Genomic DNA, 72089 nt, shown 5'->3' on the forward strand with positions numbered 1-72089 from the left:
AGCTGACACCACACACACCCCCCCACCCTGTGCAGCCTCAGCTAACACCACACACACACCCCCACCCTGTGCAGCCTCAGCTAACACCACCACCCCCACCCTGTGCAGCCTCAGCTAACACCACCACCCCCACCCTGTGCAGCCTCAGCTAACACCACCACCCCCACCCTGTGCAGCCTCAGCTAACACCACCACCCCCACCCTGTGCAGCCTCAGCTAACACACACACACACACACACCACACACACCCTGTGCAGCCTCAGCTCACACACACACACACACACACACACCCTGTGCAGCCTCAGCTAACACCACACACACCCCCCCACCCTGTGCAGCCTCAGCTGACACCACACACACCCCCCCACCCTGTGCAGCCTCAGCTAACACCACACACACACCCCCACCCTGTGCAGCCTCAGCTAACACCACACACACACCCCCACCCTGTGCAGCCTCAGCTAACACCACCACCCCCACCCTGTGCAGCCTCAGCTAACACCACCACCCCCACCCTGTGCAGCCTCAGCTAACACCACCACCCCCACCCTGTGCAGCCTCAGCTAACACCACCACCCCCACCCTGTGCAGCCTCAGCTAACACCACCACCCCCACCCTGTGCAGCCTCAGCTAACACACACACACACACACACCACACACACCCTGTGCAGCCTCAGCTCACACACACACACACACACACACACACACACACCCTGTGCAGCCTCAGCCAGCAACAGAACCACACACACACACGGCATGCCACACACACACTGCAGCCTCAGCCAGCAACACAGAACCCCACACACACAAAAACATTCTTCTCACCTGCTGTCAGCAGCACGCAAGCATGTGGACCCGGTAATGATCACAGCTGCTGTCATCGCTGAACTTTCGGCCGGCGCGTGCAAAGCAGTTCTCACTGCACAACAGCCACTGGCCAATCACAGGCAATCATCTGAGGTCATATGCAGCAGGTGCTTGCCTCTGATTGGCAGGCGGCTGTTATTGCGTTCTGCAGTGAGAACTTCACTGTGCGCGGCAAAGACAAAACTGTAGGCTGAAATAAATAACTGGCAGCTGCGGCCCCTGCACCGGTCGCCATCTTTACCAGGTCCACGGGCCTGCGGGCCGCAAGAAGCCACCTGAAGGGCCGCATGTGGCCCGCGGGCCGCGTGTTTGAGACCCCTGGTCTACACCAATGCATCTGTCTATCATTGATTCCTATAAAAAGTATAACTATACAGTTGCCTTTATGACTGTACTTTTAAATGCACTTGAGGCAGGGTTATGGTCAACCTATACAGCTAAAATTTATGCAAATAGAACGCTCATTCGGCATATGTTTTGATAAAAAGTTAATGATCCATGAGATGTGTCTATAGGAAAATTTTCCCAGCATGTGCAGCAATTGCAGAACATTAAATCACAATATGCTTAAACAATTTGCTTTTGTTTCCCCTCAAAGTGGTAAAGCTTGAACATACTAAAATACACATCATGGTCTGAGTATGGTATTCAGACCAATGAAGCTTAAGAAATCAGAGTAGTTTTTAAAAATTATTAATCTTTATTCAAAATTCATTGTATTAAATTTTTTTTATAAAATATATGCGGTATATATATATATATATATATATATATATATATATATATAGTCATATGAAAAAGTTTGGGCACCCCTATTAATGGTAACCTTTTTTCTTTATAACAATTTGTGTTTTGCAACAGCTTTTTCAGTTTCATATATCTAATAACTGATGGACTGAGTAATATTTCTGGATTGAAATGAGGTTTATTGTACTAACCGAAAATGTGCAATCCGCATTTAAACAAAATTTGACCGGTGCAAAAGTATGGGCACCCTTATCAATTTCTTGATTTGAACACTCCTAACTACTTTTTACTGACTTACTAAAGCACTAAATTGGTTTTGTAACCTCATTGAGCTTTGAACTTCATAGGCAGGTGTATCCAATCATGAGAAAAGGTATTTAAGGTGGCCACTTGCAAGTTGTTCTCCTATTTGAATCTCCTATGAAGAGTGGTATCATGGGCTCCTCAAAACAACTCTCAAATGATCTGAAAACAAAGATTATTCAACATAGTTGTTCAGGGGAAGGATACAAAAAGTTGTCTCAGAGATTTAAACTGTCAGTTTCCACTGTGAGGAACATAGTAAGGAAATGGAAGAACACAGGTACAGTTCTTGTTAAGTCCAGAAGTGGCAGGCCAAGAAAAATATCAGAAAGGCAGAGAAGAAGAATGGTGAGAACAGTCAAGGACAATCCACAGACCACCTCCAAAGACCTGCAGCTTCATCTTGCTGCAGATGGTGTCAATGTGCACCGGTCAACAATACAGCGCACGTTGCACAAGGAGAAGCTGTATGGGAAAGTGATGCGAAAGAAGCCATTTCTGCAAGCACGCCACAAACAGAGTCGCCTGAGGTATGCAAAAGCACATTTGGACAAGCTAGTTACGTTTTGGAAGAAGGTCCTGTGGACTGATGAAACAAAGATTGAGTTGTTTGGTCATACAAAAAGGCGTTATGCATGGAGGCAAAAAACCACGTCATTCCAAGAAAAGCACTTGCTACCCACCACAGTAAAATTTGGTGGAGGTTCCATCATGCTTTGGGGCTGTGTGGCCAATGCTGGCACCGTGAATCTTGTTAAAGTTGAGGGTTGCATGGATTCAACTCAGTATCAGCAGATTCTTGACAATAATGTGCAAGAATCAGTGACGAAGTTGAAGTTACGCAGGGGATGGATATTTCAGCAAGACAATGATCCAAAACACCGCTCCAAATCTACTCAGGCATTCATGCAGAGGAACAATTACAATGTTCTGGAATGGCCATCCCAGTCCCCAGACCTGAATATCATTGAAAAGCTGTGGGATGATTTGAAGCGTGCTGTCCATGCTCGGCGACCATCAAAATTAACTGAACTGGAATTGTTTTGTAAACAGGAATGGTCAAATACCTTCATCCAGGATCCAGGAACTCATTAAAAGCTACAGAAAGCGACTAGAGGCTGTTATTTTTGCAAAAGGAGGATCTACAAAATATTAATGTCACCTTTATGTTGAGGTGCCCATACTTTTGCACCGGTCAAATTTTGTTTAAATGCAGATTTCACATTTTCTGTTAGTACAATAAACCTACAATAAATATATATACACACAAGTAAAGAGTTCCGCAATATACACGCCCCGAAGAAGAAGTGGCGAAACGTACATTGGGGTAGCGGGACGTGGATCTAGTAGCCAGCAGTAAGTATTGTGCTTTTCTATGTGTCTCCCACCATTATATGGTCGCTTGTGACTGGGCTATTCAGCCTCAGATAAGGAGCAGCAATAGACATGCACGTCTTCCTAATTGAATGGTTTACATGTGTCAGCGATATTGCACAGCACTTTAACTCTGTCTAATCATGCCTAGATTGTACATAGTGTGTATAATTGTGGAACATTGTATGAAGCAAACTAAAGCAATCTATTTTTTAAATGATTCCTTCTAAGTAGATTTGAGTAGATCATTTGAGATCCAAATTTGCCAATTTTGCTGAATTTCCTCCAAAAATTTGATTCACAGCAAATAAATTTGCAGCAATTCTATATTTAAAAAGCCTTTCAGTGCCAGGAAAATATGTGTATAACACTGTGAATTCCCCTTGGAGTCAATTGAACATGTTTTGAGCTGTGTAAGGACCGTTTCACACGTCAGTGAAAAACACAGACATGTCCCTGCGTTTGCCGTGAATCTCGGCACACGTGGGTTGTCTAAGTGCAATCCAGGCTCCGTTCTCCGTGGCCCGTGATTGCACTTAGAAATCAACTCACCTGCGCCCGCTCCCGCTGTCCATGGTGCTGAATCCTCCCGCGGTGCAGCATCCGGCCGGCGGTGACCTCCGCAGCAGCTGCTTCCGGGTCGCCTGTGTCGCGCATAATGAATATGTGCGACAGTAATCAGCCGGCTTAGAAGCAGCAGGGAGAACGGGCTGCAGAGGACATCGCTGAACGCCGGGTGAGTTAAAATGTTTATTATTTTAAATGCACGTTTTTTTCTGGCACATGTTTCCCGGACCACACCACTGTGTGGTCCGTGGAACATCAGTGATGCCAGAAAAAAATGGACATGTCTCCGTGCAGCAATCACGCACACGCGGGTACGCTGCACGGAAACACGTGCAGTGACAAATCACTGACGTGTGATCAGACCCATTCATTATAATGGGTCTGCGTATGTCAGTGATTCTGGTACGTTTAAAAAAAAGCACAAACGTCCCAGAATCACTGACGTGTGAAAGGGGCCTATTGCAAACGCAGCCAGTTCAAATAATTTCTACTTGTCTGGCTATGGGAAAAACAGCTGATAACCAGAAGTAACCAACAGCCTATTTAACAACACACCACAGTTTCAGACTTTTTGGGCTACCCAAACTGTATAAGTGGTCTAAAAATTATCCATTTTTTTGGAGGGGGAGGTAGGTGTATACATTGCTCTTGTTTATAGACAGTATGTACAAATGGAAGAAGCTGTGGCATTTAAACATGGTTGGGTAAAACAATTAACCCTGTTGGAGGGGTATAAAAAGCTTTTCCCTTTGCTAAATGAAGTAGTAATAGCTAATAGCTTTTTTAAAATCCGTCAAAAAATGATCCTTTTTAATGGGGAAAGAGAACAGGTGCACCCTACTGTTTTAAATGTAAAGAAGTAATAGCCTCTCATCCAGAAGTAAAAAAAAATCCCTTTTTTGTGGTCTGCAACTGGTTTGCTAATTACAAAATTATTAGGCAATTACTAAGACTTTTTATCAAACATACAAAAATGATTTGAGATCCGAGAAAGACAGAATCAGGCGGCACTCAGCAGCATCCAGATTCTGGATTTAATCAAAATAATTCATACCAAGGGGTACAGGTGGTGGGGGAGGGTGAGGACAGGGTCACAACGCCGGACGACGGCGAGCCGTTTCGCACCTTTGTGCTTCCACGTGTCCAGTGACCTATCGAAGCACAAAGGTGCGAAACGGCTCGCCGCCCAGGCAGCAGCAGTACTACAGTATAGATGACATGATGGACAGTGAGTAGATGCCTGGCAGAGTATTGTCCATCAGAAATGACGGCAGCTGAATGGTGTAGATGACATTCAACAGAAAAGCAGGCAGACAGATGGTATGGATAATTTAATCATTGGCATCAGCCATTGGTGCATGAAAGTCTGCACTGATGCAGGCCTAATTCATTTTGACCAATGTTTGGTTTTCAACACTTGTGGCAGAAAACCTGGTTCACTTTGGTATGACAAATCCACTTAATTTTCTCTCTGACACTGGAGGCTGGACAGAACAGTATTCCAATAGTAAACTGGTCCAATGCTTGCCACTCATGCAATTTATTAATTAAATCCATGAGGTACCTTCCTGAGAAAGAACACAGACTAGGTAGGACTGTATTTGCCTGTTCAGACTCTGCATGTGTTTGCGGAAGGCCACACAATGTCAAAAAAATATCTAGTCCATCAAGTGAAATATACTGCAGGTGTTGCTGCTCCTACCTCGGCTACTCGTTGTAGCCCTAATTCTGGCAAGGCATGGGAATGTTGTTTCTGCATGGATTGCAGGGGACTGCTATTCAGCCATATGGGCAGCAGATGTTTGCTGGGTGAAAGCTTCACAGAGTAGGTAACAAAGCTTATCCTAGTAGTAAGTCAATTTGGATTCCCCACAGAGCCTGCAACACAGATTGGCATTAGAATTGTGTTGTCCATCTCCTCTGGCACTATGTCTTCTGAGAAGAAAGGCTGATTGTTCATGTAATCCACAATATCAACTGGAATAACTTTTCTTGTGTATTATGTGTCAGGCTCACCTGATGAGGTGGATCCTACAACCCCAAGGTCTGGGTGGCCACGTAGGCCACAGGTGTCAGTGCAGAGGTGTCATGGCGACTGCAGACTCTGTTCACATTGCAGAGTCTGACAGGCAACCTGATGCTTCTTAGTTGCTCAGCCAGAGTCGGGTGTTGAGTGTTTAGTGTTCTCTACTCTTCGGTTTAGCAGGCGCTAATTCCTGCTGACTGATGAATTGCTGCTGGGGTCACAGGTTCCTGATGTCCAATCACAGCCACCTCCGCCATAAAAAATGGTGGAACCTAGCCTCACATGCCGAAGATAGCTCTAGCTTTGCTCCAGTGTTATCTGTCCTTGTGCATTGTGATCCTTTTGTTTGGTGAACTGTTGCATGCAATTTGGTGTACTATGGAATATCCTTGTTGTTTGTTTATTTCCTCCCTGTACTTTATTTCTCCCTGAGCACATATTATCTTTTTCCCTGTGTGTTCTTAAAGTGAGTTTGAGCCTTGGGTTTTCCCCTGTCTGTCAGTATTTTTGGGATTCTTTACTCCTCCCCGGGGATGGGGGAGAGGGGGTGTTAGACCAGGGCTGCTCAGGAGCTAGGGCTATGTTGGAGGTCTGGCTACCATCAAGTCTACCTCTGGAATCACTGTGGTGGTATTCGTCCTTATATGTGGTATTATTCAGTCATTATGTGCTGGTAATGTCAAGGTGTGGTGGTATATCACACATATTTGTGCTGTGGCTGCTGAGGCCAGCGATTATGTGCAGCAGACGGTTGAGGTGACAGATGGACGGACAGGAGTTCATCCTTTCCAATTTGAGCAGGGTTCCTTTAGTATTCATTTTTACAACTTGTAATACACCCTTTGATACTATTAACCATACTAAGAAGTGACTGACAGTGACTGGAAGAATGTGGACCTGACAGGAGGCAGAGAGACTGTACTTGAGGTATATGGTTCAGGAAAGTCTGTGAAAATGATCAAAATGATTCAGTCATTCTAATGGGCTTGTAGTTTTGCTTTTGTTTTTATAAAAATGGGCGTAATTTCCTAACACAAACAGAGAATTTGTTGTTAAAAATTTGAATCTCATCCCTGGGTGAAAAGGTTAATTACCAACTGCAAATTTTTATTGCAGATTGTTTGAATTCATGTGAAAGAAACCACGAATTTCAGGAAATTCACACTCTATCAACAAGGATTGATTTGCTCATCTCTACTTCTAAGAGGCTGAAGCAGATGTCAGCGATTAAGCAGCTTTAGCCAATTTATACCTGCGAGAAGATCTCTCCATAATGAAGAAGCTTGCTGACATTTACCTGTAAATGAATGACCCTGGTCACTTTTGTATCTCAAACATAATTTATTATATAGGAGTTGGGAGGATGAATACACTTTATTACCCATCTGTCTAGTTGATTATGCTTATTTGCACAGATCAATACAATGTGACCAAAACTGAACAAGTTTTACGCTTTAAAGGCTTTGAAGTGAGGTATGGGAAAGCTTATCCCACAAAATTATACCCTTATAAATGTAGCAAAACAGGTGTACAGACAGCTGGGTCAAAGACAACTCTTAACAAAGTAGTTGTCAAAATCACAATCCACTCCCTCCTCCTGACACCAGAAAGGCTAATTTATCTAAAAATATTAAGTGAGAAAACGGAAGTCACATAATAAGGTCACCTCAGTCACATACAACGAGTCTCGCAAGAACATATGTCTCCTAGACAAACAGGAAGTATCTGAGACAAGTTCGTCACAGCTGGATCCTCAAGTTCTCGATCTGTGGAAGCTTCAAGTTCAAACTCTTTCTGACATCCTCTGCATAGAATATATTGTCTGCTGTGGTAAAAAGACATATTGTAAACTATCTAATTCCATAGTCTGCTCTATATATTATCATACACTCCTTTACAGCAGGTTTGTGCCAAGGCTCATAGAACAGATTGACCTTAAAGTTGGGTGAGAGGAGAATTCTGTATGTTGGCTGCTGACCAGAGATATCACAGAGCGGTTTCCTGCTTCTGTTCCCATTCTATCCCAAGCACCATCCGGCTTTCTTTCAGGGAGTTTTAGATTTCTTTTCATCTAACTTCACCACATGTCTAAGAAATCCTGTACATTAGATGTAGGTTTTCTCCTAAACAAAGTGCCTGAAGCAGTATTAAATTGGTTGTCACATGAATACATATTACATTTCTTTGTTAGATCACCTAATACAGAATAGTTAGAAGTTTATGATCAACTTGAGGCTAAATAGATATGAATGTGGAGGCATGAGGTAGACATTGCCATTGGGACCATCACACTTAAGGCCCCGTTATATGCAACAACATCGCTAACGAGATGTTGCTGGGGTCACGGAATTCGTGACGCACATCCGGCCTTGTTAGCGATGTCGTTGCATGTGACACGTATGAGCGACCGCTAACGATGCAAAATACTCACCAAATCGTTGATTGTTGACACGTCGTCCATTTCCCAAATATCGTTGCTGATTTTGGACGCAGGTTGTTCGTCATTCCTGAGGCAGCATACATCGCTACATGTGACACTCCAGGAACGACGAACAACACCGTGCCTGCGTCCTCCGGCAACTTTCATGTGGCTGCTCTCTGCCCCTCCGCTTCTATTGGACGCCTGCCGTGTGACATCACTGTGACGCTGCACGAACCGCCCCCTTAGAAAAGAGGCTCTTCGCCACCCACAGCGACGTCGCTAGGAAGCTAAGTATGTGTGACGGGTACTTGCGATTTTGTCCGCCACGGGCAGCGCTTTGCCCGTGACGCACAAACGACGGGGGTGGGTGCGAACGCTAGCGACATCGCTAGTGATGTCGCAGCGTGTAAAGCCCCCTTTAGTTCTAGTATCCCTTACTTATAGACATTGGCACACCTTAACATTGTAAAAAAATATGCTCCTAAACACTGAAATCACAACACCAAGAAGAAAAAAATTGAAGAGTTCTGAAAATCACAGGATGGATACACATGTTAGTGATATACAAATGATGAAAAAATGGAAACAAAATTTTCAATACGTTTCAGTTTATTCAGTGTCAAGTATGAGCACCACATGCAGAAATATCCATCCTTACATGCCATGACATGGTATCAATGAGGTTATTAATGGTTGTCTGAGGAATGTTCTGCCACACTGAATGCTCTAGGACAAATCATGAAGATCCGCTGCTGGCATCTCCCACGGCAATTAGCATCCAATCATAATTCAGATATGAGTGATAAGAGACAAGTCTGGAGACGCTGCAGTCCATGTTAGTGTGCTTAGGCTGCACAGGCTGATTACAGTAGCAAAAACAACATGGAGCCTGGTGGTGTCATATTGAAAAACAGTCCCTGGGATACTTTGGAGAGATGGCTGTATCCTTACATCTAGCACCAAATCAATGTAACACCAAGCTGAAGATGTGCTACTGTAAATTATACCCCCAATTCCACCATTACAAGAGTAGGCCCAGTGTAACATTTCCTCGTGAAGAGCTCTTCATGAAGTTGCCCATGTGGTCTCTAGATTATTGTGTCCAACACAAAAGTAAAGGTACCGTCACACTAAGCAACATCGCTAGCAACATCACTGCTGAGGCACAACTTGCTAGCGATGTTGCTTAGTGTGACATCCAGCAACAACCTGGCCCCTGCTGTGAGGTCGCTGGTTGTTGCTGAATGTCCTGGGCCATTTTTTAGTTGTTGCTCTCCCGCTGTGAAGCACACATCGCTGTGTGTGACAGCGACAGAGCAACAACTAAATGTGCAGGCAGCAGGAGCCGGCTTCTGCAGACGCTGGTAACCACGGTAAACATCGGGTAACCAAGAAGCCCTTATCTTGGTTACCTGATATTTACCTTCATTACCAGCGTCCGCCGCTCACAGCTGTCAGTGCCGGCTCCTGCTCCTTGCACACATAGCCAGACTACACATCGGGTAATTAACCCGATGTGTACTGTGGCTAGGAGTGCAGGGAGCCAGCGCTAAGCGGTGTGCGCTGGTAACCAAGGTAAATATCGGGTTGGTTACCCGATATTTACCTTAGTTACCAAGCGCAGCATGCTTCCACGTGTAGCGACGCTCCAGCGATCCCTGCCAGGTCAGGTTGCTGGTAGGATCGCTGGAGCGTCACTTAGTGTGACATCTCACCAGCGACCTCTTAGCAACTTACCAGCTATCCCTATCAGGTTGTATCGTTGTTGGGATCGCTGGTAAGTTGTTTAGTGTGACTGGGCCTTAAGACTCGTTGCTAAAACGTGATAAACAACCTTTTCAGTCTCCATTGTCCTCATTACTATCCTATAATAGCCTTTGAGAGTGGTGGAGTGAGGTCAAAGGAACATCTGTGGCTTTACGTCTGGTTCATAACTCAATGTAATACAAACATCTTCTGATAGTTTGTGTAGACACTGTTTAACATCTTAAGCGGGCTTTACACACAGCAACATCGCTAGCGATATCGCTGGTGAAAGCACGCGCCCCCGTCGGTTGTGCATCACGGGCAAATCACTGCCCGTGGCGCACAACATCGCTTACACCCGTCACACATACTTACCTGCCTAGCGATGTTGCTGTGGCCGGCGAATTGCCTCCTTTCTAAGGGGGAGGTTTGTTCGGCGTCACAGCGGTGTCACTAAGCGGCCGCCTAATAGAAGCGGAGGGGCGGAGATGAGCGGACCGAACATCCCGCCCACCTCCTTCCTTCCTCATTGCGGGCGGCCGCAGGTACGAGTTTGTTCCTCGTTCCTGCGGTGTCACACGTAGTGATGTGTGCTGCCGCAGGAAGGACAAACAAACTGCGTCCTGAAACAGCAACGATATTTGGGATAGGGTCGGCTGGTCAACGATTTACGATTTGCTAAGTTTTTTTGGTCGTTAACAGTCGTTCCTGCGTTTCACGAATTCCGTGACCCCAACGACATCTCGTTAGCGATGTCGTTGCGTGTAAAGCTCGCTTTAGTCTTTGCATGTGACTTCCAGTTTCTCTTGCAGTACGGAATGGATCAATTGAGGGTCAGGCCGTGGTACGGCCATTTCTCCAAACTGTCCCAGAGACTGTTTTTCAACATGACAACTGCTGAAAGCATGTTGATCATACTACTGCAAGTAAACTACGTGGCGTAAGCATGCTACCAGAGCCTGCAACATCTCCAGACTTGTCTCCCATCGGGCATATCTGGGATGTTATTGGTCAGCAAAGGAAGCTGCCAGCAGTGGATCTTAACCCTTTAACGACCGCGGGCAGTAATAATACGTCCTAGCGGCCATAGTGTTAATCCCCACGGGCTGCAGCAAGCAGCCTGCAGCGATCAGCGCACGTCTCAGCTAATTTATACATCTGACATGTGTGGCTGCTAGGCACGAGCAGAATTGCTATCCGCTCATGCCTTTTAACCCCTTAAATGACACTGTCAAGATATGACAGCACCATATTAATGGTGATAGGAGTAGATCCGTACTCACAGACCGATACCGGAAGTCACGTGATGTGATGGCGTGGATCCAGTGGTTTTCTTGGTAGCACAGGGTCATGTGATGATTCCTGTGCACACATGACTCAGGTCTTGTAAGAAACAGCTGAGATCTGCTTGTTACAAGAGATGATCATTTCTCCTGGTCTAAGCGGTGCTGCTCTGATCGGGAGAAATGAATGAGCAATCATATTGCTGATGGTAATAGTCCTCTAGGGCAGAGGTTCCCAACTCCAGTCCTCAAGGCACGCCAACAGTGCATGTTTTCAGGATTTCCATAGTATTGCACAGGTGATAATTTAATCACCTGCAAAGGTGCTGAATCCAACACCCATGCAATGCTAAAGAAATCCTGAAAACATGCACTGTTGGTGTGCCTTGAGGACTGGAGTTGGGAACCTCTGCTCTAGGGGACCTATTAAAATAAAATAAAAAAAGAGTTTACATTTTTTTTAAACAAATAAAAGAAAAGAAAAAACCTAAAAGTTCAAATTGTCTCCCTTTCGCCCCCCATTGAAAATTAAAGGGTTAAAAAATTAAAAAATATACACACAATTGGTATTGCCGCCTTCAGAAATGCCCGATCTATGAAAATATAAAATCAATTAACCTGATCGGTAAATGGCGTAGTGGCAAATTCCAAACGCCAAAATTACGTTTTTGGTCACTGCAAATTTTGCGCTAAATGCAATAACAGGAGATCAAAACGTAACATCTGTGCAAAAAAGGTACCGTTAAAAACATCAGCTTGAGAAGCAAAAAGTAAGCTGTCACTGAGCCATGGATCTCAAAAAATGAGAACGCTACAGGTCATGGAAAATGGCGCAAAACATACGCCACTTTTTTCGGACAAACGTTCGATTTTTTTTTTTAAACCCCTTAGATAAAAGTAAACCTATACATGTTTTGAGTCTACGAACTCGCACTGACCTCAGGCATCACACTGACTCATCAGTTTTACCATATAGGGAACACAGTGAATAAAATATCTCAAAAACAATCATGCAATCGCACTTTTTTTGCAATTTTTCCGCATTTGGAATTTTTTGCCCTTTTCCACTAAAATATATGGTAAAACTTATCCTTTCATTTAAAAGTACAGCTTGTTCCACAAAAAATGAGCCCTAACATGACCATATTGACTGAAAAATAAAAAAGTTACGTCTCTCGGAAGAAGAATGGTGAAAAAAACGGAAAGCGCAAAATCGGTAGGTCGTGAAGAGGTTAATAAATGGCCAAGGGGTATTCAGCGCTGCAGAATATTCTTCGGACAACCATTAATAACTTCATTGATAGCAGTCAATTTGGGTAAGTGCGGGGATTTGGGTACATGGTGCTCATACATGGTACTGGATAAAGTGAGACATTTCAAAAATGTTGTTTCCATTATTTCATGATTTGCATATTTAATATATAAAGCTCAGTGTGTGTGTGTGTGTGTGTGTGTGTATGTCTGCTATAGGAATCCGCACCGTTGCTTACAATCACGAAATTTTGCACAGATACTCCATGTGACTCAGGGAACGTCATAGGCTATGTTTGGGCGGGAAAATTTAACCCCGTGCTTTCCAGTTACTCTACAAAAATCCTGCAGCCATTAAACTGAATGGAGCTGGGAGCTATAGGCTATAAATAGCAACTGTCAGTGGTTGCTATAGGAACAAAACAAACTGTTAGTATAAGATAGGATAGACGGATAGAGAGAGACAGAAAAAGACAGACAGACATAGAGTGACAGACTGGGAAAGAGACAGCTGGGGTAAGAGACAGCCCTGGAAAGAGACAGCCCTGGAAAGAGACAGCCGGGCAAAGAGACAGACCTGGAAAAAGACAGAGCGGGAAAGAGACAGAGCGAGAAAGAGACAGACCGGAAAAGAGACCAACCTGGAGAGAGACAGCCCTGGAAAGAGACAGACCTGGAAAGAGACAGCCCGGCAAAGAGACAGCCCGGCAAAGAGACAGCCCAGCAAAGAGACAGACGGGGAAAAAGACAGATGGGGAAAGAGACAGCCCTGGAAAGAGACAGCCCTGGAAAGAGACAGACAGGCAAAGAGACAGACGGGCAAAGAGACAGACGAGCAAAGAGACAGACGAGCAAAGAGACAGACGGGCAAAGAGACAGACCTAGAAAGAGACAGACCTGGAAAGAGACAGACCTGGAAAGAGACAGATGGGCAAAGAGACAGACCTTGAAAGAGGCAGACCTGGATAGAGACAGACGGGAAAAGAGACAGACGGGGAAAGAGACAGACAGGGAAAGAGACAGCCCTGGAAAGAGACAGACCTAGAAAGAGACAGACCTGGAAAGAGACAGATGGGCAAAGAGACAGACCTGGAAAGAGACAGACCTGGAAAGAGACAGACGGGCAAAGAGACAGACGGGTAAAGAGACAGATGGGCAAAGAGACAGACCGGCAAATAGACCGATGGGCAAAGAGACAGACCTAGAAAGAGACAGACCTAGAAAGAGACAGACCTGGAAAGAGACAGATGGGCAAAGAGACAGACCTGGAAAGAGACAGACCTGGAAAGAGACAGACGGGCAAATAGACAGACGGGTAAAGAGACAGATGGGCAAAGAGACCGATGGGCAAAGAGACAGACCTAGAAAGAGACAGACCTAGAAAGAGACAGACCTGGAAAGAGACAGATGGGCAAAGAGACAGACGGGGAAAGAGACAGCCCTGGAAAGAGACAGACAGGCAAAGAGACAGACGGGAAAAGAGACAGATGGGCAAAGAGACAGACGGGCAAAGAGACAGACCTAGAAAGAGACAGACCTGGAAAGAGACAGACCTGGAAAGAGACAGACCGGGAAAGAGACAGACCGGGAAAGAGACAGACCGGGAAAGAGACCAACCGGGAAAGAGAACGACTGGGAAAGAGACAGACCGGGAAAGAGACGGACCGGGAAAGAGACAGACCTAGAAACAGACAGCCGGGCAAAGAGACAGCCGGGCCAAGAAACAGCAGGGCAAAAAGACAGCCGGGCAAAAAGACAGACGGACAAAGAGACAGACGGGCAAAGAGACAGACGGGCAAAGAGACAGAGAGAGGGAGACAGACAGGTGCAGAGATTGAGACAGATAGACTGATGCAAATACAGAGAGATAGAAACAGACAGACAAGGAAAGAGACAGACAGTGAGACAGACAGACAGCGACACACAGACAGAGACTGGGAGAGAGACAGTTAAGGCTACTTTACACACAGAGATATCTGTGGCAGATCTGTGGTTGCAGTCAAATTGTGGACAATCAGTGCCAGGTTTGTGGCTGTGTACAAATATAACAATATGTCCATGATTTCACTGCAACCACAGATCTGCCAAAGATTTATCTCTGCGTGTAAAGTGGCCTTTACTATCCTGGGCAACACCCGGGTACTACAGCTAGTCTAATATATAAAGCTCAGTGTATGTATGTATGTATGTATGTACAGTATGTGTGTGTGTATGTCCGCTAAAGGAATCAGCTTCGTTGCATTTACAATCATGAAATTTTGCACAGACACTCCATGTGACTCAGGGAACGTCATAGACTATGTTTGGGTGGGAAAATTTAACCCCGCGCTTTACAGTTAGTCTCCAAAAATTCTGCCTCCATTAAACTGAATAAAGGTGAGAGCCATAGGTTATTAATAGCAACTGTCAGTGGTTGTTATAGGAACAAAATAAACTGTTAGTATAAGAAGCTTATGTGTGAGGTAATATGATGTCAGTGGTGAGACGGACAGAGAGACAGAAAAAGACAGAGACAGACGGGGAAAGAGACAGATGGGCAAAGAGACAGACGGGCAAAGAGACAGACCTAGAAAGAGACAGCCCCGGAAAGAGACAGCCTGGCAAAGAGAGATCCGGACAAACAGACAGCCGGGCAAACAGAGAGCCGGGAAAGAGACAGCCCTGGAAAGAGACAGACCTGGAAAGAGACAGACCTGGAAAGAGACAGACCTGGAAAGCGACAGACCGGAAAAGAGACAGACCTAGAAACAGACAGTCGGGCAAAGAGACAGCCGGGCAAAGAGACGGACCTGGAAAGAGATGGACCTGGAAAGAGACAGACCTGGAAAGAGACAGACCTGGAAAGAGACAGACGGGCAAAGCGACAGACGGCCAAAGAGACAGACGGCCAAAGAGACAGACCTGGAAAGAGACAGCCAGGCAAAGAGACAGCCAGGAAAAGAGACAGCCCTGGAAAGAGATAGCCCTGGAAAGAGACAGCCCTGGAAAGAGACAGCCGGGCAAAGAGACAGCCGGGCAAAGACACAGACCTGGAAAGAGACAGACCTGGAAAGAGACAGACCTGGAAAGAGACAGACGGGCAAAGCAACAGACGGCCAAAGAGACAGACGGCCAAAGAGACAGACCTGGAAAGAGACAAACCTGGAAAGAGACAAACCTGGAAAGAGACAGACGGGTAAAGAGACAGATGGGCAATGAGACAAACCTGGAAAGAGACTGACAGGCAAAGAGACAAACGGGCAAAGAGACAGATGGGGAAAGAGACAGCCCTGGAAAGAGAAAGACCTGGAAAGAGACAGACCTGGAAAGAGACAGATAGGCAAAGAGACAAACCTGGAAAAAGACAGACTGGGAAAGAGACAGACCTAGAAAGAGACAGACCTGGAAAGAGACAGACCTGGAAAGAGACAGACGAGCAAAGCGACAGATGGCCAAAGAGACAGACCTGGAAAGAGACAGCCAAGCAAAGAGACAGCCAGGAAAAGAGACAGCCCTAGAAAGAGACAGCCCTGGAAAGAGACAGACCTGGAAAGAGACAGACCTGGAAAGAGACAGACGGGCAAAGCGACAGACGGTCAAGAGACAGACGTCCAAAGAGACAGACCTGGAAAGAGACAGCCAGGCAAAGAGAAAGCCAGGAAAAGAGACAGCCCTGGAAAGAAACAGCCCTGGAAAGAGACAGCCCTAGAAAGAGACAGACCTGGAAAGAGACAGACGGGGAAAGAGACAAATGGAGAAAGAGACAGATGGGGAAAGAGACAGCCCTGGAAAGAGACAGCCGGGCAAAGAGAAAGCCGGGCAAAGAGACAGCCGGGCAAAGACACAGACCTGGAAAGAGACAGACCTGGAAAGAGACAGACGGGCAAAGCGACAGACGGACAAAGAGATAGACGGCCAAAGAGACAGACCTGGAAAGAGACAAACTTGGAAAGAGACAAACCTGGAAAGAGACATACGGGCAAAGAGACAGCCCTAGAAAAAGACAGACGGGCAAAGAGACAGACGGGCAAAGAGACAAACCTGGAAAGAGACAAACCTGGAAAGAGACAGACGGGTAAAGAGACATACGGGCAAAGAGACAGCCCTAGAAAAAGACAGACGGGCAAAGAGACAGACGGGCAAAGAGACAAACCTGGAAAGAGACAAACCTGGAAAGAGACAGACGGGTAAAGAGACAGATGGGCAAAGAGACAAACCTGGAAAGAGACATACGGGCAAAGAGACAGCCCTAGAAAAAGACAGACGGGCAAAGAGACAGACGGGCAAAGAGACAAACCTGGAAAGAGACAAACCTGGAAAGAGACAGACGGGTAAAGAGACAGATGGGCAAAGAGACAAACCTGGAAAGAGACTGACGGGCAAAGAGACAGACGGGCAAAGAGACAGATGGGGAAAGAGACAGCCCTGGAAAGAGACAGACCTGGAAAGAGACAGACCTGGAAAGAGACAGATAGGCAAAGAGATAAACCTGGAAAAAGACAGACTGGGAAAGAGACAGACCTAGAAAGAGACAGACCTGGAAAGACACAGACCTGGAAAGAGACAGACCTGGAAAGAGACAGACGGGCAAAGCAACAGACGGCCAAAGAGACAGACGGCCAAAGAGACAGACCTGGAAAGAGACAAACCTAAAAAGAGCCAAACCTGGAAAGAGACAGACGGGTAAAGAGACAGATGGGCAATGAGACAAACCTGGAAATAGACTGACAGGCAAAGAGACAAACGGGCAAAGAGACAGATGGGGAAAGAGACAGCCCTGGAAAGAGACAGACCTGGAAAGAGACAGACCTGGAAAGAAACAGATAGGCAAAGAGACAAACCTGGAAAAAGACAGACTGGGAAAGAGACAGACCTAGAAAGAGACAGACCTGGAAAGAGACAGACCTGGAAAGAGACAGACGAGCAAAGCGACAGATGGCCAAAGAGACAGACCTGGAAAGAGACAGCCAAGCAAAGAGACAGCCAGGAAAAGAGACAGCCTTAGAAAGAGACAGCCCTGGAAAGAGACAGACCTGGAAAGAGACAGACCTGGAAGACAGACTGGCAAAGCGACAGACGGTCAAGAGACAGACGTCCAAAGAGACAGACCTGGAAAGAGACAGCCAGGCAAAGAGACAGCCAGGAAAAGAGACAGCCCTGGAAAGAAACAGCCCTGGAAAGAGACAGCCCTAGAAAGAGACAGACCTGGAAAGAGACAGACGGGGAAAGAGACAAATGGAGAAAGAGACAGATGGGGAAAGAGAAAGCCCTGGAAAGAGACAGCCGGGCAAAGAGAAAGCCGGGCAAAGAGACAGCCGGGCAAAGACACAGACCTGGAAAGAGACAGACCTGGAAAGAGACAGACGGGCAAAGCGACAGACGGACAAAGAGATAGACGGCCAAAGAGACAGACCTGGAAAGAGACAAACTTGGAAAGAGACAAACCTGGAAAGAGACATACGGGCAAAGAGACAGCCCTAGAAAAAGACAGACGGGCAAAGAGACAGACGGGCAAAGAGACAAACCTGGAAAGAGACAAACCTGGAAAGAGACAGACGGGTAAAGAGACATACGGGCAAAGAGACAGCCCTAGAAAAAGACAGACGGGCAAAGAGACAGACGGGCAAAGAGACAAACCTGGAAAGAGACAAACCTGGAAAGAGACAGACGGGTAAAGAGACAGATGGGCAAAGAGACAAACCTGGAAAGAGACTGACGGGCAAAGAGACAGGCGGGCAAAGAGACAGATGGGGAAAGAGACAGCCCTGGAAAGAGACAGACCTGGAAAGAGACAGACCTGGAAAGAGACAGATAGGCAAAGAGATAAACCTGGAAAAAGACAGACTGGGAAAGAGACAGACCTAGAAAGAGACAGACCTGGAAAGAGACAGCACTGGAAAGAGACAGACCTGGAAAGAGACAGCCCTGGAAAGAGACAGACCTGGAAAGAGACAGATGGGGAAAGAGACAAACGGAGAAAAAGACAGATGGGGAAAGAGACAGCCCTGGAAAGAGACAGCCGGGCAAAGAGAAAGCCGGGCAAAGAGACAGCCGGGCAAAGACACAGACCTGGAAAGAGACAAACCTGGAAAGAGACAAACCTGGAAAGAGACAGACGGGTAAAGAGACAGATGGGCAAAAGAGACAAACCTGGAAAGAGACATACGGGCAAAGAGACAGCCCTGGAAAGAGACAGACAGGCAAAGAGACAGACAGGCAAAGAGACAGACGTGAAAAGAGACAGCCCTGGAAAGAGACAGACCTGGAAAGAGACAGACGGGTAAAGAGACAGATGGGCAAAGAGACAAACCTGGAAAGAGACTGACGGGCAAAGAGACAAACGGGCAAAGAGACAGATGGGGAAAGAGACAGCCCTGGAAAGAGACAGACCTGGAAAGAGACAGACCTGGAAAGAGACAGACCTGGAAAGAGACAGATAGGCAAAGAGACAAACCTGGAAAAAGACAGACTGGGAAAGAGACAGACCTAGAAAGAGACAGACCTGGAAAGAGACAGACCTGGAAAGAGACAGACGGGCATAGCGACAGATGGCCAAAGAGACAGACCTGGAAAGAGACAGCCAAGCAAAGAGACAGCCAGGAAAAGAGACAGCCCTAGAAAGAGACAGCCCTGGAAAGAGACAGCCCTGGAAAGAGACAGACCTGGAAAGAGACAGACGGGCAAAGCGACAGACGGTCAAGAGACAGACGTCCAAGGAGACAGACCTGGAAAGAGACAGCCAGGCAAAGAGACAGCCAGGAAAAGAGACAGCCCTGGAAAGAGACAGCCCTGGAAAGAGACAGACCTGGAAAGAGACAGATGGGGAAAGAGACAAATGGAGAAAGAGACAGATGGGGAAAGAGACAGCCCTGGAAAGAGACAGGTGGGCAAAGAGAAAGCCGGGCAAAGAGACAGCCGGGCAAAGACACAGACCTGGAAAGAGACAGACCTGGAAAGAGACAGACGGGCAAAGCGACAAACGGACAAAGAGATAGACGGCCAAAGAGACAGACCTGGAAAGAGACAAACTTGGAAAGAGACAAACCTGGAAAGAGACAAACCTGGAAAGAGACAGACGGGTAAAGAGACAGATGGGCAAAGAGACAAACCTGGAAAGAGACTGACGGGCAAAGAGACAGAGGGGCAAAGAGACAGATGGGGAAAGAGACAGCCCTGGAAAGAGACAGACCTGGAAAGAGACAGACCTGGAAAGAGACAGATAGGCAAAGAGACAAACCTGGAAAAAGACAGACTGGGAAAGAGACAGACCTAGAAAGAGACAGACCTGGAAAGAGACAGACCTGGAAAGAGACAGACGGGCAAAGCGACAGACGGCTGAAGAGACAGACCTGGAAAGAGACAGCCAAGCAAAGAGACAGCCAGGAAAAGAGACAGCCCTAGAAAGAGACAGCCCTGGAAAGAGACAGCCTCGGAAAGAGACAGACCTGGAAAGAGACAGCCCTGGAAAGAGACAGACCTGGAAAGAGACAGATGGGGAAAGAGACAAACGGAGAAAGAGACAGATGGGGAAAGAGACAGCTCTGGAAAGAGACAGCCGGGCAAAGAGAAAGCCGGGCAAAGAGACAGCCGGGCAAAGACACAGACCTGGAAAGAGACAAACCTGGAAAGAGACAAACCTGGAAAGAGACAGACGGGTAAAGAGACAGATGGGCAAAAGAGACAAACCTGGAAAGAGACATACGGGCAAAGAGACAGCCCTGGAAAGAGACAGACGGGCAAAGAGACAGAGAGGCAAAGAGACAGACGTGAAAAGAGACAGCCCTGGAAAGAGACAGACCTGGAAAGAGACAGACGGGTAAAGAGACAGATGGGCAAAGAGACAAACCTGGAAAGAGACAGACGGGCAAAGAGAATGCCCTGGAAAGAGACAGATGGGCAAAGAGACAGATTGGCAAAGAGACAGACCGGGCAAAGAGATAGACCTGGAAAGAGACAGACCTGGAAAGAGACAGACCTGGAAAGAAACAGACGGGTAAAGAGACAGATGGGCAAAGAGACAAACCTGGAAAGAGACAGACGGGCAAAGAGACAGCCCTGGAAAGAGACAGACGGGCAAAGAGACAGACGGACAAAGAGACAGATGGGCAAAGAGACAGATGGGCAAACAGACAAACCTGGAAAGAGACAGACAGGCAAAGAGACAGACGTGCAAAGAGACAGACCTGGAAAGAGACAGACAGGCAAAGAGACAGACCTGGAAAGAGACAGCCTTGGAAAGAGACAGACAGGGAAAGAGACAGACAGGGAAAGAGACAGACAGGGAAAGAGACAGTCCTAGAAAGAGACAGCCCTGGAAAGAGACAGCCCTGGAAAGAGATAGCCCTGGAAAGAGACAGACAGGCAAAGAGACAGCCCTGGAAAGAGACAGAAGGGCAAAGAGACAGACGGGCAAAGAGACAGTTGGGCAAAGAGACAGACGGGCAAAATGACAGATGGGCAAAGAGACAGCCCTGGAAAGAGACAGCCCTGGAAAGAGACAGACGGGCAAAGAGACAGACGGGCAAAGAGACAGACGGGCAAAGAGACAAACCTGGAGAGACAGATGGGCAAAGAGACAGACGTGGAAAGAGACAGCACTGGAAAGAGACAGACCTTGAAAGAGACAGACGGGCAAAGAGACAGACGGTCAAGAGACAGACGTCCAAAGAGACAGACCTGGAAAGAGACAGCCAGGCAAAGAGACAGCCAGGAAAAGAGACAGCCCTGGAAAGAGACAGCCCTGGAAAGAGACAGCCCTGGAAAGAGACAGACCTGGAAAGAGACAGACGGGGAAAGAGACAAACGGAGAAAGAGACAGATGGGGAAAGAGACAGCCCTGGAAAGAGACAGCCGGGCAAAGAGAAAGCCGGGCAAAGAGACAGCCGGGCAAATACACAGACCTGGAAAGAGACAGACGGGCAAAGCGACAGACGGACAAAGAGATAGACAGCCAAAGAGACAGACCTGGAAGGAGACAAACTTGGAAAGAGACAAACCTGGAAAGAGACAGATGGGTAAAGAGACAGATGGGCAAAAGAGACAAACCTGGAAAGAGACATACGGGCAAAGAGACAGCCCTGGAAAGAGACAGACGGGCAAAGAGATAGACGGGCAAAGAGACAAACCTGGAAAGAGACAAACCTGGAAAGAGACAGACGGGTAAAGAGACAGATGGGCAAAGAGACAAACCTGGAAAGAGACTGACGGGCAAAGAGACAGATGGGCAAAGAGACTGATGGGGAAAGAGACAGCCCTGGAAAGAGACAGACCTGGAAAGAGACAGACGGGGAAAGAGACAAACGGAGAAAGAGACAGCCCTGGAAAGAGACAGCCGGGCAAAGAGAAAGCCGGGCAAAGAGACAGCCGGGCAAAGACACAGACCTGGAAAGAGACAGACCTGGAAAGAGACAGACGGGCAAAGCGACAGACGGACAAAGAGATAGACGGCCAAAGAGACAGACCTGGAAAGAGACAGACCTGGAAAGAGACAGACGGAGAAAGAGACAAACGGAGAAAGAGACAGATGGGGAAAGAGACAGCCCTGGAAAGAGACAGCCGGGCAAAGAGAAAGCCGGGCAAAGAGACAGCCGGGCAAAGACACAGACCTGGAAAGAGACAGACCTGGAAAGAGACAGACGGGCAAAGCGACAGACGGACAAAGAGATAGACGGCCAAAGAGACAGACCTGGAAAGAGACAAACTTGGAAAGAGACAAACCTGGAATGAGACAGACGGGTAAAGAGACAGATGGGCAAAAGAGACAAACCTGGAAAGAGACATACGGGCAAAGAAACAGCCCTGGAAAGAGACAGACGGGCAAAGAGACAGACGGGCAAAGAGACAAGCCTGGAAAGAGACAAACCTGGAAAGAGACAGACGGGTAAAGAGACAGATGGGCAAAGAGACGAACCTGGAAAGAGACTGACGGACAAAGAGACAGACGGGCAAAGAGACAGATGGGGAAAGAGACAGCCCTGGAAAGAGACAGACCTGGAAAGAGACAGACCTGGAAAGAGACAGATAGGCAAAGAGACAAACCTGGAAAAAGACAGACTGGGAAAGAGACAGACCTAGAAAGAGACAGACCTGGAAAGAGACAGACCTGGAAAGAGACAGACGGGCAAAGCGACAGACGGCCAAAGAGACAGACCTGGAAAGAGACAGCCAGAAAAAGAGACAGCCCTAGAAAGAGACAGCCCTGAAAAGAGACAGCCCTGGAAAGAGACAGACCTGGAATGAGACAGCCCTGGAAAGAGACAGACCTGGAAAGAGACAGATGGGGAAAGAGACAAACGAAGAAAGAGACAGATGGGGAAAGAGACAGCCCTGGAAAGAGACAGCCGGGCAAAGAGAAAGCCGGGCAAAGAGACAGCCGGGCAAAGACACAGACCTGGAAAGAGACAAACCTGGAAAGAGACAAACCTGGAATGAGACAGACGGGTTAAGAGACAGATGGGCAAAAGAGACAAACCTGGAAAGAGACATACGGGCAAAGAGACAGCCCTGGAAAGAGACAGACGGGCAAAGAGACAGACAGGCAAAGAGACAGACGTGAAAAGAGACAGCCTTGGAAAGAGACAGACCTGGAAAGAGACAGACGGGTAAAGAGACAGATGGGCAAAGAGACAAACCTGGAAAGAGACAGACGGGCAAAGAGAATGCCCTGGAAAGAGACAGATGGGCAAAGAGACAGATTGGCAAAGAGACAGACCGGGCAAAGAGATAGACCTGGAAAGAGACAGACCTGGAAAGAAACAGACGGGTAAAGAGACAGATGGGCAAAGAGACAAACCTGGAAAGAGACAGACGGGCAAAGAGACAGCCCTGGAAAGAGACAGACGGGCAAAGAGACAGACGGACAAAGAGACAGATGGGCAAAGAGACAGATGGGCAAACAGACAAACCTGGAAAGAGACAGACAGGCAAAGAGACAGACGTGCAAAGAGACAGACCTGGAAAGAGACAGACGGGCAAAGAGACAGACCTGGAAAGAGACAGCCTTGGAAAGAGACAGATAGGGAAAGAGACAGACAGGGAAAGAGACAGTCCTAGAAAGAGACAGCGCTGGAAAGAGACAGCCCTGGAAAGAGATAGCCCTGGAAAGAGACAGACAGGCAAAGAGACAGCCCTGGAAAGAGACAGAAGGGCAAAGAGACAGACGGGCAAAGAGACAGTTGGGCAAAGAGACAGACGGGCAAAATGACAGATGGGCAAAGAGCCAGCCCTGGAAAGAGACAGCCCTGGAAACAGACAGACGGGCAAAGAGACAGACGGGCAAAGAGACAGACGGGCAAAGAGACAAACCTGGAGAGACAGATGGGCAAAGAGACAGACGTGGAAAGAGACAGCACTGGAAAGAGACAGACCTTGAAAGAGACAGACGGGCAAAGAGACAGACGGTCAAGAGACAGACGTCCAAAGAGACAGACCTGGAAAGAGACAGCCAGGCAAAGAGACAGCCAGGAAAAGAGACAGCCCTGGAAAGAGACAGCCCTGGAAAGAGACAGCCCTGGAAAGAGACAGACCTGGAAAGAGACAGACGGGGAAAGAGACAAACGGAGAAAGAGACAGATGGGGAAAAAGACAGCCCTGGAAAGAGACAGCCGGGCAAAGAGAAAGCCGGGCAAAGAGACAGCCGGGCAAATACACAGACCTGGAAAGAGACAGACCTGGAAAGAGACAGACGGGCAAAGCGACAGACGGACATAGAGATAGACAGCCAAAGAGACAGACCTGGAAAGAGACAAACTTGGAAAGAGACAAACCTGGAAAGAGACAGATTGGTAAAGAGACAGATGGGCAAAAGAGAAAAACCTGGAAAGAGACATACGGGCAAAGAGACAGCCCTGGAAAGAGACAGACGGGCAAAGAGACAGACGGGCAAAGAGACAAACCTGGAAAGAGACAAACCTGGAAATAGACATACGGGTAAAGAGACAGATGGGCAAAGAGACAAACCTGGAAAGAGACTGACGGGCAAAGAGACAGATGGGCAAAGAGACTGATGGGGAAAGAGACAGCCCTGGAAAGAGACAGACCTGGAAAGAGACAGACGGGGAAAGAGACAAATGGAGAAAGAGACAGCCCTGGAAAGAGACAGCCGGGCAAAGACACAGACCTGGAAAGAGACAGACCTGGAAAGAGACAGACGGGCAAAGCGACAGACGGACAAAGAGATAGACGGCCAAAGAGACAGACCTGGAAAGAGACAGACCTGGAAAGAGACAGACGGAGAAAGAGACAAACGGAGAAAGAGACAGATGGGGAAAGAGACAGCCCTGGAAAGAGACAGCCGGGCAAAGAGACAGCCGGGCAAAGAGACAGCCGGGCAAAGACACAGACCTGGAAAGAGACAGACCTGGAAAGAGACAGACGGGCAAAGCGACAGACGGACAAAGAGATAGACGGCCAAAGAGACAGACCTGGAAAGAGACAAACTTGGAAAGAGACAAACCTGGAAAGAGACAGACGGGTAAAGAGACAGATGGGCAAAAGAGACAAACCTGGAAAGAGACATACGGGCAAAGAAACAGCCCTGGAAAGAGACAGACGGGCAAAGAGACAGACGGGCAAAGAGACAAACCTGGAAAGAGACAAACCTGGAAAGAGACTGACGGACAAAGAGACAGATGGGGAAAGAGACAGCCCTGGAAAGAGACAGACCTGGAAAGAGACAGCCAGAAAAAGAGACAGCCCTAGAAAGAGACAGCCCTGAAAAGAGACAGCCCTGGAAAGAGACAGACCTGGAAAGAGACAGCCCTGGAAAGAGACAGACCTGGAAAGAGACAGATGGGGAAAGAGACAAACGAAGAAAGAGACAGATGGGGAAAGAGACAGCCCTGGAAAGAGACAGCCGGGCAAAGAGAAAGCCGGGCAAAGAGACAGCCGGGCAAAGACACAGATCTGGAAAGAGACAAACCTGGAAAGAGACAAACCTGGAATGAGACAGACGGGTAAAGAGACAGATGGGCAAAAGAGACAAACCTGGAAAGAAACATACGGGCAAAGAGACAGCCCTGGAAAGAGACAGACGGGCAAAGAGACAGACGTGAAAAGAGACAGCCCTGGAAAGAGACAGACCTGGAAAAAGACAGACGGGTAAAGAGACAGATGGGCAAAGAGACAAACCTGGAAAGAGACAGACGGGCAAAGAGCATGCCCTGGAAAGAGACAGATGGGCAAAGAGACAGATGGGCAAAGAGACAGACCAGGCAAAGAGATAGACCTGGAAAGAGACAGACCTGGAAAGAGACAGACCTGGAAAGAGACAGACGGGTAAAGAGACAGATGGGCAAAGAGACAAACCTGGAAAGAGACAGACGGGCAAAGAGACAGCCCTGAAAAGAGACAGACGGGCAAAGAGACAGACGGACAAAGAGACAGATGGGCAAAGAGACAGATGGGCAAACAGACAAACCTGGAAAGAGACAGACGTGCAAAGAGACAGACGTGCAAAGAGACAGACCTGGAAAGAGACAGACGGGCAAAGAGACAGACCTGGAAAGAGACAGAAGGGCAAAGAGACAGACGGGCAAAGAGACAGTTGGGCAAAGAGACAGACGGGCAAAATGACAGATGGGCAAAGAGACAGCCCTGGAAAGAGACAGCCCTGGAAAGAGACAGACGGGCAAAGAGACAGACGGGCAAAGAGACAGACGGGCAAAGAGACAAACCTAGAGAGACAGATGGGCAAAGAGACAGACGTGGAAAGAGACAGCACTGGAAAGAGACAGACCTTGAAAGAGACAGACGGGCAAAGAGACAGACGGTCAAGAGACAGACGTCCAAAGAGACAGACCTGGAAAGAGACAGCCAGGCAAAGAGACAGCCAGGAAAAGAGACAGCCCTGGAAAGAGACAGCCCTGGAAAGAGACAGCCCTGGAAAGAGACAGACCTGGAAAGAGACAGACGGGGAAAGAGACAAACGGAGAAAGAGACAGATGGGGAAAAAGACAGCCCTGGAAAGAGACAGCCGGGCAAAGAGAAAGCCGGGCAAAGAGACAGCCGGGCAAATACACAGACCTGGAAAGAGACAGACCTGGAAAGAGACAGACGGGCAAAGCGACAGACGGACAAAGAGATAGACAGCCAAAGAGACAGACCTGGAAAGAGACAAACTTGGAAAGAGACAAACCTGGAAAGAGACAGATGGGTAAAGAGACAGATGGGCAAAAGAGAAAAACCTGGAAAGAGACATACGGGCAAAGAGACAGCCCTGGAAAGAGACAGACGGGCAAAGAGACAGACGGGCAAAGAGACAAACCTGGAAAGAGACAAACCTGGAAATAGACAGACGGGTAAAGAGACAGATGGGCAAAGAGACAAACCTGGAAAGAGACTGACGGGCAAAGAGACAGATGGGCAAAGAGACTGATGGGGAAAGAGACAGCCCTGGAAAGAGACAGACCTGGAAAGAGACAGACGGGGAAAGAGACAAATGGAGAAAGAGACAGCCCTGGAAAGAGACAGCCGGGCAAAGAGAAAGCCGGGCAAAGAGACAGCCGGGCAAAGACACAGACCTGGAAAGAGACAGACCTGGAAAGAGACAGACGGGCAAAGCGACAGACGGACAAAGAGATAGACGGCCAAAGAGACAGACCTGGAAAGAGACAGACCTGGAAAGAGACAGACGGAGAAAGAGACAAACGGAGAAAGAGACAGATGGGGAAAGAGACAGCCCTGGAAAGAGACAGCCGGGCAAAGGGAAAGCCGGGCAAAGAGACAGCCGGGCAAAGACACAGACCTGGAAAGAGACAGACCTGGAAAGAGACAGACGGGCAAAGCGACAGACGGACAAAGAGATAGACGGCCAAAGAGACAGACCTGGAAAGAGACAAACTTGGAAAGAGACAAACCTGGAAAGAGACAGACGGGTAAAGAGACAGATGGGCAAAAGAGACAAACCTGGAAAGAGACATACGGGCAAAGAAACAGCCCTGGAAAGAGACAGACGGGCAAAGAGACAGACGAGCAAAGAGACAAACCTGGAAAGAGACAAACCTGGAAAGAGACAGACGGGTAAAGAGACAGATGGGCAAAGAGACGAACCTGGAAAGAGACTGACGGACAAAGAGACAGACGGGCAAAGAGACAGATGGGGAAAGAGACAGCCCTGGAAAGAGACAGACCTGGAAAGAGACAGACCTGGAAAGAGACAGATAGGCAAAGAGACAAACCTGGAAAAAGACAGACTGGGAAAGAGACAGACCTAGAAAGAGACAGACCTGGAAAGAGACAGACCTGGAAAGAGACAGACCTGGAAAGAGACAGACGGGCAAAGCGACAGATGGCCAAAGAGACAGACCTGGAAAGAGACAGCCAGAAAAAGAGACAGCCCTAGAAAGAGACAGCCCTGAAAAGAGACAGCCCTGGAAAGAGACAGACCTGGAAAGAGACAGCCCTGGAAAGAGACAGACCTGGAAAGAGACAGATGGGGAAAGAGACAAACGAAGAAAGAGACAGATGGGGAAAGAGACAGCCCTGGAAAGAGACAGCCGGGCAAAGAGAAAGCCGGGCAAAGAGACAGCCGGGCAAAGACACAGATCTGGAAAGAGACAAACCTGGAAAGAGACAAACCTGGAATGAGACAGACGGGTAAAGAGACAGATGGGCAAAAGAGACAAACCTGGAAAGAGACATACGGGCAAAGAGACAGCCCTGGAAAGAGACAGACGGGCAAAGAGACAGACGGGCAAAGAGACAGACGTGAAAAGAGACAGCCCTGGAAAGAGACAGACCTGGAAAAAGACAGACGGGTAAAGAGACAGATGGGCAAAGAGACAAACCTGGAAAGAGACAGACGGGCAAAGAGCATGCCCTGGAAAGAGACAGATGGGCAAAGAGACAGATGGGCAAAGAGACAGACCAGGCAAAGAGATAGACCTGGAAAGAGACAGACCTGGAAAGAGACAGACCTGGAAAGAGACAGACGGGTAAAGAGACAGATGGGCAAAGAGACAAACCTGGAAAGAGACAGACGGGCAAAGAGACAGCCCTGAAAAGAGACAGACGGGCAAAGAGACAGACGGACAAAGAGACAGATGGGCAAAGAGACAGATGGGCAAACAGACAAACCTGGAAAGAGACAGACGTGCAAAGAGACAGACGTGCAAAGAGACAGACCTGGAAAGAGACAGACGGGCAAAGAGACAGACCTGGAAAGAGACAGCCTTGGAAAGAGACAGACAGGGAAAGAGACAGACAGGGAAAGAGACAGCCCTGGAAAGAGACAGCCCTGGAAAGAGATAGCCCTGGAAAGAGACAGACAGGCAAAGAGACAGCCCTGGAAAGAGACAGAAGGGCAAAGAGACAGACGGGCAAAGAGACAGTTGGGCAAAGAGACAGACAGGCAAAATGACAGATGAGCAAAAAGACAGCCCTGGAAAGAGACAGCCCTGGAAAGAGACAGCCCTGGAAAGAGACAGACGGGCAAAGAGACAGACGGGCAAAGAGATAGACGGGCAAAGAGACAGAAGGGCAAAGAGACAAACCTGGAGAGACAGACGGGCAAAGAGACAGACGTGGAAAGAGACAGCCCTGGAAAGAGACAGCACTGGAAAGAGACAGACCTTGAAAGAGACAGACGGGCAAAGAGACAGACAGGCAAAGAGACAGCCCTGGAAAGAGACAGAAGGGCAAAGAGACAGACGGGCAAAGAGACAGTTGGGCAAAGAGACAGACAGGCAAAATGACAGATGAGCAAAAAGACAGCCCTGGAAAGAGACAGCCCTGGAAAGAGACAGCCCTGGAAAGAGACAGACGGGCAAAGAGACAGACGGGCAAAGAGATAGACGGGCAAAGAGACAGATGGGCAAAGAGACACACCTGGAAAGAGACGGGCAAAGAGACAGATGGGCAAAGAGACAGCCCTGGAAAGAGACAGACCTTGAAAGAGACACACGGGCAAAGAGACAGATGGGCAAAGAGACAGATGGACAAACAGACAAACCTGAAAAGAGACACATGGGCAAAGAGACAGACGGGCAATGAGACAGACGGGCAAAGAGACACACCTGGAAAGAGACGGGCAAAGAGACAGATGGGCAAAGAGACATCCCTGGAAAGAGACAGCCCTGGAAAGAGATAGCCCTGTAAAGAGACAGACGGGCAAAGAGACAGGCCTGGAAAGAGACAGACGGGCAAAGAGACAGTTGGGCAAAGAGACAGATGGGCAAAATGACAGATGGGCAAAGAGACAGCCCTGGAAAGAGACAGACCTGGAAAGAGACAGACGGGCAAAGAGGCAGACGGGCAAAGAGACAGATGTGCAAAAAGACAGCCCTGGAAAGAGACAGACCTGGAAAGAGACAAACCTGGAAAGAGACAGACGGGCAAAATGACAGACGGGCAAAGAGACAGACCTGGAAAGAGACAGACCTGGAAAGACACAGACAGGGAAAGAGACAGCCCTAGAAAGAGACAGCCCTGGAAAGAGATAGCCCTGGAAAGAGACAGATGGGCAAAAAGATAGCCCTGGAAAGAGACAGCCCTGGAAAGAGATAGCCCTGGAAAGAGACAGACGGGCAAAGAGACAGTTGGGCAAAGAGACAGATGGGCAAAATGACAGATGGGCAAAGAGACAGCCCTGGAAAGAGACAGCCCTGGAAAGAGACAGATAGGCAAAGAGACAGACAGGCAAAGAGACAGACAGGCAAAGAGACAGACGGGCAAAGAGACAAATCTGGAAAGAGACAGATGGACAAAGAGACAGACCTGTAAAGAGACAGACCTGTAAAGAGACAGACCTGGAAAGAGATCGCCCTGGAAAGAGACAGACGGGCAAATAGACAGACCAGGCAAAGAGATAGACCTGGAAAGAGACAGACGGGCAAAGAGACAGACGTGCAAAGAGACAGATAGGGAAAGAGAGAGATGGGGAAAGAGAGAGACAGACAGACACACACATAGAGACAGACAGACACAGAGATAGAGACAGACAGACACAGAGATAGAGGCAGACAGACACAGAGATGGCGACAGATAGACTGATACAAATACAGACAGAGAGATAGAAACAGACAGACAGAGATATAGACACAGACAGACAACGAAAGAGACAGACAGAGACAGACAGCGACACACATACAGAGACTGGGAGAGAGACAGAGGGACAGCTACTATCCCGGGCAATGCCCAGGTACTACAGCTAGTCTATTATATAAAGCTGTGTATTTGTGTGTGTATGTATGTCCGCTAAAGGAATCCGCATCGTCGCATTTATTTTTCACGAAACTTTGCACAGACACCTCATTTGACTCAGGGAATGTCATAGACTATGTTTTGATGGGAAAATTTAACCCTGCGCTTTACAGTTACTCTCCAAAAAAACCTGCCTCCATTAAAGTCAATGGAGCTGGGAGCTATAGGTTATTAATAGCAGCTGTGAGTGGTTGCTATAGGAACAAAATAGCTTGTTAGTATAAAAAGCTTATGTGCGAGGTAATAAGATGTCAGTGGGGAGACGGATAGAGAGAAAGAGATAGAAAGAGAGACAGACAGAGACAGAGTAAGAGACAGACAGGGAAAAAGACAGAAAGCGAGACAGACAATCAAAGAGACAGAGGATGACAGACAGGGAAAGAGACAGAGAGAGAGAAACAAACAAACAGTCAAAGAGACAGAGGCAGACAGACAGGGAAAGGGACAGGAAGACGGATAGAGAGAAAGAGACAGAAAGAGAGACAGACAGAGACAGAGTAAGAGACAGACAGGGAAAAAGACAGAAAGAGAGACAGACAGCCAAAGAGACACAGGATGACAGACAGACAGGGAAAGAGACAGAGAGAGAAACAAACAGTCAAAGAGACAGAGGCAGGCAGACACAGACAGACAGACACAGACAGACGGGGAAAGAGACAGGGAGACAGGCAGACAGGGAAAGAGACAAAAACAGGGAAAGAGACAGCTAGGGAAGGAGACAGGAGGGGAAAGAGACTGACAGAGAGAGAGACCGACAGACACAGAGAGAGACAGACACAGTGATAGAGAGAGACAGACAGGCACAGAGAGAGAGACAGACAGAGACAGAGAGAGACAGACAGACACAGAGATAGAGAGACAGACAGACACAGAGAGAGACAGACACAGAGAGAGAGTTAGACAGACATGGATAGAGACAGAGGCACACATGGATAGAGACAGACAGACACACAGAGACAGACACACACAGGGACACACACAGAGACAGACAGAGACAAACAGACAGAGACAGACAGAGACAAACAGAAGGAGACAGACATAGACAAACAGACAGAGACAGACAGAGACAAACAGACAGAGGCTGGGAGAGAGACAGAGACACAGTTACTATCCCGGGCAATGCCCGGGTACTACAGCTAGTCATTAATATATCTATTGATCGTGTGATTTCTATAAATCTGCATAGTTTATTTACTGGTGTTGCAGTCTCAATGTTTATTATTGTAGATGTGCAACCTTCAAACTGTCTTGTGAGTGAAATCTGCACCTAGGAGCAGCAGCAAATAACACAATGAGCTTTTCTCATGATTTTCTTCAATGGTTCTCTTCTCTTTTCTTCAATGGTTAGCATATAATTTGATAATCTTTTATATATATATATATATATATATATATATATATATATATATACTGTCCATATATATATATATATATATATATATATTTTATTTATTTTTTTATTTTATTTTTGTTTTTGTTTTGTGTTTGTTTTATCTGAAGATACATTTTAATTCTAGGGTTTACTAAGAGGAGAACCCATGATGAAGACACAAATACAGCCTTGAATTAGTAACAACACAATGCAAAGAAGAAGCTGAAAGTTAGTACTCAAAAATATAAACACATATACACAATTCAGTCTATTTATGTGTGTGCTGTATGTCACTGACAGCACCTGGCATGTGCAGGATATTATAGGGGTTTACTAACATAATTTTTTACTGACAGCATACTGGTATAGTATATTATATTGTAGGGATTTTGTCACATTTCGGTTTTATTTTTCTGGTCAATAGTCCACATAAAAAAATGACAGAAACGTCCTACTTTTTACTGATTTGAGGAGCAAACAAGCACATCCAAGTGAATGGGTATGAAAAAAGGACAGCACATGAATAACATGATTACCATCTGAACCGCTAGGACAATGGATGCCACCCAACTGGCTGTGAGCAGCGTCATGAGAATCCTCCAGCAGTTTTTCATGCTTATGAAAACTCACTGATATAAATGAACAATCGGTCTCAAACAGACCCAACACTCCAAATGCCCCTTTTTTGCATAGGAGAAAAAACCTAAAGTGTGAATTCGGCTTTATTTTTATGAATAACAGCCTCGGAACAAGCTGTTACACTGCTTACAGAGCATTCTCTGCAGTCTCTTACCGGAGCAGTGACTCCAGATCAGATAAACAAAGGACATATTGTAAAGATTCATTCACTGACAATTTTTAACATTTCAGGAACAGCAATCAGCCAAAAATGTATTTATCTTATTTTGGCCAAATGAAAAGGCCCAAGATTCTATTAAGAATACTTAGAAGAGACGTCCAACAACCACATTCATAGATAGACTGATAAAACGAGGAAACTGCTCTCAAATCGAGCCAGATATAAATAATTTTATCTACTGCAAAATAACAGAGACCACCCCATCCATTCTGACATTGCTTTTATGGGAGATATGTATCGGATGTCTTTTGCTGAGGATCATAGATAATGGAAAAAGCTAAGATTTTGCTGCTGTCTCAGAGCATTCAGTTCCTGCCAGGATGTAAACGTTTCACAATCTCTTAAAGATAATCAATCTGAATCAGATCATAGATATTTACACTTCATTTTCTGTAGAAGGAACATATGTGTAGCGCCCCACGGGGCAGGTGTTTTAACCTACTCATTGCCGGGCCAGGGGTACAGATCCTCTGTAATGTCACGGGGTAGCCTGGCCCGGTTTCGTTGCACCGAGGCGTACAGGAAGGAGGGTTGGAGGGTGGTAGAGAGGCAGAATGTAGGATGGGGTGGTAGTGATGGTTAGGAAAGTCTATTAGATGATCGTGACGCCACCTGTGGTATGCGGATAGGGATGGGGGCCGGCGCTGCAGGGTCTCTCACCGGGGCAGATGTTGAGTGCAGCCGGGATGGTGTCATTCCCCACAGGCAGAGTGGGATTACCCCAGGGAGGATGATGGGGGTGGAGGTAGTCCCCGTTGGCGCCGTGGCGCTGGGCGACGGCACCGGTAAAGGAGAGGCAGAGGCAGGGGCTGCGGTTCCAAGTCTTTTACTCACAAGTAGTTCAGGCGCTTCCCCAGAGTATCGTTCTCTGCGACGATGGGCACCAGCCGACTCCGGATCGTCGGTGATCACTGCCGGTGCCCGTGAAAGACTTTTAGTGAAGTGTCCCTCGGTTGCTATCCGGAACCCGGGCCGAGCCTCCTACTCCAAGCTACGGGCCCTTGAAAAGAGAGAGACACTAACTCCAGTTGTCAGTGCTAGATGTTATCCCAAGCTGTGCCCAGGAAGGTTCTCACTAAAGTGTGATGGTTGACCCTACTTCTATCCCATGTGGTGCCCGCCCCCGGTGGTTGTCCTAGCGACGGGGGAAGTTCCATGCTTCGTGATGGCTAACTATCCTGTCTGCCCTAGTCCACCCCCCTGTGAGTACGCACCTTACTGTTGTATGTGTGTGTCTTGTGAAGGCACCAGCAGGTTAACCCCCTCCTGACCCGGGATAGAAATTACCCCTGAAAAGTGGTGTAATACCCTATGGCGCCTGAAGCCCAGGGCCGCCACATATGCACCTATTACTGCTAGTATTTCCTAGATCACTGCACATGTGTATACAATATTTGCTTCAATAATATTCTTTATGCTGAAAATAATTGATAAAAAGGAGCCAGCACTTTATCTAGGAGGCCGCATGGCACATGAAATACAGAATATAGAGTAGGACCCCCTTATTGAGATTTGCCATGACGTTGGCAGGGGTGGCTGAAAGAATTGATCAATTATTTGCTAAAAATCTCATTTATATTACAGTACAGTTGGAATAAATCTGTGAATTTGCACCTTTTATATGATGCATGCCATTTTCAGATCGTGCTGGCTCCCCTCTCTCTCTGTTTGGTCGTAGTTATGCTACAAATGTCTGGTGGCTGGTCACCACCATGCTTTGCACGCCTGATCTTGGTTTGCAATATATTCCTCCTGTTGGTAGCTGTACACATTCAGTTGCCTCACCCTTTCCACAGGCATTGCTAATTAAGCACCATACTTGGATCTGGTCCGCCTTTATCAATGGTTGCTGTCTGGCACTGGGAGGGTCAGTTCTGATATAGACCTGGTATGTGTAGAGCTTGCTCCACATGCTGGGACCTGGGCTGGCCTCTATCCACAATTGCCTCTTTTGCAACATAGAAGCGGTTATATATACAGGTTACAGGTATGTGTGCTCCATTATGGTTCTGCTTTTAACTTTACCTAGGAGGCCGCATGGCACATGAAATACAGAATATAGAGTAGGACCCCCCTATTGAGATTTGCCGTGACGTTGGCAGGGGTGGCTCAAAGAATTGATCAATTATTTGCTAAAAATCTCATTTATATTACAGTACAGATGGAATAAATCTGTGAATTTGCACCTTTTATATGATGTATGCCATTTTCAGATCGTGCTGGCTCCCCTCTCTCTCTGAAAATAATTGATGAATTATAAGCTTAAAGGGAACCAAACATCAGGTTTTTCGTGTATAAGGTGCAGCCAGTGCAGTACTGGCACTATCAGGCACATTGTGTACATACCATCAGGGGGCAGCTCGGGTGTTTAGGCAGCGAAATCCAACTTTATAAAGTTTGAAAATTCATGCACTTTTTGATTGACGTGTGCACCTCTGCTGCTAATGTCCGGGCGTGTTATGCACATGTTCCCCGCCCCCCCCCACCAGCCTGTTCCACCCTCTCTCCTGATGTCCGGGCGTGTTATGCACGTGTATCCCCGCCCCCCACTGCCTGTTCCTCCCTCTCTCTGGCTGTATTTAAATTTCCCTCTTCAGTGACATGACGTCGGAGTTGGCACCTGCGCATAGCGCTTATCTCCGGCGCCATTTTACTGAAGCCCGCTGTACCGTGCAGCCGGGTGCACGAGAGGACGGCGCATGTGCCCTCGCTTCTTCAGATCCCGTTGTGACCGCGAGAGTGCGCGCTGTTACAACAGGACTGGAGACCAGCTGACAGGAGGACGCGATTGCTACGCTACCAGCACAGCAGCCGCCTAGGACACCGGGGCTCAGGTGAGGTGAGTTCACAATGCTGTGTGTGCGCCCCTGCATTGACCTGAGCTCACCTTCTGAATGCCAGGTCACCGCAGGAAAGCACTCACAGCTGTGTGTCTGTGCTATGTGTGTGTGTGTGTCTGTGCTATGTGTGTGATTCTGTGCAGTGTGTGCGCAGTGTGTGTGTGCAGTGTGTGTTCGCAGTGTGTGTGTGCGCAGTGTGGTGTGTGCGCACGCTGTGTGTGGTGTGTGTGTGTGTGTGCGCACGCTGTGTGTGGAGAAAGCCGTGGAACCCATAGGGTGTAGGGGCGACATGACAGCCCGGAGGGTAGGGAGTTGATGGGGTTAAACAGTGTTGGTTCGTTTAGGAATGAGGAAAAGAAGGTGATTGGTTAGGGGGTGGAGTGTGGTGGTAGGAAAGGAGGGAGCTTGATGGTGTATATAATAGGAGGTGGGAGTCAATTACCTCCTCTTGCACTTCCTGGATGACAGCTTGGACGGGCTGGGGAACCTCCATCATGACATCCAGCCTGATGGATCCGGACATCGCAGATCTGCAGCTTGGACGGGCTGGGGAACCTCCATAATGATGTCCTGAGGAATCCTCGGATCTGGTCAGCATGGCGGTGCAGGGCGCCCAGGCAGTGCAGTCCCACACCCAGGCTGCCTGGGTGTCTCCTCGGCACCTTCCCCTCCCCCCACCCCCCTCTTTGCTGTAGTGCTGGCAGTTTCAGGACTCGCCGGGGTCTTTTGGGGAAGGTGGGGGTGAGGAGGACAACGTGAGAGCCCCCACTCCTGTGGGGACCCTCCGCAGCTGGGCGGGCGGCGGTAGCTGGCTGCGCCTGCTCTGGCTGTCGGGAGAAATCTCCTGCAGGGCCGCGACGGCCGAAAAGGGGGCGTGTCCAGCCCGGGGGCCTACTTCCGGTGTGAGGCCTCGGGCTGGATTTTGGAGTGATGCGGACGCTCCCGGCCGGGAGCGCGCCCAGCGGCGGTGGATTGACAACACTCCCCCCTCCCTTCGCGGGGGGGCCGGAGGACGGCTTGCCTGCAGGGTCACCTCACCTGTGTGGCTGGATTATCGGGACCGGAGGACTGGGTGCAGCAGGCGGCGGCGAGGAGGAGACAGGAGGCGCCTGCAGGGTCACCTCACCTGTGTGGCTGGATTATCGGGACCGGAGGACTGGGCGCAGTAGGCGGCGGCGAGGAGGAGACAGGAGGCGCCTGCAGGGTCACCTCACCTGTGTGGCTGGATCATCGGGACCGGAGGACTGGGCGCAGCAGGTGGCGACGAGGAGGAGACATGAGGCCTGCTGTCTATCCTGGAGCAGGCATTGGGACAAGGGTGCAGCTCTCATCAGTAGCGGCTTCCCCCAGGAGGGGAGTGCCCAGCATTGTGGAGGCGACAATTGGCCCAAACAGGGCATGTGGACACGGTGCTCCTGGTGTCAGGGGGCGAACCCGGCGGGCATTCGGTGGCTGCAGCTTGAGGGACTGTCCCGGGATCAGCGACGGACGACTGGCGAAAAGGACGGTGACGGCTGATCTGAGGGCGTCCTCTGGAGGCAGCCTGGCGCGGTAATCAATTTAAGTTTCAGCCTTTTTGTAGTGGTGGGGGGACAGTCGCTATAGTGGAGTAGTGTCTGGAGATATGGGTAGCAGCTGGGGGGGTTTGGAGCATGTGGTTAGTTCATAGGTCGGTTATTGCCGTGGTCCCTGGGGGGTGTGGGTTCATGTTCTGGAGGCCAGGGGCAGAGTTACGGACGGGGTGGTCTGATGGCAGCGGGGCCGTGAGGGTGCAGGTGGCGTCAGGTCCGGTGGTTACAGTTTCAGGTTGGGGATGGCGAGGTTTGGCGTTTCCCGCAGTTTAGGTCTTGTGAGACTTGGTTAAGGGTGCTGATGATTGCGGCACATGTGAGCGGGTGAGACGGCGAGTTATTGAAGGTTTGCTGGGGTGTTTCATTATTAATCTTCTGATGCATGGTGGTTCTTATTGGATGAATTATGGTGGGTAAGGTAAAGGGGCAAGGGGTCCCGCGGTACGGTGTGTGCGGGGAGTTTTCAGGGGGTTTTTGTGAGTGATGTGTAGGTGCGGGGCCCCGGTATAGCGCGAGGGTTGCTGTGGATAAGGGAATAAAGGAGAGCGGAAATGTAGGAGAAGGTGAGGTGTTGGTTGCTGTCATGGGTATGTAGGTTTGCAACCGCATCAATGGTAACATGGGGTTAATTTGTGGCTAGTCAGCATGTTATCCCATTGTGGAAGTTGGTGCTGGGAGGAATGTTGAGTCCAGCGTGACTGAATTGGTGTTAATGTAGGTGCTGGGAAGCTTTGGGCTGCTGTGGGTGAACTCGGTTAATCAGCAATGGTGGGCTGCGGATGGAATAATGGAGTTCTTCGGACAGCCGTGATTACGGGTGGGGACTATGCGAGTTTTGGTTTGGACTAGAGGATTGGGTACTTGTGGTGCATAGAGTGTAAGTCGCATAGCTTAGGGCCATCTGGTATTATTGGGAGTTTTGCATGGGTGGACTTCTGGCATCTGTGGGCTGGTGGAGTCTATTTTATATTCATATACAATTTAAAAAACAAAAAAAAAGGGAATGCTTGGCCCGGTGGTAGGTATGGGCATCTGGGTAAGGGTTTGCTTAGGGAGTCGTGGTGCTCCGGTTTCACGGCATGAAGGTATTTGGTTTGAAGGTGCAGTTGTGCGTTACGGGAAAATAGTGGTACGCCCCTCGGTGGTCGGCTTTGAGCGGATACTATGGTGTGGCCAAGGTTTTAATTTATCTTGGGGTGTAATATGAGAGCTCAAAGGGGGTTGTGTGTCACAAGGTTTTTCCTTGAGATCGAAAGGCCCGGACATGGTGTTTGGTAAAGTTGTGTCTCCTGATGCCCATAGTTGCATATGGAGTCAATCGGGCCAGTGGTGTGGCTGCAATTTTCCGGTGATCATTGTAGTACAGGGAGCTTGTCGTGGTCCGGTTTGCGGAGGCAAGCGGACTGTGCATTATGGTTGGAGGTGTTGTTGGGGACCTTGGGATCAAAGGTAATGCTTCAATATCTTCGCCTCAGTAAGGGGTACAGGGCGATGGTTGCGGTTGTTTTGTTTTTTGAGGCCGTGTTAATTTTGGGGTGGGGCATGGTTCCGTTAGGCCGTGTGGGCCTCGTGGAAATTAAGTGGGCCTGATTTCGGATGAAGAAGGTCCATTAGTGTGGTAGTTGAAAATGTGGGAAGATTTTGGGATTTTCTGGGGAAGACAGCTCGAGCCTCTGTTGTTGTCAGAGGGTGTGATGGCGGAATAAATCGGTCAGGGGAGACCGGTAGTGATATTTGGCTCTGGGAAAGCTGCAAGGTCAGCTGTAGGGAAAATTTCAAGGCTATGGATTGCAGTCGTTTTACAGCGGGGTTTCCCTTTAGCGGTTTCCTGGGAGAACTAGGTTTGGGGTGCGAAGTGACCCAGTAGCATAAGCAGTGTGAGTGTCATCCTGTTGTTGTATCTCAACCCCAGTGGTGGTTGAATTCAGCTGGAGACAGGAGGAGGAGCAGGGTGACTGTACAGTGGTTCTTTGGTCGGTACTGGGGAGGATGATGATACAGTCGGTACTGCATTTAATTCGTTATAATAAGGCCAGCGGGGCATGGTGTGGATTCCGGTATAATTTGGGAGCTTGTGGCATGGTGTGTCGGTGGGCCTGAGTGGCCGTCAGAGGGACCTGGTGGCTCCTGCCACCAAGGATCAGGGGAGTGCGGTGCAGTAAGGTGGACTGGGTACGCTGGTTGGTGCATATATTGGATGCTCAGAGTTTAAGTGATGGATGAAAAGGTTTTAATGGTTGGTTTGGCTTGCAAGTTGGGGGAGCAAGCGTTGGGTGTGTGGGGGTCCAGGCCACGCAAGGTGTCACGTGGCCTGTTCTGTGGCGGGGGTAGGTCTGGTCCAGAGGCGGTTTAACGGATAATGTTATTTGATTGGAGAGTCACTTGTAGGATATAGTGGCTCCGGTTACAAGGATCTTGCAGGCATGGGTCTTGCAAGGTGGGGGGTATTGATCCGTAGGTGATTCATACCTCATCTCCGGCCCGGTGTGTGTTGCGGCCAGGGATCATGTTTTGGTGGTGGAAGGTGGTTTCTGGACCGGGCCTACCCAGGGTTACGTATTGTATTACGTACTGTATTATTATTATTATGGTATTACCTATTGTTAAATGTTGGGGACGCCCGTTGGACGGCGCCCCCTTGTGTTAGTGTGTAAACAATAGGCAATAAAGGGCTGCTGTGGCCATTTTTTACCAAGTCGCAAGCAGTGTCCGTGATATTATTGATACCGGGTAAGGGTAATTGGGAATAATATAGGAATCAACAACCGGAAAATCCCTCCTGGAAATGTCAAGAAAGCCATGGAACCCATAGGGTGTAGGGGCGACATGACAGTCCGGAGGGTAGGGAGTTGATGGGGTTAAACAGTGTTGGTTCATTTAGGAATGAGGAAAAGAAGGTGATTGGTTAGGGGGTGGAGTGTGGTGGTAGGAAAGGAGGGAGCTTCATGGTGTATATAATAGAAGGTGGGAGTCAATTACCTCCTCTTGCACTTCCTGGATGACAGCTTCCCACCCACCCTCCCTTCTATTGTGTATTGTTATTATTGGTGTTTATATGGATGTATAATTATTCAATTTTAAGAGCCGTTAAAAAAAAAAAAAAAAAAATGAGAACAGAATGGATTGGAGAAAGTGTCGTGTATAAAATAATAATAAAAAAAAAATATTTCTTTGTGGATTGTGACGTATATTGTCATTTGGGATTCTTGTAAGTGGGTGAATAAGATGGGGGTAATGGGGGAATATATGTATATGTATATGATGTATATGTGTATGGTCAGCATAAGTATTGGGGATTATGTCCTTTGTCACAGCAGCGGGGGTAGGTCTGGTCCAGAGGAGCTCTAATTGTTACTGGTGTTTGGATGGAGAGCCACTGGGGAAGGTACAGTGGCTCCGGTTACTGGTGACCTGCAGGTACAAGGCTGTCTGCAGGGAGGAGGTATTGCTCCGTTGGTGATCAATGCCTTATATATGGGTCAGGGTTGTTGCTAAGGATTATATATTAAGGAGTTGATGGTTACCAGGGAGTCACAGGTGGCTACAGTGCCCCAGGTGATAGGTAATTGAAAGTACGGGAGTTTTTGGTTTGGGTAAGGCTATTACTCCTTTGGTGACTTTTAACTCATTTAAATATAAGACCATTGTTATGGTCAGTGATCCATTTTGGTGAAATGGTAATCACAGGAGGAGTCATTGGTTGGGGTCATGGTTCTAGATCCAAGCAGGGCCGTATTTACCACTAGGCACCCGTGGTCCGGTGCCTAGGGCGGCAGATTGTGAGGGGCGGCACCCTCTGGCAGCAAAAAAAATAAAAAAAAAAAAATTTTTTTTTTTTTTTTTTTTTACATTTTTTTTTTTTGTGGCCGCCGAGCACAGGGAGCTGATTGACCCCGGAACTGCCGGCGCCTGCACTTCCGGGGTCACAGGCGCGCGCCAATCAGCTCCTTCCTCTGTGCTGCGTCCACTGCTGTGTGGACGTCACATGCAGAGCTCGCAGCAGGACGCCGCGGAGGACGCCGTGATGGAAGCCGGTGTCAGAAGAGGATACTCACGTGAGCCAGGAAGATGGCGGCGGGCACTGGAGCAGGTAAGTGGATTCATAAGGAGCGTGGGAGTGTCTCTAATGCAGACCAGAGATCTGCGCATGCGGGGGGGGGAGGCGGCAAAGGCAGATACTGGAGGGAGGCAGAGGCTGAGACTGGGGGGAGGCTGGAGGGAGGCAGAGGCTGAGACTGGGGGGAGGCTGGAGGGAGGCAGAGGCTGAGACTGGGGGGAGGCTGGAGGTAGGCAGAGGCTCAGACTGGAGGGAGGCAGTGGCTGAGACTGGGGGGAGGCTGGAGGGAGGCAGAGGCTGAGACTGGAGAGAGGCAGAGGCTGAGACTGGGGGGAGGCTGGAGGGAGGCAGAGGCTGAGACTGGAGGGAGGCAGAGGCTGAGACTGTGGGGAGGCTGGAGGGAGGCAGAGGCTGAGACTGGGGGAGGCTGGAGGGAGGCAGAGGCAGAGACTGGGGGGGAGGCTGGAGGGAGGCAGAGACTGGGGGGAGGCTGGAGGGAGGCAGAGGCTGAGACTGGGGGAGGCTGGAGAGAGGCAGAAGCTGAGACTGGGGGGAGGCTGGAGGGAGGCAGAGGCAGAGACTGGGGGGAGGCTGGAGGGAGGCAAAGGCTGAGACTGGGGGGAGACTGGAGGGAGGCAGAGGGAGAGACTGTGGGGAGGCTGGAGGGAGGCAGAGGCAGAGACTGGGGGGAGGCTGGAGGGAGGCAGAGGCAGAGACTGGGGGGAGGCTGGATTGAGGCAGAGGCAGAGACTGGGGGGAGGCTGGAGGGAGGCAGAGGCAGAGACTGGAGGGAGGCAGAGGCTGAGACTGGAGGGAGGCAGAGGCTGAGACTGGGGGGAGGCTGGAGGGAGGCAGAGGCTGAGACTGGAGAGAGGCAGAGGCTGAGACTGGGGGAGGTTGGAGGGAGGCAGAGGCTGAGACTGGAGGGAGGCTGGAGGGAGGCAGAGACTGGGGGGAGGCTGGAGGGAGGCTGAGGCAGAGACTGGGGGGAGGCTGGAGGGAGGCAGAGGCTGAGACTGGGGGGAGGCTGGAGAGAGGCAGAGACTGAGACTGGGGGGAGGCTGGAGGGAGGCAGAGGCTGAGACTGGGGGGAGGCTGGAGAGAGGCAGAGGCTGAGACTGGGGGGAGGCTGGAGGGAGGCAGAGGCAGAGACTGGGGGGAGGCTGGAGGGAGGCAGAGGCAGAGACTGGGGGGAGGCTGGAGGGAGGCAGAGGCAGAGACTGGGGGGAGGCTGGAGGGAGGCAGAGGCAGAGACTGGGGGGAGGCTGGAGGGAGGCAGAGTCTGAGACTGGGGGGAGGCTGGAGGGAGGCAGAGGCAGAGACTGGGGGGAGGCTGGAGGGAGGCAGAGGCAGAGACTGGAGGGAGGCAGAGGCTGAGACTGGAGGGAGGCAGAGGCTGAGACTGGGGGGAGGCTGGAGGGAGGCAGAGGCTGAGACTGGAGAGAGGCAGAGGCTGAGACTGGGGGGAGGTTGGAGGGAGGCAGAGGCAGAGACTGGGGGGGAGGCTGGAGGGAGGCAGAGGCAGAGACTGGGGGGAGGCTGGAGGGAGGCAGAGTCAGAGACTGGGGGGAGGCTGGAGGGAGGCAGAGGCAGAGACTGGGGGGAGGCTGGAGGGAGGCAGAGGCTGAGACTGGAGGGAGGCTGAGACTGGGGGGAGGCTGGAGGGAGACTGAGGCTGAGACTGGGGGGAGGCTGGAGGGAGGCTGAGGCTGAGACTGGAGGGAGGCTGAGGCTGAGACTGGGGGGAGGCTGGAGGGAGGCAGAGGCAGAGACTGGGGGGAGGCTGGAGGGAGGCAGAGGCAGAGACTGGGGGGAGGCTGGAGGGAGGCTGAGGCTGAGACTGGAGGGAGGCTGAGGCTGAGACTTGAGGGAGGCTGAGGCTGAGACTGGAGGGAGGCTGGAGGGAGGCTGAGGCGGAGACTGGGGCAGGCTGAGGCTGGGGGGAGGCAAAGGCTGAGACTGGGGAAGAGAGGCTGATGCTGAGGGAAGATAGAGGCTGATGCTGGGGGAGAGAGGCTGATGCTGGGGGAGTGGGAGAGAGGGGCTAATGCTAGAGACAAAGGACAAGGGATGAGGGATAGTGCAATGACAAAATCGATTGGGTGGGGGGAGTGTAAGGACTCAGAATAAGAGGGGGCAGCATTGGGAGCTCATTGTGAAGAAGGGGCAGCATGTGTGGGATCAGTATGGAGTGGAGCAATGTAGGGGAGTCAATATCAAGAGTGGGGTAGTGTGTGTGTGGGGGGTCTCAGCATAAGCGTTAGTGTGGTGGTCTTAGCATGAGTGGGGCAACATGAAGGTCTCATTATGGAAAAGAGGAAGGCAGCATTAGGAGCTCATGGAGAGGGACAGCATGCATGGGACATTGTGAGAAGGGGGCAGCATGCATGGGACACTGAGGAGGGGGCAGCATGCATGAGACATTGTGAGGAGGGGGCAGCATGCATGGGACATTGTGAGAAGGGGGCAGCATGCATGGGACACTGAGGAGGGGGCAGCATGCATGAGACATTGTGAGGAGGGAGCAGCATGCATGGGACATTGTGAGGAAGGAGCAGCATGCATGGGACATTGTGAGGAGGGAGCATCAAGCATGAGACATTGTGCGGAGGGAGCAGCATGCATGGGACATTGTGAGGAGGGAGCAGCATGCATGGGACATTGTGAGGCGGGAGCAGCATACATGAGACATTGTGAGGAGGGGGCAGCATGCATGAGACATTGTGAGGAGGGAGCAGCATTCATGGGACATTGTGAGGAGGGAGCAGCATGCATGGGACATTGTGAGGAGGGGCAGCATGCATGGGACATTGTGAGGAGGGAGCAGCATGCATGGGACATTGTGAAGAGGGGGCAGCATGCATGGGACATTGTGAGGAGAGAGCAGCATGCATGGGACATTGTGAGGAGGGGGCAGCATGCATGGGACATTGTGAGGAGGGGGCAGCATGCATGGGACATTGTGAGGAGGGGGCAGCATGCATGGGACATTGTGAGGAGGGGGCAGCATGCAAGGGACATTGTGAGGAGGGGGCAGCATGCAAGGGACATTGTGAGGAGGGAGCAGCATGCATGGGACATTGTGAGGAGGGGGCAGCATGCATGGGACATTGTGAGGAGGGGGCAGCATGCAAGGGACATTGTGAGGAGGGGCAGCATTCATGGGACATTGTGAGGAGGGAGCAGCATGCATGGGACATTGTGAGGAGGGGCAGCATGCATGGGACATTGTGAGGAGGGAGCAGCATGCATGGGACATTGTGAAGAGGGGGCAGCATGCATGGGACATTGTGAGGAGAGAGCAGCATGCATGGGACATTGTGAGGAGGGGGCAGCATGCATGGGACATTGTGAGGAGGGGGCAGCATGCATGGGACATTGTGAGGAGGGGGCAGCATGCATGGGACATTGTGAGGAGGGGGCAGCATGCAAGGGACATTGTGAGGAGGGGGCAGCATGCAAGGGACATTGTGAGGAGGGAGCAGCATGCATGGGACATTGTGAGGAGGGGGCAGCATGCATGGGACATTGTGAGGAGGGGGCAGCATGCAAGGGACATTGTGAGGAGGGGGCAGCATTCATGGGACATTGTGAGGAGGGGGCAGCATGCATGGGACATTGTGAGGAGGGGGCAGAAAGCATGGGACATTGTGAGGAGGGAGCAGCATGCATGGGACATTGTGACGAGGGAGCAGCATGCATGGGACATTGTGAGGAGGGGGCAGCATGCATGGGACATTGTGAGGAGGGGGCAGCATGCATGGGACATTGTGAGGAGGGGGCAGCATGCATAGGACATTGTGAGGAGGGGGCAGCATGCATGGGACATTGTCCTCACATCATGCTGCTCCCTCCTCACAATGTACAGATCATATTTCATAATCGAGGAAGGTGTGGTGGATATACAGTAGTTTATAAGGGAGGGCAGTGTGTAGTTTATTAGGGGCAGTGTGACAGTCACAGTATATAAGTGGGGACGGTGGGAATATTTTATACTCATGCTATGTTTTGATGTGCCTGTGGTGATTCCCATTGGGGGGGGTTCGTTTCTTATTGATACTTTTTAAAGTGTGCTACAGAGTAGATCTGCCTTAAACAGATGTCGTGTGCGAAAACTCAGTTTTACGTTGTCACTAAGGGGCGCGACCACTTAAAGTGCCTAGGGCAGCACGAAGGCAAAATACAGCCCTGGATCCAAGTGCAGTGCAAGCACGTGGTTCTGCAAGGCATAGGGGTTTTGATCCGTAGGTGATTAATACCTCTTATCTCTGGGCTGGTTGCAGCCGGGGATGTTGTTGGATTAAAGTCGCTAACGGGCTTTAAGGTTTTTGAGGTCACAGTTACTGTTATGCACATGGGGGATTGATCCATAGGTGATTGATGCCTCATATCTCTGGGCTGGAGGCTGCAGCCGGGGATAATATTGAGTTGGAGGTAAAGAGGAATGTAAGGTTTTGAGACACGGTTGATACTTGATGCTTCTTGGGGGGGGTTTAATCCGTAGGTGATTAATGCCCCCATCTCTGGGTCGGTGTGTTGCGGCCAGGGATCGTGTTTCTGACGGTTGTGTGATTGAAGGGTCACTTGTAGGATATAGTGGCTTTGGTTACAGGGATCTTGCAGGCATGGGGTCCTGCAAGGTTGGGGTATTGATCCGTAGGTGATTAATGCCTCGTATCTCTGGGTCGGTGTGTTGCGGCCAGGGATCATGTTTTCTGACCGTTTGTGTGATTGAAGAGTCACTTGTGGAATAAGTGGCTTTGGTTACAGGGATCTTGCAGGCATGGGGTCCTGCAAGGTTGGGGTATTGATCCGTAGGTGATTAATGCCTCGTATCTCTGGGTCGGTATGTTGCGGCCAGGGATCGTGTTTCTGAAGGTTTGTGTGATTGGAGGGTCACTTGCGGAATACTGTGGCTTTGGTTACAGGGATCTTGCAGGCATGGGGTCCTGTAAGGTTGGGGTATTGATCCATAGGTGATTAATGCCTCGTATCTCTGGGTCAGTGTGTTGCGGCCAGGGATTGTGTTCTGGTGGTGGAGTATGGCTTCTGGACCGGACTTATGGCGGGGGTAGGTCTGGTCCAGAGGTGGTTTAACGGATAATGTTATTTGATTGGAGAGCCACTATATCCTACAAGTGACTTTACAAGGATCTTGCAGGCATGGGTCCTGCAAGGTGGGGGGTATTGATCCGTAGGTGATTCATACCTCATCTCCGGCCCACTGTGTGTTGCGGCCAGGGATCATGTTTTGGTGGTGGAAGGTGGTTTCTGGACCGGGCCTACCCAGGGTTACGTATTGTATTACGTATTGTATTATTATTATTATGGTATTACCTATTGTTAAATGTTGGGGACGCCCGTTGGATGGCGCCCCCTTGTGTTAGTGTGTAAACAATAGGCAATAAAGGGCTGCTGTGGCCATTTTTTACCAAGTCGCAAGCAGTGTCCGTGATATTATTGATACCGGGTAAGGGTAATTGGGAATAAAATAGGAATCAACAACCGGAAAATCCCTCCTGGAAATGTCATGTGTATGCGCGCGCTGTGTGTGGTGTGTGTGTGCGTGCGCTGTGTGTGGTGTGTGTGTGTGCGTGTGCTGTGTGTGGTGTGTGTGTGTGCGCGCTGTGTGTGGTGTGTGTGTGTGTGTGTGCGCACGCTGTGTGTGGGTGTGTGCGCATGCTGTGTGGTGTGTGTGTGTGTGCGCACGCTGTGTGTGGTGTGTGTGTGTGTGTGTGTGCGCGCACACGCTGTGTGTGGTGTGTGTGTGTGTGTGTGCGCACGCTGTGTGTGGTGTGTGTGCGCACGCTGTGTGTGGTGTGTGTGTGTGTGTGTGTGTGTGTGTGTGCGTCATGAATCCAGGACTGGCATTACTGGAGTTTCCTCCGATAGCCAGTCCGACGCTGCACTGAAGTGTGTAGTTTTTTGTTTTTTTTTCCTCAGATGATATTGGATCCGGATTGGACGGCGCGAGACCCTTGACCCAGGATTACTGTGGAGAGGGGTACTTTATTTCAATAAAGATGGAGTCACTAATTGTGTTGTGTTTTATTTCTAATAAAAATATTTTTCTGTGTATTGTGTTATTTTTATGTTTACTAGAAATTCATGGTGTCCATGTCTAATATTGGCGTGACACCATGAATTTCGGGCTTAGAGCCAGTTGATAATATACACCTAGCCCTAACCCCATTATTACCCAGTGAGCCACCCGGCATCAGGGCAGCTGGAAGAGTTGGATACAGTGCCAGAGGATGGCGCTTCTATGAAAGCGCCATTTTCTGGGGTGGCTGCGGACTGCAATTCGCATCTGGGGTGCCCAGAAAGCTTGGGCACTCTGCATTCGGATTCCAATCCCCAGCTGCCTAGTTGTACCTGGCTGGACTCAAAAATTGGGCGAAGCCCATGTCATTTTTTTTTAATTATTTCATGAAATTCATGAAATAAAAAAAAAGGGCTTCCCTATATTTTTTAGTTCCCAGCTGGGTACAAATAGGCAGCTGGGGGTTAGGGGCAGTCGTTCCTGCCTGCTGTACCTGACTAGCATACAAAAATATGGTGAAGCCCACGTCATTTTTTTTTGGGAAAAGGAGGGGGGGCAAGAAATCCTGCATACAGTCCTAGATGGAGGATGCTGAGCCTTGTAGTTTGGCAGCTGCTGTCTGCTCTCCTGCATCCACTAGTGGATGGAGTATGCTGAGCCTTGTAGTTCTGCTCCCCCTGCCTCTCCCTCCAGCATACAGTCCTCCATATAGTAATGTGCCCCATATAGTCGTCCGTATAATCTAATGCACCTCATAGTCCTACATATATTATAAAGCGCACCATAATACTAAGTGTCTGAAAACTACTACATGGGGGCAACAGAACCTATTCCCAAAAAACAAAACAATTAATTATTTTAAAATGTTTGTTTTATAATTTAAACAAAGGTATTGAAATGTTGAGAAAATATACAAGAACTTGAGCAGCTTTGCAGACAAATAACTCAATGGCTATGACAGCACGCTGCATCTTTTTTTACCTGTGGTCACAGAAACACAGCTTCTGACCAAAAAAAATATGAAAGATCAAGATTTTGGCTCCGTTTTTTTGTTAATGCATTTATCAACTCCTTAACAAATCCGTTTAAATATTTTCCGTCCCTGCACTCATTTTGGTAATCCACACTGGCAGACGCAGATAGCCAGCAGCGATCAGCGCAAATGTCAGCTGATTAGTGCAGCTGACGTGTGCCTTGCAGGCGCGAGTGGATTTGCTATCCACCTGTACCTGTCAACCCCTTAAATAGCACTGTAAAAATCTCACAGCGCCATTTTAATGGCGATCGCTTTATTCGCATAATCACCAGCCTCCACAGGAAGTCACGTGATGGGATCACAAGGATCCGATGGTTGTCGTGTTAGCACTGGGTCTTGTGATTACTCCTGTAGCTCACGTGACGCAGGTCCTATAACCAGCAGCCGAGTACTGCAGGTTGCAGGAGATGAGCATTTCTCTGAATCTGAGCGGTGCTGCTCTGATAGGGAGAAAAGAATGAGTGAGCAGATAAAAACGCACCCGCGGGAAAAAACGCGGCAAAAAAGCATGCGTTTTTACCGCATTTTGGTGCTTTTTTGCGCACTGCGTTTTTATGCGTTTTTTAACAGTGAACAGTTCCATTAAAGATTGTTAAAAAAAAACAAGAAAAAAGGTCTGATGTCATTTCCTTCAATATGTTCTTCATTCTGCACTAGTCTATGCAGGAGAGCAGACAGCTGCAGAACTACAAGGCTCAGCATGCTCCATCCAGGACTGTATGCAGGAGGGAGAGGCAGGGGGAGCAGAACTATAAGGCTCAGCATACTTCATCCAATAGTGTATGCAGGAGAGCAGACAGCAGCTGCCAAACTACAAGGCTAAGCATCCTCCATCTAGGACTGTATGCAGGATTTTTTGCCCCGCCCCCCCCCAAAAAAATGCCGTGGGCTTCACCATGTTTTTCTATGCTAGCCAGGTACAGCAGGCAGCTTCGGGCTGCCCCCAACCCCCAGCTGCCTATTTGTACCCGGCTGGGAACCAAAAATATAGAGAAGCCCTTTTTTTTTTTCATTTCATGAATTTCATGAAATAATTTAAAAAAAAATGACATGGGCTTCGCCCAATTTTTGAGTCCAGACAGGTACAACTAGACAGCTGGGGATTGGAATCCGCAGTGCAGGGTGCCCATGCTTTCTGGGCACCCCTGCTGCAAATTGCAGTCTGCAGACACCCCAGAAAATGGCGCTTTCATAGAAGCGCCATCTTCTGGCGCTGTATCCAACTCTTCCAGCTGCCCTGATGCCGGGTGGCTCACTGGGTAATAATGGGGTTAGGGCTAGGTGTATTATCAGCTAGCCCTAAGCCCGAAATTCATGGTGTCACGCCAATATTAGACATGGCCACCATGAATTTCTAGTAAAGATAAAAAAAAACAACACAGAAAAATATTTTTTATTAGAACTAAAACACAATTAGTGACTCCATCTTTATTGAAATAAAGAACCCCTCTCCGCAGTACTCCTGGGTCAAGGGTCCCACGCCGTCCAATCCGGATCCAATATCATCTGGAGAAAAAAAACAACACACTTCAGTGCAGCGTCAGACTGGCTACCGGAGGAAACTCCAGTAATGCCAGGCCTGGATTCAAGACACACACACACAAACACACAGCGTGCACACACACACACACAAACACACACACACAGCGTGCACACACACACAAACACACACACACAGCGTGCACACACACACAAACACACACACACACACAGCATGCACACACACACACACACCACACACAGCGTGCGCGCACACACACACCACACACAGTGTGCACGCACACACACGCACACCACACACAGCGTGCGCACACACACACACACACTACACTGCACACACACCACACTGCACACACACACACACACACACACACACCACACACAGCGTGCTTACACACACACACACACACACTGGACACACACACTGCGCACACACAGCATGCGCACACACACACGCACACCACACACAGCGTGCGCACACACACACACTACACTGCACACACACCACACTGCACACACACACACACCACACACAGCGTGCTTACACACACACACACACACTGCACACACACACACTGCACGCACACAGTGTGCGCACACACACACACACAATGCGCGTACACACACTGCACATGCACGCACACACACACACTGCACAGAATCACACACATAGCACAGACATACACACACACACACTGCACACACACATAGCACAGACACAGACACACACATAGCACAGACACACAGCTGTGAGTGCTTTCCTGCGGTGACCTGGCATTCAGAAGGTGAGCTCAGGTCAACGCAGGGGCGCACACACAGCATTGTGAACTGACCTCACCTGAGCCCCGGTGTCCTAGGCGGCTGCTGTGCTGGTAGCGTAGCAATCGCGTCCTCCTGTCAGCTGATCTCCAGTCCTGTTGTAACCGCGCGCGCTCCCGCGGTCACAATGGGATCTGAAGAAGCGAGGGTGCATACGCCGCTCTCTCGTGCACCCGGCTGCACGGTACAGCGGGCTTCAGTAACATGGCGCAGGAGGGAAATTTAAATACAGCCAGAGAGAGGGAGGAACAGGCAGCGGGGGGCGGGGATACACATGCATAACACGCCCGGACATCAGGAGAGAGGGAGCAACAGGCTGGTGGGGGGGCGGGGAACACGTGCATAACACGCCCGGACATTAGCTGCAGAGGTGCACACGTCAATCAAAAAGTGCACGAATTTTCAAACTTTATAAAGTGGGATTTCGCTGCCTAAACACCCAAGCTGCCCCCTGATGGTATGTACATAATGTGCCTGATAGTGCCAGTACTGCACTGGCTGCACCTTATACACAAAAAACCTGATGTTTGGTTCCCTGGCTTGTCTCACAACGAAAACATAAAGATGTGGATTCGGCATCTCACACCTAATGCAAACAGCTGATTTGGTCGAGGGAATTTGCCACTGGCTACACAACCCTGGCGGCTGCAGGAGGTGAGATGTAGCATTAAATGTAGCTATTCAAATCAATGTAATACATGGGTTAAAGGGCTTTTCTGGATTCAGAAAACCTCTCTCGCCCGGTCGCAGTGTTTTAGGAAAACAAACTGTGCTCCCCAAGTGCAGTGGGAGTCTCCACTACTGCAAAACTGATGTCTCATGGATGTTACCGCAGCCAATAAGTCATTAATCCTTAAAGGGAACCTGTCAGGTGCAATATGCACCTAGAACCTCAAGCAGCTCTGGGGACATATTGCTAATCCTTGCCTAACTGTCCCTGTATATACTAGCATAGATAAAGAGATATTTACAAAGAAGTATTTCTAAAGATCTTTTATGATATGCTAATGAGCGTGTGGACTAGTCTCAAGGGCGTTATTTCCTGTGCTCATTCCGCCCTCTTAGCATGGTAGCATGACCACAGGGGTGTACTAACATGCTATTCAATGCAGCATTGAATGAAGTGACACGCGTACCTGTGTCTACTGTCACCGCTTTTCTGAATGCCCAGCACTTCCGGTCATACTTATCCCGGCTTCAGAGAGGTCTAGTGTGCATGACCGGAAGTGCCGGGACTTCGGATCAGCGCACTTCCAGTCATATGTTTGTATGAAGCAATGGCTGTGTATGTACACCCCTGCTGCTTTCATTGTCTGCGGACCTTCCTGAGATAGCCAGGCATACATACACAACATGCCCAGAAACCTCTACAAAATAAACATATGCCAAAAGTGGCTTTTTGTCATACATTTAATTTGAATATGCTGGTGTCCCTTTCCTTTGACTGTTATAAAAGCAATGTTGTCAACTTTTTTTCCTTTGAATCATTTTTGTGCCCTTTTTGCATGTAAGACTCAGGACATTAGCCTACGGTAGGACCTATTTTATTCAATTCAAATCAATTTTTTCAATGCATAGTTCATTTTTTCTAAAATACACTGATAATTCTCTGATTTAATTGTTCCCGTAAAATAAAAAAGGCCTTCTGTCCCACAGGCAGAAAAGCAGCTTCACAACATTATGGATCCTCCACGATGTTTCACTGTAGGTAGGGTGTGCTCTACTTTAAATGCTCCATTTCCTCATCCATAAACATAAATATGGTATTAGTAAAGCTGTATTTGGTTTTATCCATACATTTTATCATAAAGATTGGGGCTTGTCTGTATAATTTTTCACAGAGTTTAGTCAGTCTTTTTATAACTTTAGTTAAGCAGTGAGGTCTTTTTTGTTTTTTGCACATGATGCATTTTGTGATATTGTATTTAATAGAGATTGAAGCCATTACTCCAGATATCTCCATCTCAGCCTGAAGTTCTTTGGATGTTGCATGTGGGTTATTTGCCACATTTCAAACCAACTTGCAATGAATTCTCTCATCAATTTTCCTCTTTCCACCATGTCCTGGAAAATTCATCACTATGCCAGGAGTAGCAACTTTCTCAATAACATTCATATCGGTAGCCCCTGAGGCTACCATCGCCACAGAGGTACTGCACCTCAGTCAGATGTGTCGTGCCCCATTCTGGGTAAGAAAGAGGGCATTTATCAGTTCACGCACCAAAAACCTGCAGACACTCAATTGTTAGCTCACACATTAGATCAGGGTAGGGGCAGATCCCATTAATGCTTAGCGACCAGTAGTCTGGTTATGGCACTTAAGCCCTGTGCACTGATCTGATACCAGCTTGGGGGAGGAGCTTAGTGGCTGAGGTGTCTGAGGTAAAGTGGGCGGAGCTCAGTTTGAAAGTTGACAATTGACCATTGGCAGAGTCAGTCAGTCAGAGGGAGGGAGGAGACTGACTAGGGGTGAGGGCCCTAGGGGTCCTACTCTGCTCTGAGGAGATGGAAGAAAGTATCCCAGTGACGTAGAAGAGGTGTACCAGATACCCCTATAGTCACGTTTCATAGAGAGTTGCTCGAAGTGAAGGGATTGGTCGCAAACAGGGTCCCAGTCCCTAAGCTAGGATGATACTTCAGGACTTCCTAGTAACACCGAAGGCCAGGGTGGCTGTACGCACCTTTGGGCCACAAGCAGCACACAAATCCGCTGGAAGGGGACCACAGAGGACCAGGGAGCCAGGCAGGCAGAAATCCCTTTGAAGGTCCCCAGAGGGTGCCAGGCAGGCAGAAGTCCCATTGCTGGTCCGCGGCCCCTGGCTCAGGGCACTGTGTGTGGAGGCACCGGACAGGAGGGAGAAAGTCAGCGCAGAGAGACGGCCAGGAAAGGCAAACAAAATGGAGAACCGGTACTGGCCTTGAACTTACTCGGGATTGGCAGTTACTCATCACCAGGGATCCCAGCATACCATGGTGGAATAAAATGGCTGTCAACCTGAAGAACTAGTTCAGTCAGTAAAAGACTGTTATTGCAAAGCCCTGGTGTCGTCTCCATTTCTCCTGTCACAGCCTGTCCTGACAGACCTTTCATATCCCAACAGTTGCCCCAGGGCCCCGCTCCACTTGTGGGGAGCAAGAACACCTGAGCTGCGACTTCATCACTAGCCCCGAGGAACCCACAATGAAGAAGCGGCCCACATAGACACAAAAAACACAGGTGGCATTGCAAACTTTATTCCACTGTAAATAATCATCATCCCCTTTATTTAAAGACACCGCCAGGGTCATGGAATTGGGCCCTGCCACCGCTGACGTCCCCAGACTAGTCTGGGCTGGTTCCCAGTACCCTGCCCTGGCAGAGTGAGTCAATTAACCTTTAGACTGCTTGTGCTGTATGATAATAGCATTTCCGGTCTGTTCAGATAGCTCTTGTCTTTGACATTGTGAACAATTAATAAAAGATGTCATTTATAGAATTAAAGCCACCGTACATCAATTAAAGAGAACCTGTCGTCAGGTGTTTACCATATAAACTGCGGCCACCACTAGTAAGCTCTTATATACAGTATTCTAGAATGCTGTATATAATTCCCAAAGACAATCTGTATAACATAAAAAAGACCTTTTATTATACTAACCTGCAGCACTGTCCGGTCCGATGAAAGTCTCTGATCTTGATCTTTCTTACAATTGCTGTCCTCTTTCCCTGCTTTGTGTGGATGACGCTTCAATACAAAGTAGTGTAGTGTGCATGTGTGACGCCCTGGCAATACCAGGTAGTCACACATTAGGCCCCCGCATAACACCTTCCCTGACAGGGTTACATACAGCCGACCTGAAACCCTAGTCATCCCCGTCAGGGCAAGACAGACACACCAGTGGGCGGGACCAGGCAGTTAGGGAACACCCACCAAGGGGTCTAGACAGCCCGGGGCGGGAAAACAAGCAGATAAAATTTAGGGTTCAAGTTGAGAGAAGTGGAGGCTGGGGCTAGGTGTAGCGGAGGAGAAGTCCAAGTTGAATGGTGCCAGGGTTGGAGCCCTGGTACCTTGGCTAGGTGGCAGACGGTGGTCTCTGTCGGCAGGCGACGGGAAGACGGCAGCCGGAGATCTGAGGTGGACCGGGACAGGGTTGGAGCCTGCCGGTACTGACACCAGAGACCCGACCCGGAAACCGTGCACAGAGGGGGTACTCGGACCCAGAAGCCAGGACCGGAACCCACGGCCTAGCTAATCAACCGATTGAGGGCAGGATTATAGGTCCTGTCCCAACCAAAGTCCCAAAAGCAGACAACCACCCACAGAGAGGGATAGGGCAACCGCCAGGGCCCATAGATCCCACGGGTTGGTGTCAGCGGGCATGGCTCCTCAGGTACACAAAAATCCGGGAGCGGACTCCTGTGTTCCATACAGGGATGTCTAAACAAACAACAGAACTAGTGCAGAGGAAAAGATGGTGACCTCCAGCCCGGGTGGGGGACCAGAGTACAACCTGCCGCGGCGGCCGGCCACCAGCACCTTGGTTTACCAAGACTTGTGTGATTCATTTAATTGTGAGTAACCAAACATCCCCTGGTATGTCCGGGCGCGCAATCCCTTGCAATCGCCATACCCTGCACAGAGACACTGGGTCTCGGGGCAACCATCCCTACCCACGAAGGGTTTAACATCCAGCTGCCACTACATCTCCCCCGGGGGTCCCACAACAGCAGCGGTAGTGTCCCACTTCACCACACACCGTGGGTGGCGTCACAAACTGAATACGGCCAAGCCCCTACAACTACGTCCCCCTGTTCATTTGGTGTGTCCGCGTGACCCCCGGGTCCGGAGGATCCCTCGAGCCACACAGCGGGTCCGGATCCGAGCAGCCCGGCTGCTACAGGTGTGGGGGCGGCACAGCCCAAAAACTGGCGTCATGAACAGGATTGTAACCCATCCACCTACCTGGTGGAAGTGTGCCTTGATTTGGACAGTCAGTGGTGATCCGTTGAAAAATTTACAGAAGTCGTCACTTTGCCGCCATTTTTAGGCGCGAAAAACTATAGCCCAGCGTCTTCTCCCTTGAGAAAGGGTGCAAAGCTGAAGTCCCGCCCCCTGGGAATGAGGCCGGAAGGAAACAACACCCTGAGGCCGAAAACGAAACTAACCTGCTGCCCAAGAGAGTGCTTGCAAAAGACCAAGGGGGAGAAGCGGGAAGATGTCCGCGCCTAATCCGGATGGCGGAGTAGCGCCTGCCGCGGGAGCAGCAGCGCCTGTGGATGTGGCAGATGACGGAAACGTGGCAGCTCCCGCTCTAGTCACAAGAGCAGGGGAAGCAGTGGCCCCGACGATCACCCAAGTCATGCCGAACACCTTGCCCTACGTGCCCGGCGCTGCCTGGCTATCTCAGTACGATGGGAAGCCCGATGCCCTGCAGGTATTCAAGAAGAAAATATGTACCGTCTTGATATGTATGCCATGACCGGCAAGCAGCATGTATCTGTGGTGCTTGGGCAGTTGACCGGAGCCGCTGAGCAGGAGGTGGAGACTTGGGCCGATGCCGACCGGGCCTCGGTAACCGCCATTTTTGATAAACTGCAGGTTGCTTTTGAAACCCGCACTGAAGCGGAATTGCGGATGCATTTTTATAACTGTCGACAGCGCCCTCAGGACAGCATTCAGGACTACGCCTTGAGGCTGCAGACTGCCCTTCGTACGTTGAAGCAGAGGGACTCCATTAGCGAGGCCGAGAGCAACAAAATGCTGGTGGTGCAGTTCCTGCAAGGGCTGGGGTCTGCTGAAGACCGCAAGCAGCTGAGGCTGTGGTCCCTCGAACATTCAGACTTGAACTTTGCGGTCCTAAAGGACCAGGCCATTAAAGCGCTACAGACATCTGAAGCTGGTGCCCCCGACCCGCCATCTTTGCCGGCTGGCACATCTCAGTAGCGACCCCCTTGTTGGCCCTGCCGGCACCCGCAGCAGTAGCCGGGACCCCGGAGGACTTATCATCGCAAGTTCACCATCTGAGTGATGACGTCGCCAGGATCCTCGCCACCCTACAGATACCACTGAAGGCCAAGCCAGCAGAGAAGGTCCAGCTCGCCGACAGTCCGGAAGATGTCCACTGGATGCAGCGGAGAAGAAACAACAACAACCGGTATGAGCAGTCTGTCTGCTACAAGTGCAACAAGACTGGTCATTACTCCCGCCGATGTCCTTTAAACGAGCAACCCCTGAGGCCAAGGGCCAATCTTTAGGAATAGATCCTCAAGGCCCAGCTGATTGGCGTGATCGGTACATTGGAGGTCACCCAATCATCTCCCTTGCTGTGGACGGTATCCCGACATCCGCCCTCCTAGACACCGGCTCGCAGTTAACTACTATGCCTTATGTACTGTACAAACGTTATTGGTCTGACAGTGAGCTCACCCCACCTGATTCCAGCTTGACCATCATTGCAGCCAATGGACTCCCCATGACCCAAATAGGGTTTAAGGAGGTCACCTTGAAGGTGGGGCGTGTGGAGCTGAAGCATCAAGGACTTATTGTAGTACAAAATGATCCCAGTGACCGTAACCCAAAGATGGTCCTAGGGACAAACGTGATTGAAAATTGCATGGGTTAAGTGCTGCATTTATTGCAGCAACTGTCTGCCACAGCAGGAGTAGGCCGACAAAAGGCTCTGCAACGTGAGATCCGGGCTCTCCTGCAGTGGCAACAGGTGAACATGTCAGGTGGAGAAATTGGTAGCGTGCGGGTGATGGATGTGGCGCCTCTCATGGTACCTCCGCAGAGTGATATAAAGATTTGGTGCAGGGCAGCAGTAGGTCCCTGAGAACAGGATTACCCGGCAGTGGTGGAGCCTCTGCCTTCAGAACATTGGCCCACAGTAATGGCAGCCAGAGGGGTGATTGATGTCAAGAAGGGAAGAGTGCCTGTGAGAGTGATGAATTGTGGAGAGGAAGCAGTTATGCTACCCCGTTACGCCACCATTGCTAAACTATTCACCGTAGACACTGATGCCATCCAAGAAGCAACCTCCACTATCACTGTATCACAGCCAGACAGTGACAACTCACCAAAGCAGTTAGAAGAATGGTGTCAAGAGTTACACGTAGGCACCGACTCCACACCTGCACACCACAAGGGAGGGGTGTACAGGGTAGTGCGAGAGTATGAGCAGGTATTCAGTAAACACATGTTATATTTCGGGAGGATCAAGGGGGTCCAACACCACATTCCCACCGGTACACATCCATCCATCAAGGAAAGATACAGGCCTATCCCACCTGCGCATTACCAGTGCGCCAAGGACATGTTGAGGAGCATGAAGGAGGCAGGGGTCATTCGTGATAGTTGCAGTCCATGGGCAGCTCCGTTGGTTCTAGTGAAGAAAAAGGTCGGCACTATGAGGATGTGTGTGGATTACCGAAAAATTAACCAGATAACTCCACAAGGATGCGTACCCACTTCCCCGTATTGAAGAGTCGTTAGCTGCACTGCAAACAGCAAATTCCTTCTCAACTCTTGATCTTACCAGCGGTTACTGGCAGGTGTCCATCGCAGAAGAAGACTACTTTCACTACCCCGATGGGGCTCTGCGAGTTCAACAGCATGCCTTTTGGGCTGTGCAATGCACCAGGAACCTTCCAGAGGCTGATGGAGTGCTGTTTGGGACATCGGAATTTTGAAACGGTCCTGTTATATTTGGATGACGTCATCGTCTACTCCAGGACATATGGGGCCCATTTGGAACACCTTGCTGAAGTGTTTGAAGCTCTCTCCAAATACGGGATGAAACTGAAGCCCTCCAAGTGCCATCTGCTGAAGCCCAAAGTGCAGTACCTCGGGCATGTGGTGAATGCCGAAGGTGTGGCACCGGACCCCGAGAAAATCACAGCCATCCAGAGTTGGCCGAAGCCTACCACAACTAAAGAAGTGAGGCAGTTCCTGGGCCTGGTGGGCTACTACCGCCGCTTCATCAACGGCTACACCAAAACGGCAGCCCCCATGCAAGACCCCCTAGTGGGGTAAACTAAGAATGGCAGGGCCCCTCGGCCCCCGCTTGTCTGGGGTGAGACGCATGAAGAGTTCTTTCAGCAGCTGAAGTCGGCCTTAACCGGAGAAGAGATCCTGGCCTACCCCGACTATGGTCTCCCGTTCATTCTTTACACGGACGCCAGCAATGTGGGCTTGGGTGCTGTCCTATCCCAGATGCAAGATGGCAGGGAGAAGGTGATTGCTTATGCAAGCAGGAAGCTCCGGCCAACGGAAAGAAATCCCGAGAATTACAGCTCCTTCAAGTTGGAGTTCTTGGCACTCGTCTGGGCGATAACGGAGACGTTTAAGCATTACCTAGCATCTGCGAAGTTCACGGCTCATACAGACAATAACCCATTGACTCACCTGGACACGGCAAAGCTAGGGGCCCTGGAACAACGCTGGGTGGCCCAGCTAGCGAACTATGACTTCACCATCAAGTACAGAGCCGGCCACAAGAATACCAATGCGGATGCGTTTGTCCCGGATGCCGCACCTACCTGATGGAGGGTTGGATGAAGATGAACTGGAAGAAATTGAACTACCGCGTTCCATCAGTCTGAGGACGGAAAAGACGAAAAACCGTACGTTGGCCAGCAGCAGGCAACCTTCGACCCGTTACCCCGCCATGGGTGGCAAGAGGCCCAAGACCAAGAGCTTGCGGTCTGGTTAGTCAAGATGATGATCTCTCAAAATGGTTCCAGGTTAGCACCCACTGCCCCCGCAGAGGCACAGCGGCTGTGTAGGGAAAGAGACCGCCTGTACCTGCAACAGGGCAAGCTGTACAGAGGGCTAACTAACCCAAAGACACACGAGACAGTCTGCCAGCTTGTGGTACCACAAGCATATGTACCTGTGGTCTTGAAAGCTTATCACGATGGGGCTGGACATTTTGGCTGGAAGACGTTGGAGATGCTACTGAGGGAGCGCTTCTACTGGAGCGGGATGAGAGAGTCCATCGAGGCGTGGTGCTAGAGTGTGGTCTCTGCGCGTTAAGAAGATGGAACCAGTCAGAAAGCCCCATTACAGCCATTCGTTACTCGTCAGCCGTTGGAGCTGGTTGCATTGGACCACGTCAAGCTCACGCCCGGCCGGAGCGGCTACACATATGCCCTTACCATCGTGGACCATTACTCCAGGTTCATGGTGGTGGTGCCCGTCAAGGACTTAACAGCTGATACCGCAGCAAGGGTCTTTCAGGCATACTTCTGCCAGCCGCATGGTTACCCGGAGAAGGTGCTTACAGACCAGGGCCCTGCCTTTGAAGCGGAGATCTTCCAGGAATTCTGCAACTTGTATGGATGTAAGAAGATCCGGACCACGCCCTCCCAAGCTCAGACTAACGGGATGTGCGAAAAAATGAACCATCTGGTCCTCAACCTTCTCAAGACCCTGCCCCTCGAGGAGCTGAACCTGTGGCCTGAGAAGCTGCCCGACTTGGTGGACATGTACAACAATATCCCTAGCAGTTCCACTAAATGCACACCCGCATACCTGATGAGGGCAAGGCCCGGGAGATTGCCGGTGGATCTGGGGTTCGATGTTGAAGTGCCTGAGACCATTTCCCCAACTGCCAATTGGGATGCCAAGCGCCAGAAACAGTACTGGCAGATCCAAGAATACGTAGAAAGAAACCTGCGCCAGAGCAGGGAGAGGCAGGAGCAGTGTTTCAACAGACAAGCCCAGGCTGCCCCCTTTGAACCTGGAGATATAGTACTAAAGAGGAAGAGAAGACTGCACAAGCTGGATGACCAGTGGGAGAAGACCCCTTATGTTGTCCAACCCACTGGATGGGGGGGGGGGGGATCAGAAAACGTATCTCATCTGTCGTGACCAGGGGAAGACTACGACCACTGTTTCCAGGGACCACCTGAAGAAGTGTCCAGAACCTCTGAAGATGGCGGAAAAGGTTCACGCTCCCACTCAGGGCGCGGAGAAGGCGAAAGATCCATACTGTCATGGGTGACTTCCCGGCTGATTGGCCTAGGCAGAATGGAGCGGTGATTGTTCCCGTGATAATGTTTCCACAAGCCATGGAAGACATGAAGCCAGAGAGGCCTTTCAGCAATACACTACCACCTGCATCTAGGGAAGCACCTGCACCTACACCATGCCCCCGTAGAGCCCTGCCAACTGTACCTGACATTAGGGCAGGAGAACCCATGATTCATCCTACCCCATCAGTCCCTACTGAGAGTAGACGGTCCCACTAAGACGGTCCATACGCCCCAACTTGGGACGGCCACCCCTCAGATATAGGGAAATTGACGTCTAGTGAGTGGTGCCCGCTTGTTGTGTACATAGTCTTGTGTGTGTGTTGATGAATCCCAATTGACCAAAAAATTCACCTGATTAAGAAGTTAAGGTAGCGGAACCCCAGCTATTCCAGTTATACAAGTCCCCGTTGGGACCGTTTACCGTTAAAAAGTTTTTACAGTTTTAAAAATGGACCATGGCTTTGGACTTGTAAATAGTCCCTGACCACCCTTCTCACCCTGCTGCAGTCTCTGGAGAGGCTGATTGGTGGAAGGGCCTGCGGTAGAGTAGGCCGAGGCCCAGTCACCATTGAGACCGGTGACTACCCTCCAGGCCAGCGGTCCCGGACTTGGGCCCATGACAAAAGACTGCCGGGTAAGGAACTTTTTACCCAGCCCATAAGTGCAACACCCGGACCTGTCCTGGACTTGGGCAAGGGGTGCGCACCAGTGCTTAGTGGTGGCACCAGGGGGCAGGTTGTTTTGGGTGGGATTGTGTTGAGAAAGACCCGGTACGTCCCGTCCTGGTTTAAATGTTAAACGTTTAAGCAATGTGCCTCCCGAAAGGGAAGAAAAAACAATGTATTAATGTTGATATATTTGTAAACTGTTCCTCTTTTTCTACTTTTCAGTTCCAGTTAAATAAATGTTGGTGGTCGGACAGTCCGTGGACGGTCTGTATTAAACCAAGGGGGAATGTGACGCCCTGACAAAACCAGGTAGTCACACATTAGGCCCCTGCATAACACCTTCCCTCACAGGGTTACATACAGGCGACCTGAAACCCTAGTCACCCCCCTCAGGGCAAGACAGGCACACCAGTGGACGGGACCAGGCGGTTAGGGAACGCCCACCTAGGGGTCTAGAAATCCCGAGGCGGGAAAACAAGCAGATAAAATCTAGAGTTCAAGTTGAGAGGACTGGAGGCTTGGGCTAGGTGTAGCTCCAGCGGAGGAGAAGTCCAAGTTGAACGGTGCCAGGGTTGTAGCCCTGGTACTTTGGCTAGGTGGCAGATGGTGGTCTCCCCTCGGCAGGCGACGGGAAGACGGCAGCCGGAGATCCGAGGTGGACCGGGACAGGGTTGGAGCCTGCCGGTACCGACACCAGAGACCCGACCCGGAAACCGTGCACAGAGGGGGTACTTGGACCCAGAAGCCAGGACTGGAACCAACGGCCTAGCTAATCAACCGATTGAGGGCAGGATTATAGGTCATGTCCCAACCAAAGTCCCAAAAGCAGACAACCACCCACAGAGAGGGATAGGGCAACCGCCAGGGCCCATAGATCCCATGGGTCAGCGTCAGCGGGAATGGCTCCTCAGGTACACAAAAATCCGGGAGCGGACTCCCGTGTTCCATACCGGGAAATATAAACAAACAACAGAACTAGTGCAGAGGAAAAGACGGCGACCACCAGCCCGCGTGGGGGACCAGAGTACAACCGGCCGCGGCGGCCGGCCACCAGCACCTTGGTTTACCAAAAAACTCGTGTGATTTATTTAATTGTGAGTAACCAAACATCCCCTGGTACGTCCGGGCGCGCAATCCCTTGCAATCGCCATAACCTGCACAGAGACACTGGGTCCTGGGGCAACCATCCCTACCCATGGAGGGGTTAACATCCAGCTGCCACTACATCTCCCCCGGGTGTCCCACAACAGCAGCGGTGGTGTCCCACTTCACCACACACCGTGGGTGGTGTCACGAACTAAATACGGCCAAGCCCGTACAACTACGTCCCCCTTTTCATTTGGCGTGTCCGTGTGACCCCCGGGTCTGGAGGATCCCTCGAGCCACACAGCGGGTCCGGATCCGAGCAGCCCGGCTGCTACAGGCGTGGGGGCGGCACACATGCGCCCGGCGGTCTTTGACCTTTCTTCACACCTGCACATTACAGAACTTTGCTTCACCCCCAGCAGGGCAGAAAGAGGTGCACATATGTAGGAGCGCAACAGAGGGCACTGTGTGGATGATGTAGGACGCGTCATCCACGTGGAGCAGGAAAGGAGGACGGCAATGCAAGAAGAGGAAGCGGCGAATCAAGATCAGTGATGTCCATTGTACCGCCTATTCTCACCTGGCAAGTGAAAATAATAAAAAGTGTTTGTTAGGTTATACAGAGTGCCCTGGGCACTTATATACAGTATCCTAGAATGCGGTATATAAGGCCTTACTGGTGGTGGCCACAGGTTATATGGGAAAAACTGGGTGACAGCTTCCCTTTAAATTCATGTGAGCACAGACAAGGTGGGGAACAGTGAGTCTCATTTGTAATTCATCACAGAATAATCTGATTCTCTTTTTTCTTGTTTTAGAATGATTAAAGGGTGCAATTTTTGTGCCCTGATATTGTTTTCAATTTCTTATCTTTTTTTCTGCAAAGTTTTTATTCTGTGTTGTTTTGTTTATCTTTTGTTTTACTGTACTAAACATATGAGTTTATACACAGTATATATTCAAGTGGTTTCACAAAACACCTTACTTCAGAAGGTATTTTACCTTCTAAAAAGGTCATGATTCCCATTTTAAAGAAATTGCTATATTTATTTATTTAATTTATTATAATGCAATATATTTCACCATATCACAGATTAAAGGTCTAACATTTCTGCTGCACATATATTTTCCTTACCCTATTATGTTATTTAGAACAGTGATGTCCATTTGTTTCATGGACCACATTAGTGATACAGTAAACTACAAGTTAAAGGATCAGATTCCACAGTACATAAAACAGATGTCATTCAATAGATGCGGTGTCTGATGTTAGGAGGGCTGGAACCATAATATCTCTGCAGGGTTATACTCAACCAATGGTCCATTGCCTGATTCCAATATAAACATGCGGAAGAGGACTGTAAAACCAGGGGCACTAACATAAAACAGACTAGCCTCCTTTTTTCAGCTACACCAAGGATAAAATATACAATATAATAAAGCTGACTTTGTAACTAAAAGTGAAGAACTTTAACGTCTAATTAAAGCATTTGAAAACAACTTGACGGCTGGATCTAATAAAGGCTTTAGACTATGAAACCATTTCCCTAAGCACTGTTGGTAAAGATTCGCTTTCAGGAAATTCTTGTTCTTATAATTTGAGTCAGTCCAACATCAAATTAATTCATATAAAAGACAGAGACCCTGGAGATATAATCTTGTATAAACAGTTCCCATCGCTAAGCTATGATTAAGACATTGAGTCAGAAGTCTACAGTGTTATTCTTTTCATTCACAAGAAGTCATTGTGAGATTCCAACATTGAAGAAAAGCAATTCAATAGGGACATTGTTTAGCCGCGACGTTTAGACTTAAGCCAACAGGTATGAGCGTATTAGAGGTGTAAAATCTGCAAATCATGTACCGGTATATTAGGGCATGTTTATTCCTTAGTTTAATTATTTGTATTTATTATCTATGAAAATGATATATTTCTCAGAATCAATAAATTAGGATATAGCTGCAACATGGGACGAGATTAGTGTTGCCACCTCTTGTTACAATTAATGTCTGGCTTAAAAGAGAGTGTAGACTCACAAAAAGAATTTTGGGTCCCTAGTGGGCTAGGGTAAATAAAGGTTCAATACCAAAATCTATAATGGTCTATGGTATTTAAGAGGTGAATGCCCAAATCTTTGGTGGTTTAGGACCGTGGTCATGTTCTGAATACAAACTCTATTTGGGCACATTGGGTGGTACAAAATCTCCTCTATAAGCCAGAATGAATGGTGAATCATTTAAATGGCTACCATACAATGCTAAAGTTACTCATTAGTGGTGTGCTCAGGATGAGAAAATACATTGCCTGGTGATCTGGGGCAAGGAAGAAGTTCATGCTTACATATCGAAATCATTTGTGGTATATGTCAATGTAGGAGGTCAATGTGAAGACACAGCCCTGTAAAATGTCTGTCAGGGGTTAATATTCTTAACTGGCCAGACCTGGATCCCTGTGGTGTGTTAACTTGTGTTTTTTGAGTCATTGTGTTCCCCAGGACTATCGGAGCCAGCCACTGTCTGAGAATGAGGATTTGTAACTTTCCCCAGCCTCTCTGTCTACCTAACTCAGATGAGAATCCAACAGAATTAACTATGCGGATTGGAATGCCACCCAATAAGTGCATAGCCTTACTCCACCAATCTGGTGAGACCACATATCTTGGAATGAGTGTTCCGGGAGATATAAAAAGGGACTGTTTGCGTCACCATGGGTTGTTCTTTGGCTACATGATTTCAATCTAGGGGTTTTGTTCCCGATTGGAAGTCCATTACCCAGAACTTCTTCGATGGCTAGGCAATCAAACTGGATTATATTCTGCAGGATCACCGCCAAGTATTCTGGAATTCGACTAGAAGAAACCCAGGTTGTTGACGATTCGGTCAATATCAGCATCCTTGGTTGTCCATAAAGGGTTCATGTTAGCATCTCAAAATACCAATATCTTAGGGAGTATAATAAAAAAACAGTAACTTTCAGCTTACCTTGTAGTTTAGTGCTAGTAGGGAATTGAGTTACTCTAATAATATTCAGCTTCTTGGTACACGGAGAGATCAAAAAGACTTGTGGTTGAAAAGTCAAAGTATTCTTGTGTCCAGAGAGAGAGAAAAGTGCTGTGCTCAATCACAGTAAGGGGAGAATTTTTGTAGGTAATTATTGATAAAAAATTCTACCCCTTCACTCTTGGTATTAGTTAGCGGCAACCCCACAGATATGACAGACAGTAATACACAACATGTAGTCCTACTACATCCAAATATTGGGAGAGAGGTTCTCCACTTAGTGATGGTGGAAGTATGTAAGTGTGACGCCCTGGACCCCAGGGGTCATAGGTAACAACACCTACCACATTTCACACACCCCCATCCCTTGTGAGGACACATCAGTCACCCGAAGGGGAGACCTGATGCCTTCCTCAGGGCCAGTAGGGCACACCAGGTGGGCAGAGTCAGGCGGAAAGGCACGCCCACCGAGGAGACTACTGCCCTGAGGCAGGAAATACAAACAGTTTAAGTTGTGGAGTGACAGTGACAGGAGGTGTTGAGGAGCAGGGCTGTCAGGGACCGGGTTGGAGCCTGGATCCCCGTAACGTCAGGCAGGCAGACGGTGGTGGCCACCTGCAGGAGTACCGGTACAGCAACCGGCGGAACCGTAGGGACCGGGCCAGGGTTGGAGCTCGCCGGCCCTGAACCGGGGAGTCAACTGTTTACCGGAGCACCAGAAACCAGGTACTCAGACCCCGTCCTAGCTTAGAAGCCACTGAGTATAGGCAAATTAACTGATTGCAGTCTGGACCTCACAGGTTCATCCTCACCCAAAGTCCCGAAAGAAGGCAAAAGCCCACCGATACCAGGTGAGAGCCACCGCCAAGGGCCAAACATCCGACGGGCCAGCACCTGAGGGCAACCGAGGGCTCCTCCACCAGCTCAACGCCGGGGAGTGGGCTACCACTGTCCAGGCAGGGGAGACAACAGTCAAACAAGAAGTGCACGGGAAGGGGCCACCATCAACCTCACAAGGGACACAAGCAGCCGGCTGCGGGACCCGACCAGCCCCGAACTTTGGTTTACGAGTGACTCTGAGTGTGAATTAATCGTGAGTACACCAGTGCCAGTGCACCGCAGCCCGGCACCCTGCACCCCGACAACAACACCGTCACCAGTCCCCACTGGGGCCCCGGGACACACCGCCCCTACCCACGGAGGGGCTAACATCTAGGCTACGGCCACAACACCGATCCCGGACGAGCCCCCTTCACTCCAGCCGCAGTAGTGGTGCATCCCGTCCCCATGACCCATGGGTGGTGTCACGACCCATACGACGACAACGCGGCCCCCGGCTGCGAACCTCGTCCCACACCACCACCACCCCACTGCCTCCCCTTAACAGAGCGACGTGGCCCCCCGGTCCAGAGGCGCTCGTGCCAACGACAACCCGAGCCCGGACCTCGAGCGGCTTGGCCTGAGCAGCGGAGAGCGTCCGGGCCCCTCTCAGGGCGGTACATAAGTGTACACAGATGTCAAGTCAGGAAGAAACAAGAACGCAACGAGCCTGATGGTAGACATTCCCGAGACAACAGGTTGTAGAGAAGTATGTAGCTGACAATTGCTACAGTTGGTTGACACTTGCGTTCTCCCATCTTTTTACATTGTCAATGTGCATCTATTTTCTCTCTGTTAGTTTTGTCTGTGGTGGGGAAGGGATGAAGATGGAGGAGTTTGTTGGAAGCTCTGAGGAGCTAGTTGTAGCTGGTGAGGGTCCATTATCAGCTGCTGGTGGCTCTGTGAGTGGTTCACACCTGAGTGACACTTTTTGTTGTGCAGCATTGTTACCCATTGCCTCCCTGAAGTATGTGAAATCTTAATTGCTGAATCCCTGACAGGTAAAAGGACACTTCCAGAATGAACAGATCCAGTTGAAACTCTTCAAAGTTAAGGACAGCTTTATGAAACATATCGGTTTTGCCTTGATGTAATAAATTTATGAAGTTTTATATCCAAATAGCTGGACACCTTTGTTTGCTTTGTCTGCGTCTGAAGCCAAGCAGGGGCTTTTACTTTCCGTGCCAAGATTTTCACAGCCATTCTACTGGTGAACTTTGTACTTTGTGCTGATCTTCGAAGTTACATTTCCTGTGCATAAGTGGTCATATAAAACGAGATCAAGCCATATAGTTATATTTGGCGCAGTCGGCGCGATCAGATTTAAACACAAATATGGACACTCAAAGCAAAGCTACAGCTTCTAATCATTACAAATATCACACTCTTAAGGGGGGCAACAATTTTTAATGTACTGATGTTTGACACTAAAAATATGCCATTAACAGACTGGTTGAATATTTACAATGTGTGGCCCACTTTATGCCAAATCTTTGAATGCATATCTGGTCTTGCTCTCCTTGGAAGGAATGCTAAGTAAATTAGTGGCATGCAAAGCATTGGACAAAGTTAGCAGCCATCATACCGAGACTGGATACTTTAGATGAGAACTCTGTCATGACAAAAGATCCTACGTAGAAAGTTTTATATTAGTGCTCAAAGGTATCAGTAGAGTTTTCATACGTTTTTGTTTGTCTGGCAGTCTGTGGAACTGTTAAGCACTAAAAGATTCGGAGGGTAGCAGTGTAGTATCCCAGCCTGACAGGCTACCATAGGACCATTTTGTAACCATTCTCCATAACTTTGCCATCAATCAGGTGCTTGGAATCTACATACACTGACGAGCAAAAGGGTAACAATGTATGAACTTTTGACTTTCAGGTTCCATATCTCACCATCCATTACAGCTTTGAGTGTGAGACTGACTTCATTTTATAGACAATCATGTTGGCTATCTCATACATCAATTTGACTTGCAACTATTTAGCATTTGACTAGTTATGCAGATTCTTGTCATATCGCTGAATTGTTACTGTTTTGCTCCTGGTGTTTGAAATTTTTTTTTCTTCCTGTATTACACTACAAATTACAACCTGTTCTCACATTCCCTAACAGCTCAGCATCTAATTATGTTGATTCCCTAGTGAAACATCACTGGTTGGAATCAACGAGCAGCCATGAACATTTCCCAAGAAATGAGAAACGGCATCATCCAGCTCATCGATAGAGGTCAAAGGAAACTGCCAGACAGCATCAGGTGAGGCCATGACAGTAGGAAGAATACAAAATTAAATCCATTCATCAATTCAAAGCCAAGATATGGACGTCCAGGCAAAATATCGGAGTCACCAAGACGGCTCATCAAAAGGTAGAGTTCTGGCGCAACAAACACGTCAGTGGAGGTAGCTTGTATGCTTCATAATAGTGAGGTCACAGACATCCATGCAAGCACTGTGGAATACAATTTATGCAAGTCTGGAATGGTGATGTGAAAAAAGGTTAAGAAGCCTCCACTTCAATATCATCATATGAAGCAACAGCTAGAGTTTGCAAAGAAGTACAAAAAGTGGACAGTAGAATATTGGAAATGGGTCATTTGGAGCGATGAGATGAAAGTCAATAGACTAGGCCAGTGATGGCGAACCTATGGCACGCGTGCCACCAGGGGCACGCAGAGCCCATTCTGCTGGTGTGGCGCCCTGGACTAGCCAGGTAGCCACAGACAAAACACACACACACACCCACCCCCAGACAGTTACATTAGTCAGACAAAAATCCTTGTTGCCTCCCTCCAGGGTCTGATGTCCACACCAGGTGGGGCAGAGCCAGGCGGTTGGCCCCACCCACCGAGGAGTTCACAGGCCTGGAGGCGGGAAAAACAGTAGATGAGTTCAGGAGGTGAACGTGAGAGGTCACGTACTGCAAGTGTCTGGGTTGGAGCCCAGGCACTGAGAGCAAGGTTGGCAGACGGTGGTGGCCGTCTGCAGGAGTTGGTGGAACTCTGCAGAGCCATAAGGACCGGGGCTGGGCGGTGGCCCACCGGTACCGGACCGGGGAACGGAGTGAAGCTAAGCACACAGGCAGGGCCATCGGACCCTGACCAGGCTTGGAGCCGCCGTCAATAGTCAAATCCGAATGTGACAGGGACCCCCAGGGTTCCCTAACAACCAAGTCCCGATTGAAGGCAACCGCTCACACCGTGAGGATATACAGCCACCGCCACCAGCTAGAAATCCAAGGGCCAGCGCCTGCGGGCAAAACGGGCTCCTCCGGTATCTATACACCGGGGAGCGGACTACCGTTGGGAAGCCATTGGAGTCATCACAGTACACAAAGGTGCAGGAAGAGACAGCCACCATCACCTGTCTGGGGAGAGACACTGCAGCCGGCTGCGGGACCCGTCCATCCAGCCGTTTGGTTTACCGGAGACTTCGTGCATCTATTGCTGAGTGAGTACATCCGTTCCATCCGGCACCGCGCCGCGCACCGTCTCTGCCTCCCCATCACACCACCGGGCCCCGGGACCACCAACTCCTACCCACGGAGGGGGAGAACAACATCCCAGCTGATCCTTACCATCGTTCCCGAGATCCCCGTCACCAGCAGCGGTGGTGCCCATCTTCACCACAACCCGTGGGTGGCGTCACGGACTAAATCCCCAAACAAACCACCCCCCTTTTCACTCACTGGCAAGGAGCGCCGCTCGAGTCCCCGGATCCGGCCCACCGCTCGAGCCACCGAGCAGCAGCAGCAGCGCCGGACCCGAGCGTTAGCGAGCGCAGCGCTCCGCCACCCGCGACACTGGCCCGCGCGCTGTCGCCTGATCCTGCCTCTTTGATCTGCTGGTGCAGTCGCGCCGGCAGATCAAAGCTGTGTTGGAGTGGAGGAGACATTTCTCCTCGCTCTGACACTCCTTCCCCCCCAGGCTGCAGGTGTGTTGCCTATGAGACGGAGGAGCGTCAGCGAGCGGCAGTTTTATCATCTAGCATTTGCCTCCCCTCCATTCCATGGAGGTGTGTGTGTGATCTGCTTCTCCTGCACCTGTGATGCTTCCACATTAGTGGGGGTTTAGCTGTATCCTGGTAGAGCATTAGCTTTTGGCCTGGGCGATGTACACACTGCAGCCCAACTTGCTGTGAGTATTGCTTAATTTTTGGAGGACATTGTCCTCTTTTTGTTGCTATTTTTATATTTAGTGTAGGGACCTACAGACATGAGGTCCCATGACGAGGGTGTAGGCTTACGTTTTATGGCCATAAATACCAACAAAAACCTCATATTTTTTTGTTTGTACAGGATACAGCCAGGCCCCTTTCTGTTGGGCATTGCACTGTAGAGTGTCTGTCCATGCTTGATACACAGGTGGGGTACGGCTTGGCAGCCCGCCTGATCTAATAGAAGGGCGTCACCTAATAGGCTGCAGGTTTGTGACTGTGCCATCTGCATGTGAACAGCGCTCTATGCAAGCCACTAGTGTGTAGTTTTATCATCTAGCATTCGCCTCCCCTCCATTCCATGGAGGTGTGTGTGATCTGCTTCTCCTGCACCTGTGATGCTTCCACATTAGTGGGGGTTTAGCTGTATCCTGGTAGAGCATTAGCTTTTGGCCTGGGCGATGTACACACTGCAGCCCAACTTGCTGTGAGTAATAGGAAACATACATGCCAAGATGGAGGAAACATACATTACAGGATGGGGAAAACATGCATGCCAAGATGGAGGAAACATGCATGCCAGGATGGGGAAAACATACATGCCAGGATGGAGGAAACATACATGCCAGGATGGAGGAAACATACATGCCAAGATGGAGGAAACATGCATGCCAGGATGGGGAAAACATGCATGCCAAGATGGAGGAAACATGCATGCCAGGATGGGGAAAACATGCATGGCAGGATGGGGAAAACATGCATGCCAGGATGGAGGAAACATGCATGGCAGGATGGGGAAAATATGCATGCCAGGATGGAGGAAACATGCATGGCAGGATGGGGAAAACATGCATGCCAGGATGGGGAATAATGCATGCCAGGATGGGCAAAACATACATGCCAAGATGGAGGAAACATCCATGCGAGGATGGAGGAAACATGCCACGATAGGGTACATTTACCAGGAAGGGGAACATGCCAGGAAGGGGGACATTTACCTGGATGAGGATACATTTACCTGGATGGGGGTAAATTAACCAGGAATGGGAACATTTACCAGAATGGAGGACATTTACCAGGAATGGGGTACATGCCGGGATGGGGGAACATTTACAAGGATGGGCAATATGTCAGAATGGGGTACATTTACCAGCATGGGGGAACAGGCCAGAATGGGGTATATTTACCAGGATGGAGGACATTTAACAGGATGAGGTATATTTACCTGGATGGGGCCATGATGGGGACAAATATACCAGAATGTAGGAAATATATATCAGGATGGGGGACATGTTTACAAGGAAGTGGCCAGGAAGGGGGACATAACTACACAATGAAAGGCGAGCAACCCGTACATCTTTATAGGATTTCAAGATGTTCAGACTTTGAAATGTAGATGTGGATTACAGGGCGACATCTGATTGCA

The sequence above is a fragment of the Anomaloglossus baeobatrachus genome, chromosome 9, assembly GCF_048569485.1.
Source record: "Anomaloglossus baeobatrachus isolate aAnoBae1 chromosome 9, aAnoBae1.hap1, whole genome shotgun sequence".
Classification (NCBI taxonomy): domain Eukaryota; kingdom Metazoa; phylum Chordata; class Amphibia; order Anura; family Aromobatidae; genus Anomaloglossus; species Anomaloglossus baeobatrachus.